Raw genomic sequence first — 70,287 nt, 5'->3', positions numbered from 1 at the left:
GTTGATGTGCTTCCATATTAGCTGAGAAATGATGGACTCAGAAAATATCAGTTTCTTCGAGGTTTTGGGGTGAACTGCCAATTTGAAACCTGGGTTTGTGTTGGAGTTGCACTACTAGGATATCTTTTTATTAATCAAATTTCCCCATGAAAGAAAGAAAATATGAAGTCCATAGTAGGATCTCCCATTTCAAAGTTGGTATTGCCAAGACCTTTCAGTGTCAGATCTGTCAGGGAAAAGTGCCATGGTTTTCTTGGTCCTCCAGTAAGGCGCCTCTATAAATATATACTCTTTGAATCTGCCATGTGGTTCTTTCAGTAAATGTTTTAGTCTTCAATGCACATGTATCAGAAACCATGCAACAAGGGGAAACATCTTCTATTTTCTATCAACGCCTTAACTAATGTTTCGGTTATGGTTAGCTTTTATCATTGTGATTAATATCATTGGATTCTTCTTATTCAGGTTTTGCTTGTCTGCTACCTATTCCTCTTGAGTATATTAACTGTTGGAAGTAGATGATATTTTGGCACTTGATGCGTTGGATTTCTAATGCACGTAGTAGTGGAATTGTAGCTTAAAATTTGTTATCCCTCTACACAAAAGTGTAATCTAGTTAAAGTTCTATATGTGGTCCGTCCTAAGTGTTGTTTTAAATTTATGCATAACTTACTCATGATACATGTTCCCACTTCTTCCCCCTTGTCTTTCACTTTTGCGATCAAAGTCCCTTGCCTATGGATGGTTGGACCGAATAGAACCAGTATCAAGGAAGCAGCCCTATCTTGTTTAGGTTGGATGTTTGGACATTATGCCAACTAGCAGGTATGCTTTTAATCTAAGTGTACATTTTTATTATGGTCTGCCAAAGCTATCTCTATGTGCATAGTTCACCCTAGTTTCTACATAGTATATTGCCCCATCTACGACTAACATCTCAAAGTGTACCCTCTCTCACACTCACATATTTCACTGTGTACATTATGTAAACGCATGCTACAAACTACCGTGGACGTTTTGGAGTTTACCATGTAAACACTCGTGTCATTTGTATGATTATGATTTCACCATCTTAATCTCATCGATCCAATTCTGTGCATCAACAGTTTTGTGCCATCTTCTTGCCTATTCCATGGCAGATAATATAATTACTCCTTTTCCGCAGGCCATTATTTACTCAACGACATAATCACAATTACCTTTTTCCAATCAAGTTACTGTTTCAAACACCGCCCCCCCCCCCCTTTTTTTTTTTCTTTTCTTTTTTCTTCCCTCCCTTTTACTGTACCAAATATTTGGTCTCTTTCAAGATCTGTTGTCGTCTTGTCGTCGACATTGTCCTTTAGCTTTTAGTTATTGGTTGCCAATGTTGTAATTGTTATAATAGGACAACTGGCTCTGTCTCTTTTCTCTAAGCTTCCTGTTGAGTGCTTTGGCTTGCAGGTTATAGGGTGGATTGTAGTCACGGATCCATGAGCTGGACTACTCAACAGCCACTCTATATAGACCACAAAGTTGCCAAAATTTGGTACCTTTGTATTTGAATTTTGTGACCAAATTCTCATGTCATTGGCGAAAAAAACTCTTACTTTTAACCTTGTTAATAAGCTTGTTATCAATCATAGTCAAAATCGAACTGTACATCTAAATTCCAAGGTTCTAAAAGACGCTAGGCGCTAGTCGGCCGGTGGGCTGGGACCTAGGTCATAGGCGGCGAGCTGGGGCCTAGCGCATAGACGCCTAGGCGAACTAGACTGATTTAAGTAAATCTATTATATTTTGTGTGAATAAGTGTCTGCTTATACTTAAAATATATATAATTTCATCATAAACTACAAAATAGAATGACATATATTATAAAGTGTTAAAACATAATGAAAACATGGGGACCAAAAATATAATGTATATTCATTTAAATATGCAACAAGTCTCTTACAATTTATTAAAAAAATAAAATGCAAAATTAAAGTTATATATTGTCTGTCTAGTTGAGACATGACTTAGGCGGGTCTAAGCGGGTGCCTCAGTAGATCTAGGTGCTATTTCTTAATTTTCAAATGCTTAGGAATTAATAGGGGAGGTGGCTAGCCACCTAACACCTAGGTGGAGCTTCGGCGGTGCTAAATGAGGATTTTTAAAACAATGCTAAATTCTAACTTAATTTGCTCATGTGCACGCTGCGTGCAAGGGTAGAAAGGTCATGTTAAACATTGAAGCTTCTTGGATGCTTGAATTAGTCTTGGAAGGACTCTTTTACTCTTATAAGTGATGCACGCATTTGTCCGAATTTGAGGAAATTCAAAGTTCAAATTTGAGATTGTTAAGAAATGTTAACTACAACGGAATTATTAGGAGTTTTTCCGCCACATTAGATATACAACCTACACCACAACAATGAGGACCTTCATGACACTGGTATGCCATCATTGTAGCATCATGTACCAAAAGTACACTGAAATGTCATAGTAACAGTGTGTTCGAGTCATGAGAGTTGCTCTCCACTACCTAAAGCATCTGCTGCTCGCACATCCATCTTTGTTGTCCAAAAAGGCCAGTCTGTATTCTCTTAATTAATAATTAGCTGACTAATTAGCCTTAATTTTTTTTAATCAAACGCATGCATGCCACTTTCCACCTAAAACGTTTTTTTTTTCTGTTCTTTTCAAAAACTGAACACCAATGAATAGAAAACAAAACAATACAACTTCCACATCAAATTCAACAATCAACAACATCCAAAATACAAAACTTCACCAAGCCACCACCCATTCCATCAACTTGAACTGAAACGAAAAAGAGAAGAAAAAAAAAAAGAGGAGAAATCTCTTAGTAGTCTGTGGTGGGGAGCTGCTCGTGGGTGTCTGGGGCGATGAAGATGAGCTCGTAGACTACGGCTGCAATGGCAGCCCCGATGAATGGTCCGAGCCAGTAGACCCAGTGGTTGTCCCATGTCCAGCTGACGACAGCTGGGCCGAAGGAAACTGCGGGGTTCATGGATGCACCGTCAAAGGCACCGGCAACCAAGATGTTGGCACCAACGATGAAACCAATGGCAATGGGTGCAATGGTGCCGATGTTGCCCTTCTTGGGGTCTACGGCGGTTGCGTACACGGTGTAAACCAAGCCGAAGGTGATCACAATTTCGAGGACCACAGCGTTCCATACTCCGACGCCAGACGATAGGGAGAAAGCAGATGTTTCCTGCATCAAATCAATTAACATGTTATAAAAATTGGTTGTTTCGATTGAAAGTATTAATTAGGGACGATGGGTTAGTGGCATACCAATCCACCGGTAGCAAACTTGAGGAGCAAGCAAGCAATGACGGCTCCAATCAACTGGGCGATCCAGTACAAGATAGTCCTGACGAAAGTGATGTGGCCACCAATGAAGGCACCGAATGTGACGGCAGGGTTAACATGCCCGCCGGAGATGTTTGCGGCGATTGAAACAGCGACAAAAAGGGCGAAGGCGTGCGCTAGGGCAGCAGCTACAAGGCCGGCCGGTGTGGTTGATGCACTGTCAGTGAGCTTGTCTGCCAAAACAGAAAACACAAGATTAAGCAATGCGCACTACAACATAATAACCAAATAAATACATATTTTTTTGCCAGACAATCTGATAGGTTAAATTATCGAGCAGCTGTTTTAACTTTGATATATACAGAACATATTTAAAATATGATAATATAATGTATTTTGAGCGAATGTTACGTAAAACAAAGTGAAAAATGAAAATGGTGACTTTAACACAAATTTGTAAGATTTCTGCTTGAAATATATAGTTCAGATTCATAGTCTGACTTATATATATACATACATACATATATATATATATATATAATGTATTTGAACAAACATCACATAAAACGAACGGGAAATGGAGAGGGTGACTTACTGAAGGCCATGCCAGAGCCTTCACCAGCAAAAACAAAGATGAGGACTGAGATGAACTCAGCAAGAGCTGCTTTCAGAGCATGAGCCTGACCAAACTCAGCTGCGCTACCCAGTGCAATTCTGTTGATCGCCATTTCGACTTTCGACTTAACCAAAAAGCCTTTAGACTGTCGCAAGAGGAAAATAAGCTGCTTTTGCTCTGAGTGTTTTCGGTTAGAGTCATTGTGACAGTTATATAGAGCGGTTCCTAATGACAACGTAAACACGATGCGGGACCGGACTAGCCGGTTTCCGGTGACACCGGAAATTCAACGACATGTACAATTAGCGGCCACCTGTCATTGTCTGAGTGGGCTAGTTGGCGGCCCTCCAATTTGTTCTCATCTTGCCACGTGGACGGCTGATGTGACTTGGAAGCTTGACCAATCAGCAATGATGGAGAAGTTTGATCACATTCACCGGCCAATGTTTAGCCTGGCGCCCTTGCGGTTGTCGGTCCTCCCCAATGATTGTTGTCGTTTAGACCGACCAATGTTATTTTATTTATAATTTTGTGGCTAAGTGTGATTAGTTGGTGCTGGCTTCACTTCTTGAGTTTTATCATGCACTAATTATCCAACAAAAAAGAATTATCAACGTAGTTATAGTGATTAAATTCATTTTCAATTGAAGTTAAGTTAGAGCAATATTGCATTGGTCAAAATGCGTGATCCTACAAAGTTCAAACTCAATGATTTACTTATTTCCTACATTGTTTTGTTGTTGTTGAGGACATTGCTAAATTCAAATAAACACGAGTGAAGGCTATTACTCCTACTTGCAGTTTATTCTACTTGTATTGTTTTAAGAATTTCTATGAAAGCTCTTCTTGAGTATAACTATCACGAGGGCAAGATGTTTGATAAAGTCCCAAAAAAATTAAGGTAGGATAGTTGAAAGCAAAGCGTAGACTTTTGAACTATTGAGCAACAAGGTGAAGAGTGATGCAAACCTGGGGTAGGTCATGTACTTAGCATGAAAGCTTCATAAATTCACTACTGATTGAGTACGTATAAGGTCAAAAGGGAAAATGATGCAATTGTAAATGTTGGGATAATTGTTTTCTCACCAAAAGTTACAAGAGTTTGATAGGAAGTGAAATTACTTGTAAACAAACAAGTTGATGGTAACATTTATGTGAAGATATTTCAATAAAAAACAAACAAAATGCTTTACAACGAAGCATCTAATTATCATATAAACTGATGTGATTAATAAATTCAAATTGGGGGCCGCGGGGGAATTAGCATTGGTATATTCTTTAGGGTTAGGTTGTAGTGCATATACATGATTTTTCTCTAATCCATTGTTAAAACGAAAAGGACGAATTATCAATGTCATCCGATAAATGAGTAGCAAATAAGCAAATTACATCGTATTCTCATGGGATTATCAACAAGAATTAATATTTTCATGAGAACTGGCTTACATGACATTCGATTAGAGAAATGCTAAGGAGATTCTCTCAAAAGTGAGACTTTTTTTTAACTCTTCGTTACCTTATGTTTTTGGCACAATTCTCATGCCAACATTATAGAAATTGTACAAAATATATGAGATGGCGAAGAGTCTAAAAGAATCCTGCTTTGAGAGAGTCTTAATTAGAAAGTATAAAATATAATTTGGCCTTATATTAATAGCATGGTCGATTAAAATAGGGGTGGTCAAAAATCCGTCAAACCAACTAAATCAAACAAATTCGATTAGGCTTTTGATGGTGTCCTTTCTCAGTTCACTATTGTTTATGCGGTTATTACTTCCAGCCGACATCGAGAATGATGGTGTGATCTTTTGGATATTCGTTCTTATACTACTGTACCTTGGATGACAATTGGCAATTTTAACACTATTCTTGGAGCTCATCAACGGATGGTTGTTTGCCAGCTCGAACTTCTTGTGAGGATTTGTGCAATATTACTGAGCTTTGTGATTTTACTCATATCGCTACTACTGGTACTTATTGTACCTGGGCTAGAGGTCGAGGTGTTCATGGTCATATGGAGAGGAGTCTTGATACATCTTTATGTGACACCCGTTTGTTAGAATTATGGCCTCACACTAGCTGTTCTGCTTTGCCAAGAGTAGTCATTGGTCATGATTGTTCAGCCTCGATTGTTTTACCAGGAGCCCTAGGCCTTTTCCGGTTCAATCTATGTGAACTTAGCAGTCTATAATTGCATATTGTTGTAGCATGTTTGTTATGTTGCAGAAGCTTAAGGCCTTGAGCATTTTCTTGGGGGATTGAAATTCTCTTGTTTTTGGTGATGTTCATTAGAATGTCACTATTGCTAAGGAGAATTTTAGGACTATTCAAAATATTATTGCTTCCAATTGGCTTACTCAATAGAGGTTCCGAATCCAAGTCAAATGGCTTACTAAGGGTGATCGTAATACTACTTTTTTCCATGCTTATGCCTGTGTTAGGTCTTCATCTTAAAAAATTGCTACTCTAATGGATGGTCATACTATGCTCTATTCTCCGACTGATATTGTTGATCATGTGGTAAATTTTTATCAATCTTTATATAATTCTTCCTTCGCTCTTTCTAGAATTGATGATGCACAATTCATCTTATGGTTAGTGAGGAGGAAAATTCAGTCCTTTGTTCTCTACCTTCAGCTGACGAAATTAAAAGTGTAGTGTTATATATGGACCCTTCGAATGCACGGGGACCGGATGGTTTTTCTAGTTCTTTTTATCGGTCTTGTTGGGATATTGTTGGTTTGGATGTTATTGCTTTTGTGCAAGAATTTTTTAAACGAAGTTGGTTATATCCCAATGCTAATCGTAACTTTGTGGTCCTTATTTTGAAAGTTGAAGGGACTGCTACTATTACTCACTATCGTCTCATCGCACTTGCACATTTTCTATTTAAATAATTCTTAAGATTTTTGCTGATCGACTCAGACCTATTTCCAACCGTATTATTTCTCATCAACAAGCATTTTTCTAAGAGGTAGACGTATTTCTGATTGCATTGGCTTAGTTTCTAAAGGGTTCAATTGACAAAAAGGCATTTGGTAGTAATGGGGGCATAAAAGTGGATATTGCTAAGGCTTTTGATACTTTAAACTGAGATTTTCTTCTTCATGTTCTTTCCAATTTTGGTTTTTCTCGTGTTTTTGTGAACTAGGTTCATATTTTATTACAGTTAGCTGGTCTTTCATTTCTAGTAAATGGCACCCCACATAGACTTTTCTCATGTTCACAAGTTGTTCGTCAGGGAGATCCTATTTCTCTACCCCTTTTTTGTCTTGCGGAAGAAGCTCTTAGCAGAGGTTTAACCTTACTTTACTCCACTAGACAAATTATTGCAATTTTGGCTCCAAAGGGTTGTGCCTCCTACTCATGTGTTGTATGCAGATAATCTTTTTATTTTTTATTGTGAAAATGCCCGATCTCTTATCTACCTTCACAATTTCTTAGATATGCATGCATGCTTCTAGGCAATTTGTTAATGCTAATAAGAGCACCTTTTACCTTGGGTCCATCTCTTCTTGTCGCAAAGCTCATATGGAGAGACACCTTGTTTTTCATTTGGGTATGCCTCGTTTTACTTATTTGTGTGGATAGACAAATTAATGTGCATCCTAGTTTTCAAGTTTGTCCTTCTTCATTATATGTGTTTTTCCTTTTTTCCTAACCTACTACTTTTTGTGCTTTTGCAACTTGTTTTGCAGATTTATACCTTCTAGGTATTTCTTTAGAGGAGTTTAGCTTGACGTTCCCCCTCCTTATTTTCTTAAGGGTCAGGTTTATGTCCCCCCCTCAAAAAAAAATAAAAATAAAAATAAAAATCATTTTCTTGTATTCTTATTTGTTTTCGTAAGAGGGATCAGGTGACACACCCCGACCGAGATCAGGGCGTGCTGGCCGTCACACGAAGGTGACGTAACCATGTGCACGTGCGGAAGCTAATAAGATGGTAGTAAAAAAAGTACGAATAATTAAAAACTAGCATACAAAGTACTCAAACAAGTGCTAGCGTAAGTGAGATACAAATTCAGAGCAAGACTACAGCAATCCAAAAGAAAAGTTGCGACATCAGTACACTCGAAGGTGACCCTATGCTGGTGAGTGTCTGTCAGAAAAGCCGGAAGAACCCTCTGGGAGACCACCGAAACTGCTAAGCAACTAGAACCTGGAGGGGCGCAAAACAAAAGCGTGAGTGGGCAAAAACAAAGCTTTTTGAAAACCAATTAGCGAAATACATTCTAACCCCTCGCCGTAAAACCTATATACTTCCCAGAAAATAAACATATATACGTATGTATAGATATGCCAAACATGCTCAAGGGTATAACAATCATGCTCAAAAGTGTGCCATGTCAAAGCCTCATAATGAAATGCAAGTGCTCAGGTATAAATCACATCAATAGCATAACATCTGGCAGCCGGAGTCACCTAACGTGACCTGTACGGCTGCATATAGAGCTCAAATCTCAACTCAATAACTGAACCTGCCCACGAGTCGGAACTACCTAAAGTGGTCTGTACGACAGGCCTGGGTGTAATATATATATATATATATATATATATATATATATATATATATATATATATATATATATATATATATACGCTCTAGTGCTACGATCACGTGAAGGCTGTGCGAATAATCGCGGGTCACCTACGAGTCGGAACCACCTAAAGTGGTTTGTACGACAGGACTGTGCACCTAACTCGGATCCAAGCTGAGCGTGTGGTGCGGGAGGTGAACATCGCGTGAAGGATTGTGCCCTACTCTGGGCGGGAGCACTAACACCGGGGGTGCAGGTTATGAGCTCTCTAAGCATCTCAAACCACTACTGAAATGTAAACATGTATACCACTTACCTGGCACTTACCTGTGCGTCCACAGCACCAAATATGCATATGTATATGTGTACCACTACTAATGTATGCAATGATGCATAAACGATAATAATATGGTGCATGGCATAAAACACTTAACCCTTTTTAAACAATTTCTGGGAAAATAAATGTATATAGGTATATACGGAAAACAAAAGCCCACTCACTGGTATGTGGAAGGGTCGTAGCCCCCCTGCCTCGAGTGCGCACGCTCGTCCTCGGAATACGTGTCACCTATATGCGAAATAACTATAAAAACGTTAACTTTAAAGCACATAACCTAACTTTCGTAATAACATCTCATACATTGCTCAAAATGGACAAATGAATATACCAACGTGCTCTACACAACCTCAGGATCACAACCATATTTTTAGAAAAAATTTCCTCCGCCGCACGCGCAGGCGCAGGCACGTGCGGCGCACACGGACGGCGTCAAATGACGTCGTGAGGAATATTCCGTTATTTCTAACGGATTCCGTCAACAGCGTCAGGAATATTCCGTCAACTCTGACGGAATATTCCGTCTTCTTCCCCGTTCAATCTCCGGTGCCGTCGCCGGCGCCGGAAAACCTGCAACTTACGTTTTCTCACTCGTTTCTCAACCGTTTTTCACGAATTTAACACCAAAATGAAGCCCTAGACTAGTAGAACACGTCCAAACAAGTTTTAAGGGCTAAAACCTACGAAAACTTACCTGTCACCAACCTCCAAAACCGGTCAAGTTCGAACAGGGCGATCCCGACGTCAAAACACTTCCAACGAAGCACTCCGAGGCTCCTTGGGACCTCACTAAGACACCTACGAGCTTCAAAAATCCAAAAACATACTAAATCAATGTTTGCATGAATAGTACTCAATTCGGAAAACCTCGAATCGACGTGAAAATCGTGGTTTCCTTACCTGAAAATGGTACGTCTGTGTTCCTCTCAGTCTCACGAGTTTGAAGGTGCAATTGGTTCCTTCGATCTGTGATGATTTATGTGAGTTGTGTGTGTGTCCGTACGTTTAAGGTGAACGGGAAGGGAGAGGGAGATGAGAGACGGAGACAGAGAAAGGACAGAGAGACAGTGAGTGTGCATGTGTGTGTGTGGCCCAACACATGCCACAACACACAAAACAACCAATAATGTCAAAGAAACGAACTAGGGGCAAAGTTGACAATTCACACGTACGTTTTAAATAATTTCGGGACGGGATGTCACATCAGGTTTACATCGCATCTCTTTTATTGTATTTTTCACTTTATTATTCCTCCTTGTATTATGAGTAATTAATATTTATGTTTCCTAACTAGATGCAACTTTTTTTTTCTTTCTGATTTAATCAAATTTCTCTCGTATTGTCGAAATTTTCTAAAAAAAACCTTTTCACTGAATTGAACCAAACTGCAACTAATTTGATTTGGGTCAGTTTAGTTTATTAATTGGAAACTGTTCCTAAACTACTAACGTTAGCTGTATACATTTCTTGGCACTTAAAATCTTTTCTTATGGCTCACACATTGATATTTGACCATTTAATATCTAAAGCTAAATTCCCTAAATCATTCGATTTTGACGTTTCTATCTAAATTCACCATCTTCAATAGCAAGAAATTTTCTCTACTATTATTCAACATATGGTATGAATTTCTCTTTGATATAGAGTACAGAAGAACTCTTTAAGTGCTTATGAAGAAAAAAAATGGTCGAACCGAACAACCAAACAGGTTACTGAATGGCGTGGTTTGATTCCGTTATACTACTAGTTTGAACCGTAAATCAAATCAATACGAACCAAGCAAGATGCTAAACTGATTTGGTACCGAACCAAACTCGTTCACACTCATGCCTAATTAACAATATGCTACTTGTTAAAAATAAATAAAATGGCGTCACATGCCATTCTTTGTTGTTGTGCTCTGCTGTCATATGCTATATATATATATATATATATATATATATATATATATATATATATATATATCTGTTCATTGTTATCCACATACTTGTATCTTATCTGCATTTCTTAATCGTCGGTCCTCAGTTCTTCTTTCTTCCAGCTAAACAGTAAGACGTGGTCCAAACAATAAGTCTCAGGAGAGGCATGAGCGGAGCGCATGAGCGGGGGAAGAGTCTAGACATACGAGGAAGGTGAATCTTTTAAGTCTTGCATATAGTATACTTGTTTTGTGCATATCATGAGTAGATTATTTAGATCTAATTCAATGGCCAGCACTAGCTCTAGATCCAACTTAGGAACTATACCTGACATTGTCAATGAAGAACAAAAACTGGATTTTCAAACAGATGAAAGTATTGATTTTTCTGAATGGAACATTCCAAAAGTTTCAACCCAAAATATTTACAAGAAAAAATGGTCTTTGACCTCTTTCAAATCAGAACATCACGTCAAAACAGTTGAGAAAGCTTATGTTCTTAGCAAAGAGCATGAGACTTGTCAATTATTTTCTCCAAAACAAATCAAAGCGCATCGCAAAAATGGTCATAACTATCTTCATATTGGTTTAGTTCAAATCGCAGTTAAACCATTAACACGAAAAGGCCTTAACACTTCTATACTTTTATGTCTTCGCGACGCCAGATTTACTGATTTCAACGATAGTATACTAGGAATGATCGAATCTAGTCTTTACAACGGATCTATCCATTTTGATTGCTTTCCTGATCTCACAATAAGTCTTTCAGATCCACATGTTTTAAAAGCTCTTACTCTCAATATCAAAACCTCCGGGTACCAAGTACTGGAAGGAACACAGCCTTTGGCACTTATTTTTAGAATTTATTACAAAGTCGATTCACTGGCACAAACATGAATTTTCAAGCTTTGAACAAAAGTCCTCGCGACTTTGTAATAAATTCTAAAAATAAGTGCCAAAGGCTGTGTTCCTTCCAGTACTTGGTACCCGGAGGTTTTGATATTGAGAGTAAGAGCTTTTAAAACATGTGGATCTGAAAGACTTATTGTGAGATCAGGAAAGCAATCAAAATGGATAGATCCGTTGTAAAGACTAGATTCGATCATTCCTAGTATACTATCGTTGAAATCAGTAAATCTGGCGTCGCGAAGACATAAAAGTATAGAAGTGTTAAGGCCTTTTCGTGTTAATGGTTTAACTGCGATTTGAACTAAACCAATATGAAGATAGTTATGACCATTTTTGCGATGCACTTTGATTTGTTCTGGAGAAAATAATTGACAAGTCTCATGCTCTTTGCTAAGAGCATAAGCCTTCTCAACTGTTTTGACGTGATGTTCTGATTTGAAAGAGGTCAAAGACCATTTTTCTTGTAAATATTTTGGGTTGAAACTTTTGGAATGTTCCATTCAGAAAAATCAATACTTTCATCTGTTTGAAAATCCAGTTTTTGATCTTCATTGACAATGTCAGGTATAATTCCTAAGTTGGATCTAGAGCTAGTACTGGCCATTGAATTAGATCTAAATAATCTACTCATGATATGTACAAAACAAGTATACTATATGCAAGACTTAAAAGATTCACCTTCCTCGTATGTCTAGACTCTTCCCCCGCTCATGCGCTCCGCTCATGCCTCTCCTGGAACTTACTGTTTGGACCACGTCTTACTGTTTGGCTGGAAGAAAGAAGAACTGAGGACCGACGATTAAGAAATACAGATAAAATACAAGTATGTGGATAACAATGAACAGATTAGATAAATGCTAATGCAATTACCAACCACTTGGCTCTGATACCAAATGGGGCGGAATTAACAACAGCAGGCGGCAAAGCCGTCCATAGAATTTAGAGTGCGGAAGTAAAACATATAAAAACAGAGTAGCATATCAATATATTGAATTAAAAAGAACTCAGGTTGATTGAAAAGAAACATCCATGGATGACTGATAATAACATGGAAGGAAAGAATTAAATTAATTATAGAAGATAATTCCATGAAAATAATGAGTTAAATGTAATGATGCAAATATATTTTGAAAATAAGTTTTATTGAAAACTTACTGCAATGCAGATTACAAACAGGTGTTGCCTAATGGCAGATGAAACAAGTAAACAAGGTGGAGCTCGCAGGCATCCTGAATAATATGTATTACAAGTGTTTGGAAAATAATCTCTGTCCTTTGTGGATAAGTAGAGAGATGTATTCTTCAGCTGAGTTCTTGAGTTTTAAAAAACTATGCTTCTTCTGAAGATGAGTCCTTCTTATATAGAGCGAGGAGAATGATGGAGGCTTGCAAATTAGATCCGGGAATCCCGCTGTCCTCTGAAGAATGCTGGCAAAGCTGGCTAAATGATGAAAGGTGACTGTGTAATCACGTTGTTTCTTTTACAAAAGTTGAATGAATAGTGAAGATGCTTTGTTTCTTTTACAAAAGTTAAATGAATAGTGAAGATGCTTTGCTTTTCACTGTTGCATAATAACTTTCCCGAGGAAATGATGGCAGCTACTGTTGAAGATGCTGTTGTACAATCACATGGGCAAATAGTTCCATAATCAAACGGATCTTGAGCATCTTGGAGGTCCACTTGGTCTGCCCAGTTAACAGGAAGCTGAGAAGAGGCCTCAGAGGCATCAGAGTCCGAGTCTGAACCTTTCTTTTTCTGTAGCAATGCTGCTTCAGCCATGAGCTGTTGAGCTAGGTCCAGAAGCTGGGTAGTCTTTGAAGATTTTTCTTTCTTCGTGCTGGAGGATTTAGTTGACTTTGTTTTACCCTTGAGGGAAGAAGATGGACTAATGTCTGAAAGTGATTGAGCTGGTTCCTGAGCTTTCGGAAGTTCGGGAAATTGTTGGGTGTCTGGCAAGGCCTGTGAAGAGGATGCAGAAATTGCTGGAGCTGAACTCTGAGGAAATTATGCCCGAACTAGATCAATAATCTTTTGGTGGTTAAATTTGTCCCACCATTTTACCCATCGGGCCCTGTAAATTCCTCCATTGTCTAGCTGGAAATTCCATTTTAAGATCCATGGAACTTTATACTTGGCCATGAATAAAGAGAATAGGGAAACCCTGCTGTCAAAACGGCTGCGGTCAAAATCGGTCTTGAAATTATTGTTTAATGCTTGACGAAGGTCATCAGGAACAAGAGAAATATTTGGGCCATGAGTAGCCCACCAATCTGGAAACCATGCTGGAAAACGAAGTCTGAAACTTTTATCAAAGGTCACAAACCATGAATGACTAAAATCTTCCGTCTGATGAAGAAAAATATTAGTCCAAGCTTGAATGTAATCATAATAATTATAATTGTTGTTTGGTATGAGAACATGCTGGGTATGAAAGGGTTTGGTATGATAAAGGGGAATGCCCCAATCTTGCTCAACTAGGAATTTTCCAATATGAAGTGAATGGTATAGAATTTTGTTTTGATGAGTGGTGCTGTAGATTGGCTTAATAGCAATGCTTTCGGTCTCAGAGAGAATGGCCTGGTAATATTTGAGGTTTTTATATGGGGCTGCTGGGAGATAATGGTGATTTGGGAGCAAAAGTAGTCTAGCAATGCGTTCTAGAGGTTGATTTTTATCAATGTCAAGAGGTATGCACAAAAGCTTTGTACCATGACATCTCTACTAATTATTTTGTGAACGTGAGGGGGAAATTTAGAATATTCAAATTATATTAAGTGGGTAATGTTGGAGATGAACTTAAAATTTGTCTCCACTTCAACATGTAAATTGGTGTAAATTAATCGTTAGATTATCAAGCCGACCACAATGATATGTATGAGCCATTTAAAATTCTAAAAGCACATAAAATAAGCAAGAACATGACACAAATCCTCAAATTTAATTGTGCACATTTTCATTTGTATTTATATTGTCCGCGAATATATATGATTTGAGCTCCATTCCTTTTTATTAAAACAAAGTCTCCCTCACCTTCCCTTTTTCTCATAATTTTCAATCTTATCTGTTGATTACTTTATCTAAAAGGGACGGCTCACGATCACTAATCATAATTAAAATGCTAAATCCTTTTTAGTTTATAGTTTTTTTGGATCAGATCTAAGTTGAATTCAGAGAGCCACAGAGTTTGGTAGTAGAGGTGAGTTGTAAACCCTAATAACCAAATTCGTTTGAGGCATGCAGCTAGTAAATGCCAGATTTTGGATGCACGTTTTGTATTATATATGGATTAACAATGACTAGGATCACATGCAGGTGCAGAATATGCAGGTGTTAGAAGGTTTTATTTTTCCCCAAGTTGGAGAGATTTCCTTGGCATCTTGGCAGTTGGTTCCTATTCGATAACATGAATTTTTTTTAGATTGTCATGTTAGACTAATCAGTGAAATCATTGCTCAAAACTAGTTAACCCTTCTTAGCATATCCTTTTTATCGATGCTAATTTGAGTAATGTTAGGGGCAATAAATTTTTATGGATGCTAATAGTCACTCTTTAATTCTACCGTTGGTCCAAATATTAACCAAAATTGTGCTAAAACATAAAGGGCAGCTAAATTTTGCACCCTTCTAGTTTAGCAAACTAACACTAAAGACACAAAATTTTACACCATTGGTTCTTCTTTAGTAATTTAACAATCAAGTTAATCTTTGTTTTTCTGATTTAGCACTCAGTTGACCTATTTTTTTTTCTTTACATGCCCGTTTCAGAACATGCCCATTTGCCCATTGGACTTATGCCCTACTACGTGGTAGCGCATTTAGTTCCAAATTGGCATTTCCCTGACAATTGTGTTTAATCTTTACAAACATCAAGGTTCTCATTCGGGATTAATTCCCTTCGTTTGTGCAACTGTCAAAATGAAGATAAGTGTTGAAGAGATCATAATCAAGCTGCATAAACATATTATAATTTGTTTGGTCGAAGATTGTATAAACATATTTTTTTTTGGTCGAAGGCTGTATAAATCAATTTTTTTCATATCTTCTCTGTTGGTGATGAATTTTTGCACTTAAAATTGTACCTAGATGAGGCGAAGCATGATGTTTAGTTTTACATGCGCCACGTCACGTGTCTTTTTAAGTAAGTCATGCGATGTAATCAACAACTCACAAATATCTTATTTTGATCTTGAAACCCTATCCTTGAGTGTCCGTTGTCTTTGGTGACTTCATTCCTACATTCCTTGACATTTCCTTCTTGTTGTTTTGAGCCTCCAGTTCATTTTTGTGTGAAATGTTTATCATTTTCTTCATGGAAAATTGATTTTAAATCCCAAAAAAATTGGTTTACATCCACACTTTGCATGATGATCTAAGATACGCTTCTCTAATAAAGCATAAAATCATCTTAGGTATAATATTTATATACTTGTGTTGTTGGTGCTACGAAGATGAAGAATTCATGAAGGAGCTGCCATGTTTTGCAAATTAAGACCAAACTTGGTGATGATGTGTGAGGATGAAGTTGCACGTACGAAGGTATAAATCATATAAATTCTCAAGCCATAGTAGATACCTGGTCAGCGATGACCACCAGTTTTTCCCAAAGGTGGGTTTCCGGGTGAACGCCTTTTTGTGTTATTTGTTTTGCTTTCGTGACTTGAGAGTTTGTTGAATGCTCATCAGGCGATCGCCATAAGTTCATAGGAAGTTGTGTACGTTGTTGTATCAGTTGAGATGTTAGTTTTCTTGATAGACTGCTCTCACATATCACTCGAATTAATTATTGCTCTCGGGTGCCCTAGAGTTCAGGTTGTCACGATTATGCATGCTATACGTATTCCATTAAATGTGTGTGTTAATTTTTTTTCTGAAATGTTAAGTTCATATGTGCACCTAGAATTGTTGTGCTTCATTTCTATATCTGTTCTGGTCATCTATATTTAGTTTTCTGATAAAGTACTATGCAGTAAGTTTAAGAAGTTTGCTCAAGTTTGCTTTATGTTAGTGTGATCTTGTTCTCGAGTCATCACTAGTATCCAATTTCATTAGCACTCTCGACTTCAACTACAAGTGATGAAGAGAAATAACACTAGATGATAATAGCGTTGGTAAAATAGAATTGACATTTAAGTCATTGTTTAGCCATTTAGCCTAGATTGAAATTTTTGTCAGTTCTCTATCTAAAGACTGCACGTGAGAGCCTCATGAGACTAACTCTTCACTGAAGTAACTGTGTGCACATAAAATATCATGACCAATGAGAGCATTCCACGTGTACAACTTATCAAATATGACTACTTTGCACTTGACGAAATACGCAAAACATTAGCCAAACCCTTACGAGCTAATGTGCCACATTCTCTGCAAAGGCCTTAGAAATGCACAATCAACTGGCCCTCAGGCTCAATTCTTCGCCAACAGTCGAAGTCAATTGCCATGTGACCAACGCACCTTGATATGCAATAAGCTTGCCTATCAGCCTCTTACGAGGCAAGACTCTCCAAAGTATATTCTAGGAATCTCAGAAGAATATTTGTCTATCAGTGTGCAGACTAGGTAACACTATATGTTAACATATTCAATGAACCTAGACGCTAGGGTTAACTCCTCAAGCTTAGCTACTTTATTCCAGTAATAAAAAACTCTCACCACACTCTTATTATTTCTTACACACTTAGGTATCGGAAGCCCTTTGGCTAACACCACACTGGTTTTACTATGACTTTGTTTGTCTCTTTTCTTTATATATATAAATTTTCGTCAATTCAACCATAGCGAAAATTTGCTCCCACAGTTACAACCTCTATTAAGAATCATTGTTGTTAGCTTACTAATCCCGACTCTTATTAAGGGGGTATGAGCATAAGAAATCCTCAAGCAAAACAAAGAACGCACTATTTCTTTGTTACTCTCATTCTCCACATCTCAATTACTATCATCAATCCACCTCTCCTACTGTTCCTATGTTCTATTTGTTGGACAATTGATTAAGATTTGACATTCGTGTATGCCAGTAATCTGCATAAGGGCCCATACATCATGTAAGGCTTTCCGTTTATATTGGAGTTATATATCAATTATTGCATTATGCAATGTCATGATATGCAAGTAAAGAGGCGTTTACGGATTTAGGACCATGATATCTTGCCTTTCCTGAGTTGACATGCCAAAGACTCTACTCTTTTGTTTTTTTATTTTTCTTTTCTCATATTAACCAATTTTGCGTCGTCATGATGGAATTCACCTCAAAGATTCAACAAAACGAACTATGATTTTTTTACAAATGGTTACATTCCGAATTACACCGACACTGTTTGGGATAAACTCCACAACTCTTGAGATACAAATGGTTAAGTTGGGGATAATATTAGTATTGAACCATTTTATCCGTTTCTCTGAAACTTTCATATTGTATTAGAGCGGGTTTGTTCTGGGCCCAAACACTAGGTCTGTACTCTTTTTTGACCCACTTAACAGGAGTTTGTTTAAAGTGCGTACCATTCACATGCTTGTCTTTCCTTTCATGATGTGGAAGTTCTCTGCACGTGTGACCCACTAAATATTTCACATGAGATGGCATGTTGGAAATCTCACGTTGGATTTGGCAAAACCAATCACTATTTATATACAAGAGGTTCCATTTTTAATTACACCAAGTCCTTTTAGAAAATCCTACACCTCTTGGAGTACATGTGGTTAAGCTAACTGACAAATGTTGGACTATTTGACCCGTCTCTCTTAAACTTTAACAAAATCGTTACCTTTCAATTAATAAAGATGAAATGACAAAGTTAACCTCGTACACGTTATACTCATTTCGTCCTTCAATTAATACAGGAATTGTTTATGCATTTGGGCCTTAGAAGTTTTATTGAAAACGAACCAAACAACGTTTTTGGTTCACTAGGACCACTACAAACCAAATAACTTGAAAGACTCAAATAATTTGTTACAAACTTAAAGCAACAAATATGAGTGACTAAGGGCCAAGTCCACACAACCTTACTGCCAATAATCTTGTTACACATATCTTTGTTGTTAATATTTAAATGATTTTGGTTATTGGGTTTAGGATAATGCTTGTGCCCTCACTTACGATTAACCAACCTTTACTGTCTAAACATTATAATCAAAACCGTCCATTCTCTTTATCATCATTTAAAGATCATCTATGCAAAATATATTTCAATTTGGAGATTGTTTAATCATCCATACGTGCTAAACCAATCAATGATTTTAATAACAAGTAGTATCCTCGTGATGAATCGTCCATTTGGTCTATGCATATGAATGGCTCATAGATCTCCAAATTGAATGATTTTTTCCCATATATGACCTTTAGCTGATGATAAATAGAATGAACAATACCACTTATGATGTTTGAATGTAAAAAATTTATTAATCATAAGTTAGGAACAAATAAGTCCCCGTTAAGAGACACACGCATGATCCTTGAATTTAATAAGGATGTCTTATTTCCTCTTAAAACAATGAAACAGGACTGTTGTTGTTACTCTATGTCCATTACTTCGTTTAAAGCCTTAAACCATCTTTGTAATGGACCGTGAGAACTGCTAGGAGTTATCAACTCAGCCCAAATGGCCCAAACCATACCATAAGCATGATCATGTGTTGTATTGTACTCCTCATACCCCTTTAATACCAAAAAGTGCCCTTTACTCTTTTATTATTTTTTTATTTTTTTTATTTTTTTTATTTTAAACAAATGCTATTATCTACACTATGGAGGTGGGGGAGTGGCTTAAGCCTCACAATACGCTAACAATAATATGGTTGAAATTCGTCTTTGGCGAGAGTCAAGTCTAAGACCTCTTACTTACAAGTGAAGAGGAATACCAGTACTAAGTGGTGCCCCTTACTATTTATGATCACTGAAAAGATTTTGTTAATTAGAAAACGAATATATATGATCATGACCTGTATAATTTTTCTTTGGTTATTTAGAAAGTTTTTTTACTTCGAAATGAGATCATTGCGTGATTTTCCCCCACAATTTAGTTGCAATAAACTTGCATGTATAAAGAACACATACAACAAAGCTACATTATGAAATGGAGTTATCCCAGACTAGGTAATGATCTCGTCATCTATGTACGTTAAATTTGAAACCTCTTTCAACTAAGTGAAGACAACTACCACACTAAATCAAAGGCTAGCTAGTTGGTTTCAATGTTGTGTTATGTCGTTTGTGTCATAATATCTGAATTATGATATGTTGCTAAATCAATTTTTTTTTCTAGAAGTTTATATTCATTATTCGCAATGCCAACCCTAGCTAGCAACCCAATTACTATAAGTTATAATTCACACTCGAGTCATACATACTTGAAAATGAGAGAAAAGGACAAAGCCAACCCTAGTTTCCTTTTCTTTCCGTCATTCACCTACTCATGCACCAACATAGCCTCCCTCCCCACAACATTAACAAAGACAACACTTATCTTTATGATCAAAAGTGCTTTTCCTAACTATAGAAATTAAAAAGCAGCAAGCTGAGTTCTCTCTTCAAACTCTGGACAAGCTTTTTCTCTAAAAAGCTAGGCCAAAAAGCATGGATGGACAATCCTTTCTTGCATGCACTCCATGCAGTCAAACCAAACATCAAAACACCAACCGGTTTGTACAATTTGGTCAAACCCTAGCTGAAATTGTAAAAGCACTTTTTTCGGCAAACTCGACTGGCTTAATACTTAGAAATCTAACTAAGAGTATCCTATGAAGGCTTAGCTAAATATAATTTCATGATTAGGTATAGTTAATGATTGTTTAATTTAATCAACCTTTTAAAGAGACAATGGACAGGTTGATGATCACCCCACCATATAACCATATAATGGCAGACAATGGTCGAAGCCATGATGGCTCTATTTGGTATCAGGTGAAAAAAATTAAGATTCCACCAAAAAATTAATTAGCGATATAAAAAGTAGTCAACTTACTTATAAGTTTATATAAGATATTTTCTCTTATCAATGTGAGATTCATTCTCAACACACCCGTACATGTAGTGAACTTTTAAGCCTAATACATGGACAATACAATGGGGGTGACGTGGAGCACGTGTGGTTGTTTGGCTTCACACGTAGGATAACATGCCCTAATACCTTGAAGAAAGTTGAAGTTTCACCATAAAATCAATTGTCAATATGGAGAATAGCTCAACTTACTTATAAACCCATGCAAGGTCCCTAATCTCATCAATGGGGGATTCACTGTTAACACACCCCTCATGTGTGGCAAATTTTCAAGCCTAACACATGGACAACACAACGGGGTGACGTGGAGTGTGTGTGGCTATTCTACTTTACAAGTGGGACAACTTGCTTTGATATTATAAATAAAGTTGAGGTTCCAACATAAAAATAATTGGCAATATGAGAAGTAATCTAATTTACTTATAAGCTCATGCAAGGTCTCTCCTATTAATGAAGGATTTATTCTCAACATGTCTCACATGTGGTGAATTTTCAAGCCTAACACGTGGCCAACATAATAGGGTGGCGTGGATTGCGTGTAACTGTTTGGCTTCATATGTGAGACAAACTTTTCTGATACTATGAAGAAAGTTGAGGTTCCACCATAAATCAATTTACAATATGAAGCGTAGTCTAACTTACTTATAAACTCATACAAAATCTAAAAATCATCTATCCCATACTTAAATCATAATGCAGGTCCTTTTATATAATTGCCAAGCATTTTTTATAGTTACTTTTTGCATGATCCATCCCAGTTAATTACTAGTAATACTAACCAGTAACGTTGGCTAAATGGGTCCGTCAATATCTTGACAAAGCATCTTCTGTAAAGACTGCTCCATTGGGAGTAAACTCTTGACTGTTGCTGAAATAATAATATTTATAAAAAAACCCTTGATTCCTTATAATAAATCAGCAGAATTTTTCTGTTTTGTGTGTGTGTATTCAATTGGGAATTGAAGAGATTTTAATGGATTTATCTATGGATTTTTATGGAGTTTAATTGATTTGTAGAGATTCCATGTAAAAATTTGATTCAATTCTCTCGAAATCTCATGGGGAGATGGGAGATTTGTGGATGTTTAAAATACACTACAAAATCTCTCCAATTCCCTCTAATTCCTCAACCTTTTGAAATTCTTTAAAATCAAATTCTAATTGAATACACCTGGTGTAACGACCCAAAATTTCTAATTCAGAAGCCAAACACACAAGTAGGCCACAATAAAATAATGGTTAATTAAAATTCTAACTAACCACACTAAAAAAAAAAAATCATTTTGTTTAATTTATGGCTGCATGTAACATCCCGGTTAGGCTGCCTACGTACCCTAAACGAAGGGATCCAACCATTCATAGTTCACCTTACGCTTCTAGAACAACATACTAAAATTTCATTCTGGTCCAACGGTCCGATCTCCGCCAATCACGAAATCAAATGGCGGTCAACGTTTTATTTTAGAAACTTGCAAATCCAATTCGGGAAGATCCGTACGTCGGATTTTCGATCTGTAAGTTCCTAAGGTCCTCAAATATTACGTACGATAAGGTCTCAAAGTTTGGTGATGATCCAAAGGTCCGATCGTTGATTCACAAATTGATCAAGTAAGGTATCGTAGTCAATTTAGATTCAAACGATCAACCTACGTCATATGAATATCAAAACTAAAATCAAGGTATCTAATTTAGCCTAAAAATAGCATTGACGGCCACTCTGGGCACACGCCCCCATGGGTGGCGGTCGGTTGTCCCGACTCACTGGAAAATTTCAACTATTTCAAAAAATTCTCAAATTTTATAAAAATGAAGATCTCAAAGAGTAGAGCAAACTTTATACCTGTGGCCAAGTCCAATTTGGCCGGAAAAAGGCTCCAAATTGACTCGAACCCGCCGGAAACCTTTGTTTTGGGTAGTTGTCGATTCGTCACCAAAACGAACTTCGTCACCTCATCAAAGGCTTAGGCCTTGCTCCTGGGGTTGAGCGGAGTCTTTTGGTGGTGGTCATCAATGGTGAAGCTCGTCGGATCCACCGAAAAAAGATTAAAGCCATTGGAAAAGTAGTGGGCTTTGTGGCTTCAATTGGAGGAATAGGAAAGAAATTGGGATATATAACACTACAGAGATGTATGGCTCCTCAAGGGCTTTCCATGGACACCAAGATCACCCAAAACGGAGTTCGTATGGAGGAGATATGAGAGCGTCAAGTTGGTGGGTCGGGTGGAGGAACCGGGTTAGCTGATTTTCTCTTTCTCCTGTCCCTCCTTTTCACTCCTTTTCCTTTTTCTCTCCGTTCCCTCTTTCCTTGTTTTCTGATTGGGCAATGCTCTGTCTTTCCCAGCCAATGCCACACACGTGGCACCTCACAATTATCTGGAGAAATCTAAATTATGGTCAAATGACCATTTCGCCCCTTACTTCGCTAGTTCATATCTCATTTGTTATAACTCCGTTTCACAAACGGTTTGTGCCTACACGTTCGTGAGATCGAGCTCTATCCAACTATGCTAAGAAATATGATGAAGCATATAAGGACAAAATACGTCCTCATAAAATTACGTTTAGCCAAAAAGGGACATTTTTGTCATTTCACTTTCTGATAAAAATTTCCACTTAATCATATATTTTAAAATTTTTAGGGTATTACACCTGGAATGTTATAAACTTCGTTAAAATTCTAATTGAATACACCCAGATTTCTAAGGATTTTAATAAACTATCTTAAAATCTTGATTGAATACACATTGAATTTTAGAGAATCACTTAAAATTCGGATTGAATACCCCTAGATTCATTAAAAGAATTAAAATCCCTCAAAATCCCAATTGAATACACCCCGCTTAATTTAGTTATTTTAGTTTATATGTTCAACTATGATTCGTAAATAAGAAAGAAACGGCTATTTACAATGTTACAAATAAGGAGTCAAGCATTATTCAAAATAATATCAAGCATAAAAAGAAAGTCACTTAAAATAGCATGATATGGAATTACATGATTAATGTTACATAAACTACAATACTAATTATGTATCGAGGTGAGATGTATCATAGATACAACGGAATTTGTAAATGTGGCCTACTTAGGTTCATCCATTGGTACACAATGTTATAAACTCCTATGCTAAAATTAAAAGTCCATGTATGAAGCACAAAAAGTCAAGAGGTGGATAAGAACAATAAGATTCATATGAACATGAAGTTAATTACAATTCGGGAACATGGGTATTGGTTATTGACCATAGATACCTATTCTTCTTCCTTTCTTTATAAAGACAGGCCTTGGAAGGTAAAGATTAACGAGCAGCTAGCAGCCAAGCTAGCATTTCACATGAACACTGTAAATGAGAGAGATATTTAAACTAAGATAGAGTTCTAGAAGAGGCCGGCAAAGACCCAATAAACAATTTTGGTAGGCATTGGAGTGAAGCACAAGTTACAAAGACTGCCTTGGATTGTGTTTTGGTTTGTACACTAGAATGTTGAAATTTTCACATACAACAAGTTACAAGTGATGTATACGTTTTGTCACGTAAATTCATAAAATACATTTTCCACAAGATCTGAGCCAAACTGTTTGATAATAAGTCAATTTAAATCATATATTCAAATAAAAAAACGTGGTGTGCAATAGATAAAGACCATTTTCCTTTTGAGTTCGAACAAATATTCAATTTAAAGCATAGATTATCTTTTATACTCAAAATGACACAGTTTTGAGTTTTTGTACAATTGATTTCATTTCAACTAACGCATTGTAGCTTGTTTGAGATTTATATTATCTTACTATGAAACTACTCAAAATATTTTTTTGATCATTGTGCTCGAAACATATTTAGTTATTGGCTTCCTAAGAAATAGTTCGAGATTAAATCTTTCGACCTAGACCTTTTATCTTGTTAAGCTTAATCACAAACACTGAACCCTAAACAGGATTTTACTAGCAAATGAAATTTGAAGAAAATTCCATAAAATTGACTTGTAACCATTTCTTGGTCCCCTCAACGGGCTATCTAAATTCTAATGGCAATGCCGTTTGTAGACTGTTTCCTTCGTTCACAAGGGAGGACCGATTCGACCAGAACCACTCACTGAGTCACTGTTTACTATTGCAAGTCTTTCTGCTCAATTTCTTCACTAGCTATAACTCTTGGGCCACATGTGAGCTCCTCATCGGCCAGCTTCCATGCAGCGACGGACGCGCCGCAGGGTGAGTAAACCCAATTTTGTTTGTGCGACTTCCGAGCTCTGGTTATAGGTCTTTGGATTGTCATACACGTGTCGTGACGACGACGATCCACACATGACCCGTACCTAATTGCATGTGCAGCTGCAGTACACGACAATCCAATCGGCTTTGCCGCAACATCGCTTATGATAAGGACGGTCTTAATAATTAAATTTAATCATAAACACTTAATTGCATTTGTCTAATTACGAATAATTATATAATACGGTGGGTAATGTGCCAAGAAAATGGACAAAAGTTTACAGTATGATCGTCAGTATGATCGTCATGCTCCTATCAGCGATTCAATTGTTACTAATTTGTTATTAATTTATAACCTATACTAAGAGCATTGTTTTAAAAATATCCGTGTAGTGCCACTTAAGTTCCGTTTAGATGCTAGAGGGTTAGACACTTCTTCCGATTAATTTTTAGGCATTTGAAAATTAAGAAAGGATGTTCAGGCCTACTTGGAAGTACGTCTAGCCCGTTCAAACCCACCTAGGTACCTACTTAGGTCACGACTCTCACCTACACAAAAAATACCTAACTTTAATTTTGCGTGTTTTTTTTAATAAATTATAAGAGACTTGTTGAATATTTAAATAAACACACATTATAGTTCATTATGTATTTTAGATATAAGCAGACACTTTATACAATATATAATAAATTTATTTAAATCCACTTTGTCCGTCTAGGCCCCCACCTAGCCGTCTAGGCGCTAGACTCCAGCCCGCTGCTCAACTAACGCCTAATGTCTTTTAGAACCTTGATTAAGAGTAAATGATTAAGTTAGTTTGTGCAAAATCTACAATTTAATATATTTGAGCAATTTTCTAATTTAGTTACGGGTACATAAAACTTGTTAAAAAAAGAGACACGTTACTTTAAAAATTTGTACACTACATGATACACGATCGAATTAAAAGATTACTCAGCAAAAATTTGCAGAGAAATAGATCCTCACATGAGTGGCTACGACACCGTCTAATTATACAGATAAAGGGTGATAGTGATTTCTTTTTCCCCAAGAAACAAGAGTGATGAAAGTGTTTTCTTTTGTATATATTTTAATTTTTTTTCTCCCAAGAACATGATTTGGTCGACAGGTAAAGTCGTTACCAGTTAGGAGGTAAAAGTGGGAGGTGGTCTCAACTTTTTAGGACCATTCTTCTAAGTTAATCACTGCAATTACGATAATACCCCTAGAATGCGGCTGCATAGCATTGTCCATAGATCATTGCCCATAGCTTTGTATCATTCTCCATCAGCCATTGAACATGCATGCATGCTTCCAAATCATGCAGATTAAATTTATCTAACAGTAATAAGTAGGTATTATACCATCACCTTACTTAAAAGTGGTGAACAAAAATACTTCTGAATATTATAGCCTACATACAAGATTTTTTTATTTTATTTTGGTAAAACTACGTACAGGATTTGCTTCATTTCAAACTACCAAAATTATTCATGCAAAAGCAACACTCAATCTTGACCATCTGCAGTCCAATATTGGTAATTTGACAAAATTAAAGACGACACAAGTGTTCAAGTTCTAAGTATATCGAGTTTTTTTTTTGTGATAAAACGTATCTTTATATCTACTGTACAAACATCAAAGTACAAGTTGAAAACCACATCCGTATATTCAATAACGGTCTCCGTAGTCCGTTTTCTCTCAAACATTGACAAAACTTAGACCTTTAGTTGATTAACATCGCAAGATTTAGCCAGTCAAATTTAAAAACTCAGTTAGCCTATTCAAATACAACAGAGGTACAATCACTATAATGAACAAGTTATAATCAAGCTTAGTTTGCCTATTCACATAGAATAAAGGTACGATCGCCATAATGAACAAGTTATAATCAACCTCAGTTTGCCTATTCACATAGAATAAAGGTACAATAACCATAATGAACAAGTTATAGTCAAGTATGTAAACTCAATATAATATCTATTGTGCTTTATCTATGTTTGTTATTAAATGCGAATAACTAATAGATAAGTTTTGCGCTCGATTAGATAGATCCTAAGCTACAATGTTAGATCATTTTTACTCTTAACAACATAAATCTTAATAACAATATAAAATTAAAGGGTCAACTAGTGAAGGTGCCGAAACCACAAAGCGAAGATTAAAGAACAAAACAAATACATAATCACTCACTTACACACGTATAAGCAAACCAGATACATTGAATCAAAGAGATCAAATGTTTCTAATGCAGTAGCCTTTGTCCCAAACCAAAACATTTTTAAATTTAGAATTTTTGTCCTTTTTCAAGTTCAACGAGAACCGTCAACAATAAGCAAGAAATCAAGTAAACTATCCAACAATTAGAATAACATTGTGGGAATACCAAAACATTTCTCGCTGCCTGGTTGTGTGGTACATGCATACTTATTTTCTTAATCTCAACGGATTAAGGAATAATGCTATAATTAATATTATCACAAGGGTGAAGTTATTGTGTTTGATATAAAATTATGAAAGAGTGCCGAAACCGTTTGTCGGGATAAAGAAAGAAATACTGTGGTCTTTTCAATGGAATTCCTGGGGAAATCATCCATGTGCATTGTGCCTTTGTCTCTGTCGGAAAGAGGTTTATCAGGTTGGTTTTGTTCTTAACTTGAATATAAATCCTACAAATAATACAATATTATGCTATATATCTGGATCCACACCATGTCCAAATGGAAATCTAACTAATTAAGATTCTAATATTAACATGTAAAGTGTTTTATTACTTCAAACGACTGATAACCACTAATTGAAGTAAATTTCATATTAATTGGTGGGTACAAATACCTTTATATATAATATATTTAGGGGTGCGATGTTCACACACCCTATTTTACTTTTCACACACCTTTCTAATTTTCGGTCGTCGGGTCAGATAAATTGAAGAAAATCAATGGATATAAATTAACAAGGGATGTGTAAGAAGTAAAATGGGGTGTGTGGATAGCGCACCCCTACATTTACCTTAAAAACTTCAGGACCTTCAAAATCGAGAGTCTTATGCGGGTGCACCACCTGCACTCCCTCAAAGCCAACCCATGGGTACATTGTTAGAAAATATGAGTTTCATAGCATGTCACGTACCAATTGATGACTTAAATTCAACCGTTTATGTACGCACAGTTTTACAACTTCAAATGCTTACAACATTTAAAGAACAAAAAAGTCGCTCATATATGCATGAATAATTAATGCTAGTAAATCTTTCAGAGTTTAGTATGTTTAAATGAAAATGAATGATTAAGCCTAAGGAAAAATAATAGTGATTCTCTTCGACATATATATATATATATATATATATATATATTGAATCTCTTCATATTGGTAATGGTGAACCTAAAACTTAAGAGTACAGGGTTTAGGCACTAAAATCGTAGAAGTATGGTAGAAGTTACAATGTAGAACCCTAGAAATTGAATCAAGAAGCATACTAAGTCAACCGTTATGTTGTTTATTTCAGTTTCCTCGGGCAGTTCACATGGAAATCTAGTACAACCCTAGAACTTAAGATAATATATGGGTCCATCCTTCATAATATAATAACCATCAAAACGAAAAGCCAAATTTTAAATGAGTACATATATTTTATGATTCATCAATCATTCAAGGTGGAAAATTGATATTCAAGGTAAGTGAACAAATGTATCTCTACTGTCATTGTCCCGGTCACATGGGACTTAAACTATACTCTCCATTTTTTAATGTAAATGTATCGCTATATTAAAAAAAATTATACAATAATTTTGACAGATATTTGTATCATATCTCATTGATTCAATTCTTTTTTTTTTTTCCAGAGATATATGTATAAAGAGACCAACTTTCTTGTTGATGTCATTATTAAATATTTTTTGTTGACGTATATTTGATTTAGTTGATTTCGGTTGTACTAAGGCTTCGAACTTAACCCCTTTTTTTGTATTTTTTTTTTTTATAAACAAAAACACGATTGCCCGTGAATTTTAGACTATTTTTTGTAAATAAAATTTGGGTGATCCTATCCACACACCTATTTTTATCTCTGACACATCCCTTGTTAATTTATGTCTGTTGATCTTATTCAATTCATTGGACCCAACAACAGGAAATTGAAAAGGATGTGTGAGAGATACAAAGGGGTGTGCGGATAGAACCACCCTAAAATTTTCATATAATAGAATTAAAAAGAGGGTGGTTCTATCCATACACCTGTTTTTTACGTCTCATACATCCGTCTCAATTTTTGGTCGTCAGATTGAATGAATTGAAGAAGCTCAATGGACAAAAATTAACAAAGTTGTATGAAAAGTGAAAATAGGTGTGTGAAGAACCAAACAAATAGTTTGCGTACGTTACACTGCAAGATTGTGTCATGGTGGCATTTATATTGCACTAACAAAAGTACATAAAAATATATAAGGAAGACAAATTGCAATTCCAAACTACAAACTAATATTGGTTTCATATAATATTTTATTTTTCAAAATCTTAATTTTTCATGTTTCATGTATTATGGATACGAACACATTTTTAATCCTCAATCTTGACGGGATCCACTTAGACTGATAATCTCACCCTCTAATATCCACTTAGATAAACACGCATAATATCACCTACTAATCTTGAAGGTGATATTATGAAGAATTCACTTAATTAAACCTCATAATATCACCTACTAATCTTGAAGGATTCACTTAATTAAACTCATAATCCCATAAAGTTCGTACCAAATAAAATCATAGTTAAAATAAACACACATATCACCCTTTTTAGCTCATAAAATGGGAGCAATAATAACCTATATAGAATGATGTGATTTGGCAAAATAAAATAATTTATTTGAAGCATGTAAAAGTAGGATTAGCCGTTAAACTAGAGTCCCATAAGGCCATCTCCATCTAAAGGGCTAAACATAGTCCCTTTCAGAAATATAGCACTACAAGAAATTATTCTTTAATGAAGACCATATTCATATACTATCTCCATCCGAATGGGCTAAATATAGTCATCTTTAATTATTTATTAGTTCTAAGTTTATTCTTTAAGTTTATTGTTTAATTTAATTAAACTACTTCTTATACCATATTAAAATAAAGTTATTTAGACATGAGTTTTTAATGCCACGTGTCGTTGAATGAGTAAGTTTTCAAATTTCTTATCTTTATATATTCTCAATAATATTTTAATTATGATTTTTAAGGATTAAGAGGGTATGAGAAATGGTGTAGAAATGGGATGGGTATTCATAGGAAAAAGTTTGGAACTTTTTAAAAAAAAAGAAGAAAAAAAATAGTATACAAGTGGCTGTTGGAGATTCAAATATGATCGTTAGATTCTTTCAAAAGTGACTGTTGAATCTATAAACAGACTGCAGCTGCTGTTACTAGGCCCCAGCAAACGGGCTAGGTATCAGGCCAAGCTTGGCCAATCTGATGGCCTTTAGGCCGTGTTAGTTGGCTCCACTGACATGAGTTTTGTCCAAATAAGACCATATTTTTGCTTTTTAGCTCTCTTCGTTATAAATGACCTAAATTAAATAACTTTTAAATTAGGGATTAAATTTTCACATTAAAATTAGGGAATCCCTTTCTATTAATTAGGGTGGGGTAACTTTTTGTTGATTTCCTTTTTGGAATGTAGCCAAATAAATATTTCGATAAACTTTCTAAAGATGAAAATAATTTGAAAGCTGATCCTAATGAGAAACGACGCAAACATCTCACCGTTGATTGGCCAGGCAATCCTATCCTAAAATAAATTTCCTTTGAACAGAAAATTTTGGCTTATTTTTAGGAGCTCTATTTTGATCTTACTTTATTGCTGGAACTTAAAAGTCACCACTTTATTTTTTAAACTCAAAATTTGTTTCATTTTAACTTTTGGACTCTCTCTCATCTTTGAAACTATAGGTCGTCTCCGGAAGCATATGTGAGATCGAACACCCAATAAGCCTATGTTACATGTGTAGTAAATTTAATTATAAATCTTCATTATGCATTAACATTCAACAATCAGAGAATAGTAAGTTGAAGAGAAATTGAAGGGATGAAAAAAATAAAAAAATAGCTTGGAGCACCCAAATCAAACTCACATAAGAAATTAGCAAATCTAAGGACAATGTGGAGTGGATTTTGAGTTTTATAGAGACGACTTTCAAGTTTCAAGTGGTAAAATGAAATCAAAGTTGAGTTCCAGGTGGCAAAGTATAGCGAACTTTGATTTTGAAAGTATAAAGTGATGACTTTTGAGTTATAGTGAAATTAAAATTAAGTTCATGAGACATAACTAAAAATAAGTCAAAAAATAAATAAATCTTGCCATTATCAACCAATAATGGAGGTAGCATGTAACTTTTTACCACAGTAATGAAAATAAGTTAAGTTCTTACCAATAATGGAGGTAGCATGTAAATCTTGCCATTATCAACCAATAATGGAGGTAGCATGTAACTTTTTACCACAGTAATGAAAATAAGTTAAGTTCTTGTATAATGATATGGATTGAAATTCTGTCGGTGACTAATATAACATTAAATCTAACCAAATATATCGTTTAATAAGAAGAAGAAAAAAAAAAACCAATAATGGAGGCGCATTACTCTCATCGTGCTCCGCCGCTATACAAAAACACGTCTCATCAAGACATGGTGAGCCGCCGGAGGAAATATTTCATTTTAAAAAGGGGTATTTATGGGAAGTTACCATATACAAACAAAGTAAAACCGCGTAAAATCCTCCACTCAAAAAAACAGCAAAGCTTCTGTAATCATTTGAGAATTGAGTGGGAAGTTTTATTTCATTTTTTTATTTTTAGAAAAAAGAGGGAAATAAATTAAATGATTTTAAGTTTTGGATGGATTAACTTGATTTTTCTTTTTCGTTACAATTGAGAGTTTTGAACCTCGAATTTAGCCTATACGTACACCTATTTTTGCGACTAGGTAATCCAGGTAAATTTAACGTATTAAACAACAATTAAAAAAGAATACAAAAGGAGAAAACGAGAGTGAAAAATCATTAAAAAAAACGTTCAGAGTTTTCTTATAAAAAGTAGAATATAAATTTTGGGTAAGACACAGGTCTTGAAAGAGTGGGAAAAGTTTGAATGAAATTAATTTTAATTGGAACCTCTAAAAAAATTAATTTAATTAAATAATTTCTTTTTTTTATAATTTGGTCGGGGGCTTTTGTGGATCCTTGTGAAAAAGCCATCTCTCTCTATTGTCTTATTTGCCTCATTTTCCATCTATAAATGTGTCACATTCCCACCCTACCTTAACTCCTAATTCTCTGATTTTCCTCTGCCTTTCCTCCTCCCTTCTTCCACTTTTCTCACCAGAGAGGTTGAAACTCTTCCAATGGAGGAACCGGGTTCTCTGTGGACTACTTACCCTGAGGTGGGTCCCTCCTCATTCTTCTTCTGTGTGCCACTTTTTGTTGGGTTCTTTTTTCTGCTGCAGTTTCATCAAAGTTTGCTGCTTTTTCTGCTTCAATTGTGTGTTTTTATGGTGGCTTTTCTACTTCATGCTGTATTATTCTCACATGCAATTGCAAATGCTTCCCTTCATTGCCTCTTTCGATTCGTTTTTCGGTTTTTTTATGTGAATTTAATTGTTAGTGATGGATCTTCCATATCTGAGAGGAATTCAACCATTAAAGTCCGAATTTTTGGTCCCTATGAAACATTAATTTGTACTTGGCACGCAAGTCCTGCAGTCTCATTAGAAGTCATCGTTCTTGTGAATGCAAATTTTGTTTTCTTTGTTTTTCTCCACAACACGACGTTTCTATTAGGAAATATTCTAATCTTCATGCACGGAATTCAAACAAAAGGCGGCCGCGTTGTCTTGTCCAACTGACCTAACTTACGTCGGTATTCAAAAAATTCATATGTCAATTAATTGGCTTTAATTTTTTCTTTATAAAAACTATGGTAAATGTGTACCTCTTCTATTAATATATGTGATGAACAGAATATGCAGAATTTGAGAACCAATGTGTTTGTAGTATTGATGGACCCAGTTCTCTGATTTCGGTTACAGGGGTAGGTTTTAATGGAGTTTCTTTATATATTAACCCTTTTTTTTCACGCTCCCTTTTCTCTTTTCTTCAAAAAGATAAGCAGGATTTGTTGACCAGGACGTGGGATTTTCATGGGCCCTTTTTGGGATTTCACTGTCTTCCTAACCTTTGAAATAGTTGCTTTCCGTTTTCCACCATGATTTTGTTCCGAATCTTTTGATCCTCCCTTAGTTACCTGTTTGAGAATTGGTGGGTTTGGTGTTCATGTTTGAGTTTGAACCTGTAACCTTCGATGTTTGTTTTGGTTTGTTTGGTCTCGAAAATGTTTTGAGTGTGATAGTCGCACCTGTTATTAATTCACGTGTTATGATATGAGCTTATGTATTCTTTTGGATTCTACTATGTTTAGAATTGTTTTTTTTTTTTTTTTTTTCTAGGTTCAATTTTATTATTTTGATGGAATTGAAACTCATTTCTTGAATCCTGTTTTGAATTGACAGAGCGCTGATGAGTTGAAGGAGAAGCTTCTGTACACAACCCTTGAGCTAGAATCTGTAAAAACACGCGCAACGGATGAAATCCGAAAAAGCGAGGAGAATGTGGAGAAACTAGTCAATCTTCTAAACGTTGCATCCAAAGAGAGAGATGATGCCGTAGATCAGCTACGAAAGCTGGTAAACAAGATCATGCCTTCAGGTCCAATGGAACTCCCACTCAACATGTTTCCTCATGAAAGTACACTTTTGCTTCCCACCAAAGCAAACTCGAGCATAACTGAATCCAACAGCCTCTCTGAAACCTACAATCCCCAAAAATCGCATGTCTCTTCCTCTGTGGACTCCTTATTCGATGCAGTTTCTTCACCCGAGTTTTCGAACATAAACATGGCTGAATCTGGCTGCATTCCTTTTGTGAAGCACCAGCCTCGGGTGCAAGAATATAATGGTACTGTATCTGCTGGTGTAGTCTCTTCAGGGATGATCAAACCCGACCCGGCTTCTGAAGTGATTGACAACTTTGTGAAAGGAAAGATTTTGCCTGAACAGGGAAAGCTCTTGCAGACTGTGATGGAAGCCGGTCCACTGCTCGAGACTCTTCTTGTTGCTGGGCCAATGCCTCGTTGGCGAAACCCCCCGCCTTTGCAGCCCTTCAAAATCCCACCTGTTTCAATCAAAGGCTGTGAAGCTGCTGTAAGCTTCAACCAGAAACCAGTGGGAAATACTAGTTATGTTGTCCATAAGCCAATCAACTCGGCATCATATCCTGAGATGTCTCGCGGCTTTTCGCAGACATGTTCGGCTTCCATGTTGAACTTCAACAATGGTGGTGCTTCCATTTCACGCCTGGACAATGCAAGGATGTTGGCTTCGCTTTCCGGCATTGACCACCAATTTTCGATTGGCAAGCGGCAGAGGCTTCAATGATAGTACGGTGAACTTTTGCTTCTTAATTTTTAGTGTAAAAAATTGAAGTTTGAGAGCTTTGAAGGTGTAAAAATGGGATACTTTTGTTTTTGGGTTCAACTTTAAATGACATGGCCATTTAACTTCAGTTTTACCCTTTTTGGCTTCTCTTCGTGTACATCAAGTTGCTTCTGTTTGCCAGTTCATTTGCATAGGAAAAATAACAAGCAAAGACCATATTGGTCCAACACTACATGCACCAAATCAAAAACTAAAATTTCGGATCCCAACTTATGCAACAGTGTTTCATTTGTCCTTCGGCGGTATAATCACGTCAAGCTATATGTAGCATATAGTAATTACCATCTTTCTTCCTTGGGAGCCACTCGATTTAGATTGTTTGCATCTTTAAATTTAGATGTTTGCACTTATTCTGCCTAAGATTAGTGGAAGCTTGGGTATGGCCAAACACAGAGAATCTCATGCTTTTGTGAGAGTTGTTCTACAGATAATGTGATTCAGACGGTCTTACACAAGTTTTTCTTGTAATGCTTGTCACCAACTAATGGTGGAAACCAAATCCTCTTGCAATTTGGAGGAATGGGGTAGAAAATAAAACTATCCATCAACATGCGACGAGCGAAAGGTGTACAAACCTGTTATCTAGTTCTCGTGTGAAACTTCCCTCCAACTTTGATATTATCTACAGCAAAACAAACATTTAAGCAGCTCTTACAATTTTGAAATCCTTGAGATCCTCACGTCAACCTTCAAATATGTCCACATATGTTTGTTTTCATTGATTTAATCGTTTTAATATCATTAATTAAACAGTTTTTGTTTGCTAATCACCCCTATTTAATCAGCAACGCAGCCTAATACAAAGCCCTTTTGGAAAAACATTTTGGTAATTAGTCTCTAATTACACAACTTTAAGTTAGATTAGTATGTCTTCATGGATCGTAGCTTCTGTTGCTATTATTTCCACCTTCACCCTCCTCTTCACTTACTACAAGATACTCCAACGCCTCTGTAGACGACTTCAGAGCACGGGCTGGTCGAGAAACCCGAACCTAAGGCCTGTACTGAACGAGTTCAACCTAGACGATGCCAGGCTCGAGTCTCAGAGCAACGGACTGGACTTCTCGGTTGCTCGGTCTCTTCCCGTGACTCAGTTCAAGAAGAAAGATGAAGCTGAGGATGCCGAACAGAGCCCCGCCCAGAGCTACACAGACTGCGCAATCTGCTTGGGGGAGTTCGAAGACGGGGAATGGATAAAAGAACTACCGAAATGCTCCCATGGATTCCACATTGCTTGCATAGACACTTGGTTTGTGTCTCACTCAAACTGTCCCATATGCCGATCACAGGTCCATGATCTGATGCATGATTCTCCTCTTCCTACGCAAACTCCAGAAGAAACATTGAGCCGAGATGAAATCGAAGAAAGTGCGACGCATTTCGAAATGCTGCAATCCGCCACGATGTGAAGCTATGCTCATTGATTTTTTTTTTTTTTTTTTGGTCCAATTCAAGAGGATTAGAGAAACAATTACTTTCGTAGATGAACAAGACAAAGCTGTAGAACCGGGACCGGCGAAAGGGTTTAGGTTTATAGAAAAAAATACTACTTGGCATTTGACCTTCAACTGTTTCCGGCAAAAGATCGAAGCTGTAGAACCCAAACTGAAGCATTTGCTTGCCCCACACACACACACACACACACTCTATATATATATATATATTTTTTTTTTTTCAGCATTGTCGTACATGTTATGTTATCAAACTTCAAAGAGAACCACTCATTCAAACAAGAATCCACATTAATATCCGATTAATAACTTGAAGCTTGCTTTAATTGGAGCTTGCAAATGAAACTTGTGTTTGAAGCAACAACCCAGAAACCCTGTTCCCAGTACTTACCTAGTCTCCCTACAAACATGACGGTAATTGAACGATTGCAAGACTTTCAAATGCAGCCGGTAGCGATTCTCACCATGCAACACGGTCAGCCATACCGCCATTATATGAACACACTTACAATGAACGGTCGGATTCATAACACATTTAGTTATTAACCATTCCTTAATATGTAAAAACGTCGTCGCATATGAAAACATAAATAATGTTCCAAAATAGATTAACCTTTCACGCCTACAAGGTCCGAACTGCAGTTATAACCACAAAGGATAAAAGACTAGTAATCGGGTATCAAAACTAAACAGAGCCACCGCAAACTCACAGAACTCCCCTCTTTGCAAAGCTTTGCCATGAACTTAGATGATACCGATTTTGTTTGCCACATCCAAAGCATCGTAGTCAGGGGTTAGCCTAACATAAGCCTTTTTGGTACCATCGGGCCTGGATCAAAAAAATATTCAGATTATCAGATCATCCTATGAAGACGCACAGAAACAAGTATGGATCACAAGCCAGTAATCTTACTGAACTACGATGCCAAAATTATTACAAAATTGAAACTATATACCCATTGAAAAAAAAAATGCTCATTATTTTTCTCCGTTCACCACTAGTAACCTGTCATAATTGTACACATTTAAGGAAGTGTGTCCACACCAAGGTACTCAGATCAAATCATGAGCTACATATCTCATGCTTCATAAACCTTCGAAAAATAAAGCAATTTGGACAAAGTCACAGGGGACAGCTCATGCATCAAATATTAAAACTTGCAAAAAATGCATTAAACTAACATCTTGACCGAAGTAAAAGAGCACATACACAATTATTCTTGAAGGAGGTCCGTTTACATAATCAAGTCATCTTTGTAAAATTTTGAAAAAAAAACATCCGTTGTTCTTCTTTAGGCAGTATTCTAATGTCGAAATTGCAATTTACTAACCTGATCAGGGTATTCACTTTCTTGGTCTGAATGTCGTACATCTTCTTGACTGCATCCTTGATTTTCTTCTTGTCAGCACGTATGTCAACAATAAAGACCAAAGTGTTGTTATCTTCAATCTTCTTCATTGCAGACTCAGTGGTAAGAGGATATTTCAATATTTGATAATGATCAAGCTTGTTCCTCGGTGTAGCACTAATACGAGGGTACTTAGGGTTCCTCTCCTTTTTCAATGTCCTAGGGCGGTGAAATGTAACTGAGGTTCTGATCTTCTTAACTTTTTTAACAGCAGGGCCAGATTTCAAAGCCCTTGCAGCCTTCACGGCTTGTGACTTTGGGTCAGCCTTTTTTGAAACATTAGCTGCAAAAGATATGCACCGGTCAGAGAGAATCTATTTAAAATTTTATCCATATAAATTTTCTCGTAGCTCATTGGAGAGGGGAAAGTCGTAGGGGTACTTATGTGAAAGAACGTACTAAACGCCAGTGAGTATGGGGAATTAAGAGTGGAAAATGAATTTGCATCACCTACGGTTACTGATTAAACAAAAGCCAAGCAATTGCAGAGCTAATTACATCTTGTCAATATCTACTGGAAGGAGCGATGAAAATTTGCAAGTACAAGCTAACGTTAACAGGCATTGACCTATAATTCTGTTACCCCTTAACCTAGAATGCTAGCAGACGAGTCATAATTAAAACCCACACCTAAGATGTTCAAATCCAATTGACTATTAGCTTATAAATTTTATCTTCCAATTCCCTTGATACCCTTAGAGTCTGACTACACCGTGCACACGAAACTTAACAAAACTAGACTCCAAATTTTGCATTCAATTGGCTAAACATTCGAATTCTAACAGAGACCCATGGAACCAAGTGTAACAGGTTTCATTCCTATCTATAAAAAAAAAAAAAACTCCACAACTCATAAGCACTTAATCATTGATACATTCATGTGCAGTTAATGACTGCGATGTAAATAGGAAAGGAAAACATGTAGCGGTAAACTGAATATGATGGCGAAGATTTCTTTTGTTTAGCCGATTCCTCAAATTTCACAGCAGCCATTAATTTAGGAACGTATAAAGTTGTTCTTAGAACAATGAGAACTCACACAATGATTAAAGGTTAAAAAAAGAAATTAAGGGTTTGCACAAACATAGAACAATCTAACCCATTTGGTTTCTCAGAAAATGCGGCATACAATCTTAGTTTCCATACCAACAAGAACCCAATACATCCACCTCCGACGATAATTTGGTTAATTTGAATTCATTTTTCACTAACTAATACTAAGACTCATGCCAAGATAAATAAAATACATCGAGATTTTGATGCAATAACTAGACTTTCCACCATTTTCTCAGCAACCAAACAGCACCATAGGAAAAAAAATTGAAGCACGACAAGATAATGAGAATGAAGGGGCAGTACCTTTAGGTGGAGCCATTGATGCCGACGAAGAAGCTCTGGTTATATTCCCAAATCACCACCTGGAAACCCTAAAAGGACACACAGATACAGCACGTAAATTTCAATACTTTCTCAGTTATCAAAAGCGTGTGTCTGAAGAGAGCGGAGAGAGACCTGCCGGCGTGAAGCTGAACCAGTAGGGTTTACGGTGGAGGAGGAGGCAGGGGTTATATAGAGAGTACTCGAAATTACATAAATGTCCATGTATGTTATTTGATTTACCCGCATGAGCATGTGGGCTTTCTCGCGGGAATGTGGACCCGACTTGAAAACTCAGGCCGAAGTCCAATTGTAAGATTTGATGTAGCATTGTCTGAGAATCAGGGCCCGTTTACGGTTTCTCAAAAAAGCACTTTTGTTAGAAAAGCGTTGAAATTTTTTTTCAAAGTCAAGTGCTTTCTCTAGCCAAGTACGAGAACGGCTTTTATGGGCTCAGCAGTATATTTTTAAATTTTTTTGTCAAACAGCATCAAATACATTTTCTGTTGTTATATATACAGAGTTTGGATCCTCGTTGAATTCTTTTTGTGAGAATTCCGGAAATTCATGAATCAAGTTCGTTCATTATATATCGTGCGGTCAGAAATTATTTTTTAAATATTTTTATTTAAAAATAAATATAAACAGTACTTGACAAAAACTGACCGCACGTTGTATGATAAATAAACATGATTCATGAATATTTAGGATCCTCACCAAAAGGATCTGAAGAGGATATAAACATATCTAAACTTACGAGCCACAATAAACAGTTTACTTTATGTCCTATCTTTGTTCCTTTTGTTTCCAAGTAGGTCTTGTCTTCCTCTGTAATTGGTGTCAAAACCGGAACCCTCCCGAGTCCCGACCACGGCCTCGTGTCCCTTTGGATCGGTGAACTTTGCCGGGTTGTTTGTCATTGTACTCATCGTTCGGCCCCTATGTTTCTCAAAATCTGTCCAAAATTATTTAAACAATAGTTTGTAAGTCGCACTTCATATACACGTCCATAAAAATGTTCTTATAACCGATTGTAAATATGCATTCTAGATTGATAGTCTGACAATATAATAATTTGTATGCCTGACTTGGGCACCGATCCCATATTCACAAAAATCAACAGCTAGTCCGAGTTCTCCATTGGCATGGACTGTGTCATGGCCTTGGCCCTGCAGATTGTAGGCTTGAAGTTTGTGGCCTAGACCAATGCCTCTTCATGACCTCCGAAAATGTTAAATTATTTTTTTCCTAATTTTACATGTGGTCTGCGATCTTTTGCACTCAGAGGAGTTGTCCAAAACTTAATAAATTTGTACATTATTTATGTAAGATTTTTAGGTTAGTTTGACGACAAAATAGAAAAAAAGAAAGCAATAGTGTCAGTTGGATTGGACTTAAACAAATTATAATCTTGTTCTAGAAAAATAATTATAGTTTAGTTATTAAACTCTTCAAAATTATTATTTAATAATACGATTCAGTGATATTTCTTTTAATTTATAAGTGAAAGATTTTAAATTCAATTTTTATTTTTAATTTAAACAATATTATTACTAGTATAAACCCACAATTTCCTTTTAAGATATATAATATCACTTGTTAAAAAATAAAAAATAAACTCTTCAAAAAAAATTATTTGACCAAATCAACGATTCAACGGTCGATCTAGTACTGTAGAAGAATAAACATTGTCAGAATTTTCCAGTCTTGGGAACCTGAGCGAGGGAGAGGCTGCTGACGTGTCCACACTTTTCAAAAGCCAGGGAAACAACAGTCTTCCACCAACACACATTACAGAGAAATCGCGGCCGGCAATTCCGATACGCTGGTCGCCGCTGCTGCTAAATCCGCCACGTGTCCCCCTAGCTCTCTCCCTACTCTATTTGATCCCAACTCTCGGGCCCCGCGCCATTTATCCGGCGACCTAACGGCACCGTATTCGACACAAGCTCCCAGGCGAACTCCACTCAGCTACACTCTTCCCCATCGTGCTATGGCCGAAACGACGCCGTTGCCGGGCGCTCCGCAGCCGAGCAAGCTGTGGAAAGGGGTTTTCGCGGTGGCCGGAATCATGACCACGCTCGTCACCTACGGCGTTCTCCAGGTTCCTAATTCCCTCGCATTTCTCTTATCCTTCGGATCGACCTCCGTTTTCGTGGCGGAAATGTTGAATCTTTTGCTTCGATTTCTTGCAGGAGAAGATCATGAGAGTGCCGTACGGCGACGACAAGGCGTTTTTCAAGTACTCGCTTTTCCTCGTCTTCTGCAACCGCATCATGACGTCGGCGGTCTCCGCCGGTGCTTTGTTGGCGAGAAAGAAGGCTCTGGATCCCGTCGCTCCGGTTCACAAGTACTGCCTTGTATCGATTTCGAACATACTAACGACTACATGTCAATATGAGGTGAGAGCTGCGGTCTTTAACTTTTTTGCAGAATGTGTAATTTTTTTTTATATAGTTTTTGATTGATTTCGTACATTTCGGTGGCCGCAGGCTCTCAAATACGTCAGCTTTCCGGTTCAAACGCTTGCGAAATGCGCCAAGATGATACCTGTGATGGTAAGAAAATACAGTTTGATCAGTTATGGTGCTTCATTGTACTATTTCTGAGTAGTTTTATCTGTTTGGTTAATTTTTGTCATGATTTATTGTCAAGCTGAGTAACATGTTGTTCGAATTCGAAGTTTCAAACTATAAAAAATGCTTGGAGCATTCAACTTATCTAGTGTGCTGGATAAGAAAAAATGGGTAAACTTGCACGAGTGACGAGTTTTTCTCAACGTCTAAACATGCTTGATTGATCAGTGAGCTCCAAATGGTTGAACGTGTGGAAGTTGGGCTTGAGGTGTGACCTATCTGTGAAGAGACTAATTGAGAAACTTCAGTAGCTTTTTCATGAGGGACATATGATCTTGTGTTCTTTGGTTTGCCAATTCATGCGGTTATTGTTTATGCAGGTTTGGGGCACTATCATTATGCAAAAGAAATATAGGGGACCGGACTATTTTTTGGCATTTCTAGTGACAGTGGGCTGTTCAATATTCATTCTATATCCGGTATGGTTTGATTCCCCGTCGAATTCTTTAAAATTTTCCACTGAGGTGTGCACATACAAAGGATTGTTTTGAAAAGTGGTCTTAATTGTTAGCATGCCACTTTTTTGTAATACTCGTAAGTGACCTTGGTCTCTGATTCATGCTGCAAGTTTCTTTAGATTTCCCTTTCAGCCATGCACATACGGATGATGGTACATTAGGAACTTGCAACGAATGCCAGCATGCTACCACTTTGCATCCATGTCTATAAATTTCCATTTCCTTTCTTTTCTATGTGGAATCTCTTGCAAAACTAGAATACATATAAGTACACTTATGCCTCCCATGTTTCTTGTACAATGGCTGCTGTATGGTGCTCGGTGATACTATTGTAGGAATGAAATATTTGTTAGTTGAAGATGTTTCCTGTTTAGTTTCATAGTTGGCCATAGAACTCCCAGAATTACCACCTCTCAGTTTCAAAGCCAAAGATTCATTCCAGTTCAGGTTGTTTATTACAATCGGTTGGGTGACTGCTGTTTACATGCTAGCTTCGTCATATCTTAGTATGATCACAGTGCCATGTACCTTTGCCTTACCACACTTGAGTATCTTATATACGTACTCTGTGAGGGAATTTGAAAGTAAATAGAGTGCGCTTAGTATCCCTGAAATTCTATTGTTTAGCAACGAGATATTAATGAATACTCCCTTGCTTGTTTTCTGAAAATGGTCTAATTAATTAGAGAAAATTCCATATATGTTCATGTATGTGGCTGTTTTGTGAGCTGGTGATGATTCTAATGAGAAAAATGTTCTTTGATTTAAATTTTAAATAGAACTAATTGTTTGTGCTTTTGAATGTAGGCAGGATCTGCTGACATTGGTCCATCTGATATATACGGTAGAGGAAGAGAAAATACCATTTGGGGCATTTCCCTTATGGTTGGTTATCTTGGGTATTAACGTGAACCCTCTCTTTATTAGATGGTTATGATTTGTCAAAAAAGAATTTGTTGCTAGCTGCTGAGATGAACAGACTAAATCCACTTATACCAATTCAAAAATATTAATATATACCTATTCTTACTAAAAATGTGCCATCAAACTTTATCTCCATGTCTTGATGCTTAGTTGCTAGGGTACCAATAATTTACAATGAATTAATGCTCCCTTACAGAAGCAAACCATAACAAAACTAGTAGTTTAAAGTTTGCCTCCTTGCAATTGATTATGAGTGCAGCACTGGCAGTGTGGGTGATTTTGCTTTTGTCTATTTTTCTTTTCTTTACTTTTTACAGTGTATAGTAATAACACTGAGAATTTGACCGATAAAAAAGAATCAATGACATTGAGAATATTTGAAACAAGATACTTGGAGCCAAAAATTTATAGATTTAAGATGCTCCTTTCTTTGTCTAATAGGTTTGATGGATTTACAAGCACGTTCCAAGATAAGCTGTTTAAGGGCTATGATATGGAGATACACAATCAAATATTTTACACCACTTTCTGTTCTTGTGTTCTCAGCCTGACAGGTAATATTCTTATTCAGATCTTGTTGCTCCATAAGTAGTTACTAATCACACAGAGGGATATTTCGTAGCGGGGTCGTCTATGCTTCATATTGCTTACCAGGATTCAGTGTTCATATGTTGTCACAATTTATGTTGCGGATTTCGTATCATTATCTTGCTTGTAATCCAACTTCAAAGTTATCCAAGCATGTGTTTGTGTGTCCACTGAAGGTTGTGAATATTACTACTATGTGTGTACTAGGTACCGCTTGAGCCACTGGTTGATCACTGGTTCAATGGTGTTTGAATATATTTTCTGTTGCTTAAACTTATCTGCACGTACCACCTCCTTTATATTTTTTTTTTGCATTCGAGTTTATTTATTTAACCTTTTAGCGATGAGTTGTTGATTCTGCTAAATTTTCAGGTCTTCTATTACAAGGTCAACTTCTGCCAGCAATTCATTTTGTTTCTAGCCACAATGATTGTTTCTTCGACATTGCATTGCTTTCCACCGTAAGAGATCTTTCCTTGCTATTATGGTATCTGTTAATGTTACATGTTTAATTACTTTGTATTTATTTAGCAGATGCTTCTAAGTTTTTTTAGGGCTAGTGGCCGTTGTTTTAAGTTTTTCTCATTTCCCACTGTGCCAAATTTTTTCTTTTTCCTGTCGTGTCTTCTCCTCTGTCTGTTGGTTTCCTTTTCTTTTCCTTCCTGGTTTATAAGTGTTTTGTGTTGCAGGTAGCAACAGCGAGCCAGTTTTTTATTTCTTACACAATTCGCACTTTTGGTGCTCTCACATTTGCCACAATAATGACCACAAGACAGGTAAGTCATATCTCTCCAAAATAATCCTTGTAAGCGTTCCCACTTCTCCGTTATTAGTGCTTCTAATTAATGGTGTCTCTCTTTGGTATTGAAGCTGGCCAGCATTTTGCTATCGTGCCTGTGGTTTTCGCACCCCCTTAGCTGGGAACAGTGGATGGGAGCTGTAAGCCTCAACCTCAAACCTAGTAATTTTTGTATTTGTGTTTTGTTTCCCCAAAAGCCCAAATAACGCCACTTTTGTTACAATGACCAGGTTGTTGTCTTTGGTTCCCTATATGCGAAAAGCTTCATGAGAACGAAGCCTTCACCTTCCCAACAAATTCAGAATGGAGCTTTGAGTCCAGTGAAGGGGATCCCTTGATAGTGTTTGGGTTTTAACGGTTGCCACAATACGTCGGACTAGGTACCTACCTCTAACTTTGACCAATGGGCAGCTTTGGTTTTACAAATGTCAAGCTGCAACCTGCGAACAGGCCTTCGATGCAGTGAAATTATTCTAAATATACTCTAGATCACACGCATGCATACCGCACGCAAGGGGTCTCGATGGAGACCAAAGATTCTTGGAGGCCTACGTCTCCATAGGGAGGATTAATCATAGACTAACTAAAGGAACAAGAATGTTTCGTTTTATTCTTACATACGTTTTGGAATACACGGCTCAAAAATGTATAACGCAACTGCGCAAGCGACATTTCCTTAGAGTAGAAATCGAAGAACAAAAAAAGAAGAAAGTTTTGGATAATGCCACCCTGGAGTATTTTCTTCTCTTCTTCCTTTTAATGATTTTTCTTTTCCTGTGGCCCCAGCTCGATTAGGATTGTAATAATTGGTTTACTGTTTCGATTAGGGATGATGGTGTTTAAATTAAATGATATTTGGTGGTTGTTTTGGTTTCTTATTGTGATTAACGTATCTTTATTCTCTCATGGGAAGCTCAGAAAGATGTGAGAAGTTGGATTTCATCAGTGTTGTGTGCATATTGTTTTATTGTTTTTCAGGAAACATATGCATATTTAGGGGAGGGAATAGAAAAACAAAGTAGATTGTAATAATCACAATATCAGGTCCGGTTGTAATGTTACGTCTCACAACACATTGATAACAAACTGATCCCTGCCTAGTCTAGCCCTTGATACCACTTGAGACGGCATTGATGTCAAACATTAGGCCAAATCAACGCGTGTTCCGAAAATATGCATTGGTGGGATAAATAAATATTCTTCAATCCATCTATTATAAGCAAATGACGTTTTGTTGCAATGGCGGCAGAAAATGATGTTTATGCACTTTGTTGTGGGTTCAATCATAATCTCATCCTTCTGAACATGTAACAAATTAAAGAAAATCTACAACAAATAAATTTGACCAAATTTGGCAAGTGTATTTTCCATTTGATTATCGATGGACCGGATTAGTAAAGATATGGACGTCAGCCGGTGGGGTCCGGGGGATGGGGTTTACTGCGTATGTTACATATACCAAAAGTGCACAACATTGATCAACCAAGTGGCTGTAGTTTAGTGGTAAGAATTCCACGTTGTGGCCGTGGAGACCTGGGCTCGAATCCCAGCAGCCACAAACATTTTTAATGTTTTTTTCTTTTAATTTTGAGTTTAATTTCCATTCATCTAAACTCTGATAATAATAATTACATTGCTCTGTAACTCTCTAACAACATGCTGATTACAATCTGAGTTGTCCCGATATCTCTATATTCTTTTTACGTATCCTCAGTTTGTACGAATTCTGAATTGTTTTAATGAATATTGTACGAAAGTATTATTAATTTTACGAACTCTTACGTATGACATTGAATCTCTTTCATTATAAGACTTGGACGACAATCCATGGTGCTTCCTCTTAAAAAAAATCACATCCTAATCTCATATCTATAAGGAATGTATTCCCAACTTTATATAATTGGTGAATTTATTCCCAACTTTTGGTGTTTTTTATTTGCTTTTTAGAATTATTTTTAAAGTCTTTACAAGCATCTTATAAATAAAGCAAAATCGATTATCTTGTAGTGGTACCTTTTTTTGTAATGTTAAAAAAGGTCTTATGAGTCACGTCACAAATATAATACGAGCACGATTGTATAATACAAGCATGTGCTTAATATTTTATTTATTTAGGCTGTTTGCTACAATTTAAAATGAAGGCATGGAAAGGATAAACTATTCTTTTTTATTACAATAATAATTATTGATATAGTTTTTTATTTTATTTTATTTTACAAATTATAGTGTTGTGGATTAATTTATAAAAAGCTATTGTTTTAAAAATAAAATAATGTAGTGAAGACAAATATATTATTTTAAAAAGTTGGTCTCCATATTACCTTAAAAATAGATTATCTTGTAATACAAACTATCCTCTAATCGTACTTAAATACTTCACAGATAATCCACCCTCATCCCAAATCAAAGTCGCAGAGAACTTGAGGGACTCCAAGTACCGATTTAATTACATCTTACTTATCCTAAATTTCATCCGAATTAACCCATAATCCTTTTTCTAATCATATTCTAACACATAATAATTAATGAAAATCCGCAAACCCATCATGTTTCTCATTATTCATTCATTTACTACGCTACACTTATTTGAAGTGATCCTGGACCATCTTGTTCCCGATACCACTTTAATCCCCTGTACATCTGTCACTCAATGCAACTATTGGCGAGAACAAAGCCAAAAAATCTAAAAATCATAGAGTTTTATTAAACTAAAATCTTCCAACTAATGTTTAGATTGAAATATGAAATAGAATCACATTATCTCTCTAGTTAAAATCCAATCAAATATTTTAGACATAACAGTAGATATATCGACAAGAAAGCAAGATTATATCCAATCTAATCTGTCCCACTAATCCTCTTTTAATCATGAGAAATTGATCAGTTTATCCATTTTTATCCTTAATCCAATCCGAACTCACAATTCCTCTCCTCATCAGATTCTACCTCCTTCCTCCTCCCTCCCTAATCTCTCTCCAACTGGATGTCGTACCTCCAAACCCGCTCAACCCCCCCTATATATACACCCCCCAACACACGCCTTCCTCACCGGTCGATCGCATTCAATCATTCAATCAATCAATCACTTTTCTCTCGTTTTTGGGTTTTGGGTTTTTCTGGGTTCGTGAAAATAATCGCAAAGAATGGAGCTTGATCTTTCACCCAAGTTGGCCAAGAAGGTGTACGGCGGCGATGGTGGCTCCTACTTTGCCTGGTCACCGTCGGAGCTTCCCATGCTCCGTGAAGGTAACATCGGCGCCTCCAAGCTCGCTCTGGAGAAGGACGGGTTCGCTCTCCCCAAGTATTCTGATTCCAACCAGGTCGCTTATGTCCTCCAAGGTATACAATCTTCTCTTCTGTTCGTGCGATTAATTCATTAATTAATATTTTTTTATGATCGGATTGATCTTATTTGTTTTTTCTGATTGGATTGATCTGGATCATGAATTTTATACGTGAATAGTCCATATTTCATCATTAAGATCATATGGCTTAAACTAATTTTTTTATATTTTATTTTCTAAGATTATCTTTGTGAATCATGAAATTCGTAGATGAACTGTGATTAACTTTATGATCAAATAAGATAATGTGGGTTTTAATTTGTTATAATTGTATTTTTTATTTTCTGGGATTTGTTCTTTTAGGTACTGGTGTAGTCGGAATTGTCCTCCCTGAGAAGGAAGAGAGGGTGCTTCCAGTAAAGAAGGGTGATGCCATTGCCCTCCCTTTCGGAGTTGTCACTTGGTGGTACAACAAGGAGGACACTGAGTTCGTTGTTCTTTTCTTGGGTGACACTTCAAAAGCTCACAAGAGGGGTGAGTTTACCGACTTCTATCTCAATGGCTCCAACGCCATTTTCACTGGCTTCTCAACTGAGTTTGTCGGTCGGGCATGGGATTTGGAGGAGAGTGTTGTGAAGACTCTTGTTGGCAGGCAATCCGGCAAGGGCATTGTCAAGTTGAGCGGAGTTACCTTGCCCGAGCCAAAGAAGGAACACCGTGATGGTATGACATTGAACTGCGAAGAGGCTCCCCTGGATGTTGACATTAAGGGTGGTGGAAGGGTTGTGGTCTTGAATACCAAAAACCTTCCTTTGGTCGGTGAGGTTGGGCTTGGTGCTGACCTTGTGAGGTTGGACGGAAGTGCCATGTGCTCCCCTGGATTTTCTTGTGACTCGGCTCTGCAGGTGACTTATATTGTTAGGGGCAGTGGCCGTGTCCAGGTTGTTGGTGTTGACGGTAAGAGGGTGTTGGAAACTACCATCAAAGCCGGTAATCTCTTCATCGTTCCTAGGTTCTTTGTTGTGTCAAAGATTGCTGATCCAGAGGGCTTGGAATGGTTTTCTATCATCACCACTCCCAAGTAAGTTTTTCCTCTTTACATTATCCGATATGTTCTGCATTGCTTTACCTGCCCCTAATCTGCTTTTTTCTTCTTGCATAATTACGCTTTCGTTATTCTTGATTTAGGCTCAGCTAGTTGAATTATGTTTTTCTCTGCATTTATAACATCCTGTTGCTTGGAACACACACATACATTTATTCCCACCACACACAGAAAACTTAATTCGAGAGAGTTGACAATGTTTTACACCAGAAGTTTATCGATTGCTGTTGAATGTTGCTAATTCATTTAATTACTTCGCTGCAGCCCAATATTCACCCACTTGGCTGGAAGCATTGGGTGCTGGAAGGCTCTATCTCCTCAGGTGCTCCAGGCTGCGTTCAACGTGGATTCGGAAACAGAGAAACTTTTCCGTTCGAAGAGGACTTCTGATGCAATCTTCTTCCCTCCACCCAAGTGAACAGATCGAGCTCAGGCCTAGTTCCATGGTCCAGAGTCTCCAGACTCCAAATAAAATAGCTTTTTGCTCGTAGGATTTCTGCCTTTTAATTTTTCAATCTTCTTTTCTAGTTGTATAGTTTTGGACCTGCCTTATTTGGTATAAAAATTTCTAGCAATTTCTTGCTCTAATTAATTCAGATGGTTTTGCATGTTGGAATGTTGGATGTTGATATTATCTTGGATTGACAAAAAAAAATGTTGAAGTGCTTCCAAATTTTGGTAATGCAATTTTAACGTTTGGCTTGTTAGATTATTGCAAGAACACGAAGGCTTGGTAGGGTGCTATTTAATACTACAGTTTAGTGATATTTCTTTCAAGAGTTTGAAATTCGATTCTCTTCAAAAGATAAATTCGAACTATAATTTTATGGTTAGCCCAAAGGCAAACTTCGAACTGTAAATTAAACTAGGATGTCGCTTGTACTAAAAAAACAAATTGAAAAACCAAGAGATCCTCAATATTCAATAATATTTACAAGTGCAACTCAAATTACACAACACAGCTAGAGTCCCGGTGCTGAAAAGCGTTTCTGTTGCTCCGATTCCCTCTTCGAACAAAAACTCGTCTCTGCGATTCCGTGAAAGCAAAAACCAAGAGAAACTCGGTCGGAATTGCAAAAGCTCTTTTTCCAAAAGCACCGCGCGACTCGTATTGCGAAAGAAATGGCACCCTTGAAATCTCTGGAGGCAGAGCACCCAGTAATCGACTCAAATTTCCAGACCTTTTGCGCCTCCCATGGCATCTTCTCAGGTGGGTTCCATAATTCCGCTCCGTCAATTTCGAAATTTGCTTCAGTCCTAGTAAAAGCACCTAACTTTATATCTGGGGTCTCTTGAAGTTGATACCCAATAGAGAAAATGAAGAACCCAACTTGAATTTTGTGAAATTTTTTTGGTGCAGTGGAAGATTTCCTCATTCACGACCTCGATGAATTGGCTGGTTCTGCTCAGCAACATCCCACATCTGAAAAGCTAAAGCAGGTTTTTCCCATAAGCACTTTTTTTTAGTAATCACAGATTCATGTTTTCTGTTCATAAATCCACCTTCAATTCAATTAATCATATCATGCATGTGATGGGTTAAGCAGGGAATTACTGAGGTCCACTCTATCATTGATTCTCAGCACCAGCCATGGTTGAATGGTTTGGAGCTTTTAGATGATGCTTTGCATTTCAAACATGTATTATCAACCGGGTGTGAAGGGTAAGCTTTTTGATTAGTCAAAACACACTGACCTATTCCTTTTCACTGCTATTAGTAATACTCAATGTACTGTTTCTTGGATTGTTGTGAAACCAGGATTGATTTGTTACTCAGAGGCGGATTGCGTGAGGGGCAGGTAACTGAACTTGTCGGTCCATCTTCCTCTGGTAAAACCCAAGTAAGTAAATCGTGTTTCTCAACAATTACATAAGTTGGTGAAGGCAATGATTTCAAATTTTCAGCTTACACATCACAATTTGTTTTGTCATTGCTTATGCAGACCGTGTTGCGCCTACTTTGTGATCAATAGTTCAATGTTTATCTTTGTAGTGATACCATGAGTAACTGTATGATATTAGTAGCGTTTATATCTCAAAATTATATTCAAATTCTTGGTAGTGTTCAGGTTTGCCTACTATCTGCTGCAAATGTTGCAACGAAGCACATGGGTACTGTTGTCTACCTGGACACAGGAAACTCATTCTCACCTGAACGAATTGTGCATTTTGTTGGTGATATCTCTGACCATGCCTTTGATCAGGTCACGACAATACGACATCACTTTGGATAAATTTTCTGTGTTTTGTTTGTTTTAGCTAGCCATTTTACCCTAGTGAACTACTAAATTCTCTGATTTGTCCGAACTGAATTTATCTGTAGGCTGGACAAAGAGTTTTTCAGAAAGTAATGAACAACATTTTATGCCATCCTGTGTTTGACATTTTTACAATGTTCAATCTCTTACACCGGCTAGAGTTCAGTTTGCCATCTCAGGTTGACATTGCCATGAGGCATTTCCTTTCCCATTTCTTGATAGAGTTCCTATTCCCTGTTTATTGAACATATGTACTCGTTCCAGATGCGGAAGGGAGAGCAGGTGCGGTTGCTTGTTGTTGATTCGATCTCTTCACTAATCACCCCGATTCTTGGGAACAGTGGTTCACAGGGTATGCATCATTGTATGCAGATAACAGTTTTCTTCAGTTTGTCGTTTGCTTCAATTTATATTTATGATGTTTTCCCATAATTAAGAAAAAGGAAGGTTCACCTCGGTAGGTATATTACATGTTTCTAACTCGTTAAGATGGGAGCTGATTTACTGATGCTTGGGGAATAACTGCAGGACGTGCTTTGATGATATCTGCTGGATATCTGTTAAAGAAGTTAGCACACGAGCATAATCTTGCAGTACTGGTAAGTTTTCATTGGATACACGATGTGTAGAATTCTCAGCTTTACATAATCTTTCACCTTTAGTGAATTACTTTCTTACTAAAATCAACCTAGAGAAGCTGTCGTTCTACAAATTATTTTTAGCTGTAGTAAGTATGATGTTGTTATATAATTTGTAGTTCGGATCAGTTCTTTATCACTTGAAGATTATTTGCATCCCCGCTATCGTTTTTTTTTTGTCTTTATATTAATTAAATGTAAGAGAAAAATATTTGAATTGAAATCAAGTTCATGCTTTCAAACATGACAAACATTTCATTTGAAAGGGTTTAATGGAATAAATGTGAAGGTGACCAATCACACGGTGGGTGGGGAGAAAGGTATTCCAAAACCAGCTCTTGGACAGACCTGGAAGAGCATTCCACACGTGAGGCTTCTTCTTTCCGGTGATCAGGGAAATAGTACCCGCACTATTTCTGTCCTAAGACACCCATCAATGGTACGTTAATCCACATTTGGTTATGATTGTGATGCATTTACTAATAAAATCACTTTGCTGTACGACTTTACTATCATTACTCATGTCTCTCGCTCCATCCCTCGCAGATAGTTCCTTCTTTTTCAGTTTCCGTTCAGCGCTGAAGCATGCTCCTACCACAGTTAACATTACTTCCAATGTAGTTCCATAACTTCTTATTGCTCCTTTTTCTTTCTCAGGCTTCTGGCAAGTCTACAAGGTTTACAATATAGGAGTGCACGGTAGATTTAACTGATACGTGCCACTCCTACACGAAAAGGTAGGAAGAGTGGATCATGTAGATAACTGAAGCTGCTCTATACGACGATACTGTTAACAAATTTAAGGAGAGTGCTCTATTTATAAGTTCGAGATTCTGAGATTGGGGATAGATTAGTTAAGATTGCAATTTTTTACTGACTACAGGGAAATAGATATAACTTTATTATCTTTTGTGTGCACTTTGGTAGTTAATGGTGTTTGTGAAGTTAGGGAACTAGTCACCAACATTTTGTTTGAATGAGAATTAAATTATGTAATTTTCGGTTTATTTTTTGTTGGAGTTTTGTTTTAATTCGAGAGCTTAACCGGAAGTTTATAGAAAAAGGGTGTGGAAAGATGATCAACTGATGGAAGGAAGCCCGCTCGATGACTGCCGAAAGAAACCTTTTCACGTACAAAGTGGTAGTCCAGCACAATGTGGCGAGTTTGGGCATGTAAAACGGGGTTCTAAGCCATATACGTAGTGCTGTAAGTCGTACAGCATCGCTAAGATTATGCAGAAGGGAAAGGAGCCAAGACATCCCAGCAGACATGACCCAATCAGCGATACTCCAACTTGGCGCTCGATTGGGAAACTGTAGGTTGCTTCTAAGATCACCTAAGATATCAAGTTCGTTCTTAAGTAAACGAGATAGCAAGAAGCAAGAGGCTTGTAGAATCTGCGTCGGAGTATGCAACAGGCTTGTAGGAGAGTGCTGAGCTGCGATAAGGATTCCCAAAAATGAACTTTTGCAGTGAGATGCAGATTGAGAAATTAGGGTTTGTTGGCAAAAGTTTGGTACAAATATTAGATGGCACGCGTTCGGTGAAAATTTAGAGGAGAAAGTTAGCTGAAACTAACCTTGGCTGATTGGGTGACTACGGTACGACTTTGTATTTATTTAATCATATAAACCTTTTGGACAGTGAAGATGACCACGTTATGTACATATAATATAATGACCATGTTTTGGAATACAACCTGTCAACCATTCTTCCTCTAGCAAGAAGGAGAAGCCATGGCAGTCGTTGAGCTCCTCTCCCTCTTCTCAATTCTCTTCATCGTATTTCTTCTTCTCCGACCCCTCTCTGCCTCCAAATCCCAAACCCTACTCCCTCCAAGCCCCTTTGCCCTACCCATCATCGGCCACTTCCACCTCCTCAGCCCTCTCATCCACCAATCCTTCTACAAACTCTCCCTCCAGTTCGGCCCTTTATTCTCTCTCCGCCTTGGCTCCGTCCCATGCATCGTCATTTCCTCCCCAGACCTCGCGAAAGAGTCCCTCAAGACCCACGAGCTCTCCTTCATATCCCGCTCCCAGTCCATCGCCATTGAGCGCCTCACCTACAACTCCTCCCTTGCATTTGGACCCTATGGACCTTATCATAAATTCATCAAGAAGCTCAGCCTGAACGAGTTTCTAAGCAGCCGTAGCGTCAGCAACTTTGCTTTGATTCGAACCCAAGAGTACGTAAGGCTTTTGAGGCTGTTGGCCAAGAAAGCTGAGAGTGGTGAAGCAGTTAATCTCACTGAGGAGTTACCAAAGCTTTCCTACAATGTGATCGCAAAAATGATGTTGGGGAATTCTAAGGGGTCTAGTAGTGCTGAAGGCAGAGACGAGGAGGCTAGGCTTGTGGTGAGAGAGGTAACAAGAATTTTTGGGGAGTTTAATTTGTCAGATTTTGTTTGGTTCTGCAAGAAGCTGGATTTGCAGGGATTTGGAAAGAGAATTGAAGACACTCATCGGAGATTCGACGCGTTGGTGGAGAAGGTTATTTCAGAACGTGAAGAACTGAGAAAGAAAAACATGAAAAATGAAGGAGGCAATGGTGGCGAGGAGGTGAAGGATTTTCTTGACATTTTGCTCGATATACTGGAAAAAGGGAGTGCCGAGTGTGAGGAGGTGGAATTCACAAGAGTGCACATCAAGGCCTTAATCATTGTAAGTAAAAATTCTTTTTCGTATGACTTTCAGTTCGATTATTTTAAATAAAGGTCAACTTATGGGGATATGCTATTGAAACAACAAATAGAAATGTTAAAGTGAGATTCTCTATGAACCCTTCGCTTATTTTTTAGTTGCTCTCTGATGATTGTGTCGTTGAAATCAAGGAAGTTGGCACAAAATATTCAAGTCCGGAATAGTGGGTAGGAGGAATCTGATGCACGATTGCAATTGTACTTGGGCAATTGGATACTTCTTGGTGTCATTGAGTGTTGTTTGGTCTCTTTGCAAACAAAAGTGGTTTTATCAAATTTTAATTTCAAGACGTTAAGAATTCTCTTTTGTTACTGTTTAATTTTTAGAATATTGTTTTGTTTAGGTCTTCAAGGTCATTTTGCATGAAGTTAATTTTGTCAATAAAATTTTCATATTAAAGTGGGTGAGAAAATAAGAGAATGGGACGTACGTAGGCATAACACCAAAGCTTAATTTTTCACATAACGCCTTAGTGCCTTTTCCTATTATCGAGTCGCTGGGAATAGACGGCTAGTTGTAGAATCAGACGGTCCAAACCTTCCATACATACAAGCCATCATAAAAGAAACACTGAGACTGCACCCATCCGTGCCTATGATCCCAAGAAAGAGTGTACAAAAGTGTAACATTGGAAACTATGTGATCCCAGAAAACACAATGCTATTTGTGAATGCTTGGGCCATTGGAAGGGACCCAAAGTATTGGGAAAATCCTTTGCACTTTTACCCTGAAAGATTCTTAGCACCACTCAGTGGTGGAGGAGATGGAGCGAGTGCATTAGATGTTAGGGGGCAACATTTTCAGCTGCTTCCGTTTGGGACTGGGAGGAGGATATGCCCTGGTTTAAACCTAGCCCTGCAAATGCTGCCAGCCCTACTTGGTGCAATGGTTCAGTGCTTTGATTGGAAAGTTGATGGGGTAAATCAAAAGCATACGAACGGTGATGAACGTGTTCTGGAAATGGATGAACGGCCAGGAGTGACAACTCCACGAGCCCATGATTTGATTTGTATTCCAGTGGCACGTTTTGATCCCGAGTTGTATCCTTAACCCATAAAGCAGGTGAGCAGATTTTAAATGTTTGAAGACTCTGATCAAAAAAAAGTTTGAGGACTTGAAGAGGGTGTCAAACTTATTGGGCAAATTTACCTTTTCTATTTACAATTACATGAAAATGGATAAATAATGTTATTTCTATTCTTAAAAGGGGTGCAAGAAAAAACTCTCCTTCCGTGAGAGACCTTCTCTCATCTGTGAGAGTTTTCTTTCCCCCTTTGGTGAGGGTCTTCATCTTGCCTACCTTCTCAGGCGCCGACTCCGGCTTCGGCTGGAGTCAGTTGCCTCCTTTCCTTTGCTTCTTCTGTTTTCTTCTCTTCTACCCTTCTCTGCTATGTTCTTCTCTTCTCTTTTCTTCTACTACTTCCTCCTCCTGTTTTGTTTCCCAATTTGTTTTGTCTCTTACCTCGTTGGTATGCCTCATTTTTGTTTATCCTTGGTTCGATTTTCAGCCATGTTTCCTATTGAGATTGTGTGTAGAGCTCTGGTGTTTCCAGCACCACCACTTTCTTGTTGCTATCTGCCTTTTTCGATAGTGTTGTTCGTGGGTCTTCACGGATTTCATCTTGATAGTTGGCTTCTTTGTCTTTGTTGCTGGCTATCCTTACTCTATGGATGTGCTCGTGGAGCAGATCGGAATTGGATGGTGCATTTGATGAGGTGTTGCTTGGTTGTGGGTGAGGATTGGAGCAGATCGAAATTCTCTATGGTGGCAGAAGCAGTGGATCTTTCTAGTTGCTCTCTGTTGTGTTTTACCTTTTGGGCCGGCTTTGTTTGTTTGGCCCTTTTGTTTTTCTGTTTGTGTTTGGCCCTTTTGCTTGTTTATAAGTTAATTTTGGGCTCGTGGGTTGTTCCTTTGTTTGTGTTGCTTTTTAGTGTTTATTTTGATAACAAATAACATTCTCGTGATTGTTTGATTTAGAGAATCATTAGATAATAAAGATAATGAATTATTCCCATTATGATGTTTGTCTGCGGTAAATGATGTCACTATATCATTGAAATGGATGAATAACTTTTTACATGTAAGAAACCAACCCCTGCCCTTATCTATCTCTCTCATCAAGTCATATGTCACCCTATTAAGTTTTCTTTTTCGACCCATAAAAATCATAATAAGTACTTTTATGATTAAGGCTTACTTAAGCCTCATGTACATTACATGAAGTCTCACTTTATTTCTACAGTTTGTCATGTCTCACTTTGTTTCCTGTACTCATCCATTGTGTTTCACTTAACTCTATTCTTTAATTGGGTCAAAGAGACGTTAGTTTGGTTGATTTGACAAAGGCTCTTTGATTTTTTCAGTCAATTTTTTACATTTGGGATATCTTAAACCATAAAAATTACCCTATGTGATTCTCAAATTTCCTTCTTAGCAACCCTAAACAATATTATCCCTAAAACTCACAATTTCTTTAAACCATAAAAATTACCCTATGTGACCCCTACCATATTAATGAAACTGATGCTCAACCCAATTGACGGAATGGGATACTGTGTGACACGAAAAATAATTACAAAGGATAAAGTGAGACAGAATCAAGTGTATGTTGTGAAGTGAAATTTTGTCTAGAATACGTAGGGGTACCCAAAAAATAAGCTTTAATGGTTAAACTGGTTACGTAATTGGGGTATAAAGGGCAAAATCAAATAGGGTGACACGTTACGATGAGAGAGCTATAGCTAAAGGATATTGTTTGGCTCCTTATAATTACATGTATCATAATTGAAATCATTCATTCTTTTAATAATTATCTAAAGATCATCTAAAAAGACAATTATTTTGGTTTGAAGTCCGTTTAGTCATATATATATATATGAAACCACAACTTTTTAATAATTTTTTAGACAATATTTTGTAGACCATAATTTTAAATCATACTAGAAAAATTGCCTGCGCTTTGCTGTGGGTTTTGGAACCTTTGTCCACAACAGGCATGAATAATTTGTACAGAAAGATGCACTACAAAGATAGTACGAACAGAGTCATACCCTAAAATGAATCAATGCAGATAACACACATTTCACCGGAGTAAATCCAACAAAATCACAAATCAATACAGGCATCTCTAAAGAATTTAAATGACCAAGAGATGAGGGAACCGAGCTGATAAATATTTAAATAACCAAAAGATGGGTGAACGGAGCTGATGAGAATTTAAATAACCAAGAGATGGGTGAACCACGAGAAGAAAAGTATGCTACCTTATACTATAATTGGAAAGAATTTAAAAATATCTCCCCATCACACTGCCCAGAAGTACAACTCTTAAGGAGAAAGTGAGAATTAAAGAGGTATTCTCCAGATGATTCTCAAAACATCCTTCTACAATTTTTCACCCAATATCTCCTATGTATGATTATAGGTCAAAAGCACAACAGTAATCTGGGTAAGGGGGAAAATCTACCTTAGGAGCCAATAATGAAAGGAAATACAGGCTAAAACGCTCTTTGAATTGTTCCAACTACAGGATAATAGGATTCACTAAATCATTAGAGATTGCAACAATGAGAGAGTATATAAGCTCACCAATGTTCCCCTCTACACGTAGAACAAAATATCTGCAAAACAAATAACATTCAGTCACCACAGATACAAATCAAAATCTACACGTAAAACTTAATGTAAAGGAATCTTATTGAGAGTAATGTAGGCGCATGATGTTTTAACATGAGGAGTCCAATAAAGATATGCTCCGGTTTAGTGAGAATTAGGATAAACCTGCAGCTATCAGTTACAGGTTCCACTGGATGAGGGTGCGCGAGCATATAGTTCACCTGCAAGGATACATCAGACCATCCTTCAATCTCACCGACAACAAACCTACCCTCTCCCTTCTCTCTCTGTCTGAATTCCTTTCAAATGACAGACAAATGCAACCTCCATACATGAAATCACATTTTCGCTTCTCCCAAGCACTAAAGCTGAAAAACAAAGTAGACTTCCAAAATCAAAATAATTGATTTTACCATCCTCAACATGCTCGAAACCCAAAAGAACAAAAACATAAATGAAAGCAAAGGGAATAACTTCAATCATAAATGGACTTAAAGAACTCAATTTAGTGAATTCATTAATCTTCTATCCTTTTTTCCCTCGATTTTCTCGGAAACCAAACAGAAAATGAGAAATGAGTTAAACGCCATTCAAAGGGGAGAAAAGTGCCAATTCCCTATCACTCAATTTCTAATATCAAACAAACAAAATTAATCCAAACCCAATACAACATTAAACGTAAATATTCAAACTTTACTGACTTTTAGCTCTCTGAATTGACTCTCAAACCAAACACAGAAACTAAACCCAGTCTCAAACCAAACACAGAAACTAAACCCAGTAAAAAAATTATCCATTTTTTAAAACCACTTGTCAATTCAACATTAAAAAAAAAAAAGAACAGAAACAGTCCTAATTACTCCACGACACTGCGCTTTTTTTGGTCTAGTAATGCTGCATACATGGAAAACTTAAAGCTCAAAATTAGACATCCACGAAAATTAAATCCTTCAGCAAGGGATACAACTATTAACAAAGATTTGGGAAATTTCAATTTTCTGAATGAAGCATCTCTTCTGAATGACAAACTCAGATCTTGGAAATAAACAATAATATTTTACTATAGGCAAAGAAAAAAGAAGCAAAATGAAAGCCAATATTATAGGTGGTCCGTGGAAATGACAAATTGCACTGCGATAAATCTCCGAATTGCTCATCGTCCACCATCCCCAACTCAAACTCAAATAGAGAGAGGCACTACATGAACTTCTAGAATCCCCAAAAAAAAAAAAAAAAAAAAAAAAAGCCTATTTTGCTAAAGATACCCGAAACAGTGTACAATGCAATCCAAAACCCAATCAAATTAAAATCCCTAATATCAAATTTAAGAATCCCAATTAAACAAAAACTGACCTAATTAATTGGATAACCCCGCGAGTACCAAATGGAAGCAAAACCCATAAGAAAAACCCATCAACTAAAACCCAGCGCAAGGTAAATCATCAACCAAAACTAACAATTTATCAATTACAGTAACTAGGTCAAGCCCACATTGCTAAAAGTTAAAAATGAAAAGATACCTTGCACTGGGCGGCCTCCAGGGCATTTCATGTTCAAACTTCGGGCACTTCATTGGTTGGTGGAAAAACCAACGGAGATCGCAAAGCAGGGATTGAAGAGTTCACAAATCAGGGATTGAAGAGATAACGAAACAGAGATGGAAAGCAAAGTTAATTACTAATTTGTAAACAACTCTTAAAATTTCTCAGGTCAATGCGTGTTTTCATTATTTGAACCAAACGGTATGGATAAAAAGCAAGGAAAGCAATCAGCTGCATATAAGTACCGAAAACATGGAAATTCATAACCCATACGCCGAAAACAAAATCGGAAAGAATTCAAATTAAATTAAATAAACAAGAACGAACAGAAGAAGCGTTTGAATTACTCACCATTGTCGAAAATTCGAATGCAGTAATGGAGGAGGAGTTGCAGAGAGGAACTCTGTTCAGCTACCACTAATTCCATTTACTGAAAAGACGATGACGATTTTTGGTGTGGAAATAACCAACCCGCACCTCAACCTACGGACTATATTACCCTCCTAACTTTTAGTAATTACCCCAGCCCAACACAGATTTAGTGGCAGCAGTGGGTAAATAAAGCAAAATCAAGGGGCAAAAATTTGACTGTAATCCTTCCTCAATTTTAGAATGGATAATTTTATAGACTATATTTTAAAAATGTCAGGAAGACCATATCTTTTAGATAACATGATGTGATGGTTGATGATTGAATACATTCTTTAAGAATTTAAACAATGAATTCAACTATCAACTGTCATATCATGTAATTTACAAAATATAATTTCAATATATCGAGCATTACCATTTTTAGACAGATGATCACGTTTTATTTGCACATATAAGGAGTCAAGGACCACGCTTTAGAGTTTCCAAAACTTATCAACCGTAATTCTTCCTCTCACAATTAACAATGGCAGTGTTCGAGCTCCTCTTCCTCTACTCTATTCTCGTAACCATCCCTCTTCTTATCGTCCAGCCTTCACCTCCAAATCAAAAACCCAACTCCCTCCAAGCCCCTTAACCCTACCCATCATTGGCCACTTCCACCTTGGCCCTCTCCTCCACCGATCTTTCTTCCGGCGGTTTGGCGCCTTATTCTCCCTCCACCTTGGCTCCGTCCCATGCATTGTGGTTACCATGCCAGAGATTGCGAAAGAGTTCCTCAAAACCCACGAGCTCTCCTACATATCCTGTGCTCAAACCATCGAACGCCTGACCTACAATCACTCTATCACAGGATTTGCACCCTATGGCCTTACTATAAATTGATCATAAACCTCAGCGTTAATGATGTCCTAAGCAACCGTAATGTCAGCAACTTTGCTTCAATTTTTAACCCAAGAGTACCCAAGGCTTTGGAGGTTGCGGGCCAAAAAAGCTGAGAGTGGTGAAGCTGTTGATCTCACCATGGAATTACCAAAGCTTTTCAACAATGTGATCGCCAAAATGATGTTGGGGAATTTTAAGGGGTCTAGTGTGAAGGCAGAGACGAGGAAGCTAGGCTTGTGGTGAGAGAGGTAACAAGGATTTCTGGGGAGTTTAATTTGTCCGATTTTGTTTGGTTTTGCAAGAAGTTGGATTTGCAGGGATTTGAGAAGAGAATTGAAGACACTCGTAGGAGATACGACGCAACGTGAAGAATTGAGAAAGAAAAACTTGAAAAATGCAGGAGGCAATGTTGAAGAGGAGGTGAAGAATTGCTTGATCTTTTGCTTGATTTGTTGGAAAAAAAAGGAGTGGTGAGATTAAGGGGGGTCAATTTTGCAAGGATTCACATCAAGGCTTTAATCATGGTACGTAAAAACTCTTTTGGCTCAAATTGTTTTTTTTTTTTTTTTTTTTTTTGTGTTTTTTAATTTGTAACATCTATGCATAATTTTTTTTAAAATGTTTGGAACAAAACTTGATAGTGGAAGGTGGCAAATGAGTTGGACAACTCACATCATTTAATTTCAATTTCAAATTTCTTATTAATTAAAACATTTCAATAAGGAATAAGATAGAGGCGAAAGATACCATATTAGGAAATGTATTCCATTGAAAAATGATAAGATTCCATCAGTTGGTGTTTATACAAATAGTTGTGCACTTGACAGCTCACCATAACAAATCTTACTGTCCTTACCTATAACAGAAAATCAAGGTAATTACTATATTGATGCTGTTAACTTTTGTCTTTTACAAAACTATCCTTAATAATAGGCTTGTGGTGAGAAAGGTAACAAGGATTTTTGTGGAGTTTAATTTGTCCGATTTTGTTTGGTTTTGCAAGAAGTTGGATTTGCAGGGATTTGAGAAGAGAATCGAAGACACTCATAGGACATTCGACGCATTGCTGGAGAAAGTTATTTCAGAACGTGAAGAACTGAAAAAGAAAAACATGAAAAACGAAGGAGGCAGTGGTGGCGAGGAGGTAAAGGATTTTCTTGACATTTAGCTTGATATACTGGGAAAAGGGAGTGCTGAGAGTGAGGAGGTTGAATTTACAAGAGTGCACATCAAGGCTTCAATCATGGTACAAATTCTTTTTCGTATGATTTTCAGTTCAATTATATTAAATAAAAGTTAACTGATGGGGATATGTTATTGACATAACAAAAAAAAAAAAAATCAAATACAAGAGGAAATATGAGAAGAAATGAAAATTCCAAACAACACAAAAAAATTTAGGAAAGTGAATTTGGGAACTTGGGCAAACTATAGTCTTGATTTAGATTTAGACAATTTTTACTTTAAAACTCCTTCTTGTTCAATTAGTTTTGTTTGTGAAGATCGATTTGGGATGTCCAATCTTGATTTATTATTGATTAGTTTTGTTCGGGTTCTTCCTTTTAGCCCCCATTTTTCAAACAAAAATAATATTAGCTCTCTATATTGTCATATTATTCACCTTCAAAGTTTAGATGCCCGTTCTTAATTTCTTATTATTCAGAGCTATAACATATAGGTTATTTAACATTAAAGGGCTTTTAGGAGAATAATGAAATTGGATTTTTCAGGATTTCTTCACGGCACGTACAAATACAACCACCATTTCAATGGAGTGGGCACTAACAGAGCTCATCACCCACCCGGAGGTGCTGCGGAAAGCAAGGGAGGAGATCGAGTCGTTGAGAATAGAAGGCTAGTCGTAGAATCAGACGGTCCAAACCTTCCATACATACAAGGCATCATAGAAGAAACATTGAGACTGCACCCATCTGTGCCTATGATCCCAAGAAAAAGTGTGCAAAAATGTAACAGTGGAAATTATGTGATCCCAGAAAACACAATGCTATCTGTGAATGCTTGGGCCATTGGAAAGGACACAAAGTACTGGAAAAATCCTCTGCACTTTCACCCTGAAAGAGTCTTACCACCACTCAGTGGTCGAAGAGATGAGCGAGTGCATTAGATGTTAGGGGGCAAATGCAGCCAGCCCTACTTGGTGCTATGATTCAATGCTTTGATTTGGAAGTTGTTGGGGTAAATCAAAAGCATATGAACGGTGACAATCGAGTTCTTGATCAAACCCGCACCAGGATACATAATCATAATAATTTACTTCGAATTCAACTTTAAATAGAATCGAACATAAGACCTCTCACTTACAACTGAAGATGAATACTAAAAGACCGTAGTGCTAAGTGGCACAAACAAGTAAACGCTTAAAATGCCGATATGGCATGAAAATCAATATATGATCTAAGACGCTCATATATGTAAAGGCTTTGCATTATTGGATCGAAACGCTATGTGCCTACGTAAGTTGATCGCTCAAATTTGACTTGTATTATCAATCTCTTCAAAGGGAGACATATTGTGGACCCGAAGACATACTCCATTATTTGGTACAACCTCAACCTTACCACACAATCCTGTTCTATTTAATAAGTTGCTCGTTTAACTTGGAAAATATTTTATTTAATTAAGGTTTGATTTGATTTGATTTGGCTTAGGTTTTCTTGTCTTGTGAATAAATGTTTGATTTTATTTATTTTGTGTTATTGCTCCTTTATAATTTTATTAAAACCTCCTTATAGAGAAAATAAAGTATTGAAGTTGCATTCAAGTTTGTGAGATTAATCGAGGATTCCGAAATTTACACTAAGCCCTTTGTTTTCAACATCACTCATTTCGTCAATCTCTTCAAAATTAGACAACATATTGTGGAACTAACTAAAAACATACTCCGTTATTTAGTACAACATCAACTGTACCACACAATCAATTACAACAAACCCTAGACCCAGCATCTCGGTGAACGTCCTCACAGAGACAGTACCCCTTTATATATCCTTACCTTTTGTCTATAATGTCAAAAGCATCTGTATATTCCTTTCACTCTGATCTAATCTAAGAGTGGCACAGCAGATCACTAAGTTGAATAATTACTTAAAATTAGTATTTAGTTGCAAAATCGGTTATTCGATACAAAGTCCACTGATAGAAACTTAAAAAACTCTTTTCTTTTTTTTTTATAAGAAAATACGATTTCATGATTTAGATTGAATATGTACAACATTAAAATCTTGCCGAGATTTCAACTCGGTAGAAGGAAAATGAGCGTTCCACATCAATACAACTTACAATTAATTTCTATTCTCAACGAAAAGGTCTAAGATTATATAGAGAGGTTCCTTAAACCAAGTCACCAAAGAGTGTTGGGTTAAACCAACCTAGCCAAGCGATGCACCACCTTGTTCGAGGTCCGTCGTCCGTGAGCAACCTTCCATTGCGCTTGATTCTTCAAAGTCTGTCTTGAATCATCAAGAATATGTCCGACTGGGGAAGAGTCCTTCACAACCTTGTGAGATAGAGCACTAATGACCAAAAGAACATCACCTTCAAGTTCCAGCAGTGGGAACCTCAGAAGAGAATGCTTTGAATGACAATTTTATTCTTCTCAATGAGAGGTATTTATACAAGGTATACAACCCTAATGCACTAGGAAGAAAACTAATTACACGAGATTACAGGAGATTACACGGAATTGATATCAATTACGAATCCTACCTAAAATACAAAGTCAACACTCCCCCTCAAGTTGGTGCATATATGTTACTCATGCCCAACTTGTGTAAGAAACATGAAAACTTATGACTTGAAACAACTTTCGTGAGGATATCTGCCAACTGATCATCTGTTCTTATTGTCGGTAGCTCAATTATTTTTTCTTCTAATTTTTCTTTGATGAAGAACCGATCAACTTCAACGTGCTTTGTTCTATCATGTTGTACTGGATTATGTACAATGTCACGGGCAGCTTTATTATCACAAAATAATTTCATGGGCTAATCATGTAGTATACCCAAATTGCGAAGCAAGAGCCTAAGCCACAGAATTTCACAAATCCCTAAAGCCATACCTCTATATTCAACTTCTGCACTGGAACGGGCAACCACATTCTATTTCTTACTTCTCCATGTAACCAAGTTACCCCCAACGAATGTAAAGTAACCTGATGTTGAGCGCATATCGTCAATCGAACCCACCCAATTTGCATCAGTATAACCTTCAACTCTAATATTATTATTCCTTTTAAACAAAATTCATTTGCCGAGACTTCCTTTCAAATATCTCAAAATCCTCATCACTGCATTCATATGTTGTTCTCCAGGATCATGCATGTATTGACTTACTACACTTAAGGCATAAGCAAGGTCCGGTCTAATGTGTGCCAAGTACATTAAACAACCTACTAACTTTTGATATCTCCCTTTGTCAACTGGTACTTGATTAGGATCAACACTAAGCTTCAATCATTCCTCTAATGGTGTAGCTACTGGTTGACAAGCTGACATGCCGGTTTCGTGCAACAAATCAATAATATACTTCCTCTGTGATAAGAAAATTCCCGAATTGCTTCTCGATACCTCAATCACCAAAAAATATTTCAAGGATCCAAGGCCGTACGTTCTTCCGGGTCATTACCTGTTACCACCATATTATCTACATACACAATAAGTGCAGTAAGTTTCCCATTTCGTCTTTTCAGAAACAGAGTATGATCAGAGTTACTTTGTTTGTAGCCAAATGCTCTCATAGATTTTGTGAATCTTCCAAACCATGCACAAGGAGACTACTTCAAACCATATAAGGATTTCTTCAACCTGCACACTTTTCTTTTGTATTTATCTGGAGCATTACATCCTGGTGGAAGATCCATATAAATCTCTTCTATCAAGTCCCCATGCAAGAAGGCATTATTCACATCAAACTGCAGTAATGGCCAATTAAGATTTGCAGCCAAAGACAACAAAACAAGGACTGTATTGATCTTGGATACAGGGGCAAATGTATCTGTATAGTCAATCCCATATTTTTGAGTGTATCATTTTGCTACTAGTCTTGCCTTGAAGCGATCCACCGTCCCATCAACTTTGTACTTCATCGTATAGACCCATTTGCATCCCACAGGTTTCTTAGCGGCTGGGAAGTATGTGATCTCCTAGGTAGCATTCTTCTTCAAAGACTTCAATTCTTCATTCATTGTTGATTGCTAACGTGGATCAGCTAAAGCCTCCTGCACACTGTTAGGAATAGATACAGTAGATAATTGATGCACAAATGACTTATTTGATTCTGACAGGTGATTGGTAGACACATAATTACTTAACGGGTATAACACATTAGACTCAGGGTTGGGCTTACTCTTAGGATACCTAGTTTTGCATTTAGGGTCGACTTCATAAGTAAGTTTAGGAATACCTCGATTGACGCGATCAGGGAGACGACGTGATGGTGGTGCATCCGAGATTGAAAACGATTGATTATGGTTATTGGGACTCAAGATTGACTGTGAGATAGCTGGTGACATAGGAATGTTCGATGGTGAGGAAACTAGCAGTGAGCCATCAGGCAGTGAGTTATCTGACGATGTCGACTCGTCCCTTTTAAGGTTTTCAACATTATTTCTATATGAATGATCACTTCTTGTCTCCAAGACATCACCACTTAGTTCCAATCCATTCACATCATTGTTCTCGTGTGAATGATCACCACTTGTCTCCAAGACATCACCACTTAAATCTAAATCATTCACACTATCTATATTTGGAATAAGATAATCAAGAGTTTGAACTTCTGTCTAATTCTTCCCCTAAAGCGAAGACTCGAGATAGGCAAAGTACATATCATTCTCATGAAATGTAACATCCACAATGACAAACAATTTTTTCGTCAGAGGGTGATAACAACGATACCCTTTTTGATTTAAGGCATACCCCACAAACACACACCATAAGGCCCGAGGCTCAAGCTTACTTCTCTGCTGTTTATGAAGATGAACGAAGGCCACACAACCAAACACGTGAGGTGGAAGATTAGGAACTGTAGGAGCATCAACATATGAAGAAAGAGTCTGGAACTGTGTCTGAAAGTCGACTGATTGGGATGGAACACGATTTATGAGATACGCAACTGAGGTGAGAGCTTCTCCCCAAAAAGATAACAGGAGACGCGCCTTAATCCAAGAAGCACGAACAACCTCTAGAAGATGACGATTCTTGTGTTCTGCAACACCATTTTGTTGTGGAGTATATGGACATGTAGTCTGATGAACAATACCATGATGATCAAGAAAGGCATGAAGTTCAGAGTTTATATATTCGCCGCCATTGTCACTTCTGAGAACCTGTATTTGTGACTTATATTGTACTTGTACCATTTTATAAAACTGCTGAAACAAAGAAATAAGTTCACTTTTGGACTTCATCAAACAAACCCCAAGTCATACGTGTGCAGTCATCAATAAAAGTAATAAACCAATGAGCACCACCAAGTGTAGCAGTTTTAGATGGTCCCCAAACATCGAAATGAATGATCATAAACGGGATTGAACTTTTATTCAAACTAGGCAAAAACGAAGTACGATGACTTTTAGCCATTTCACAAACACCACATTTAAAGTTAGAAATATCATGCTTACCAAACGGGCTAGGAAACAACTTTCGTATATAGCCGAACGAAGCATGTCCAAGTCGACGATGCCACAACCAAATCTCCGAAGCTTTATTCCTATCCCCCGGATTTCCTTCCACTGCAAGAGCTTGAGTCAACATTCGAGAACTATTTGATGTCAGCTCCAAGTAGTAGAGCTTCATTTTCCTAATACCATAACCAATCGTCTTGCGAGTTCGAATGTCCTTAAAACACACAAAAAGAAGGCTAAAAAATCACAAGACAATGCAGGACGACAGTTATTTGAGCAACATATAATAAATTATAGTCAAGAGAAGGAACAACAAGTACGATATCAAGACTAAGGGTATCTGAAAGGGAGACGGTTCATTCCCCGATAACAGAGGCAGGATTACCATTAACGACACTGACAATAGTTTTGGTGGATGGTTTTAGGGTTTCTACCTGTCTAGAATCACAAGTCATATGTTCAGTAGCACCAGAATCAATTATCCACGTATTATTCATAACATAGGTAGAAACCTTTAAAGTCTTACCATTGTTACCTGTAGTAGTAGAGGCAAACACTTCCGCAACTATATTTTCAGAATCTACCTTCGCATCAGCAAAAGAGGTATGCGTGGTCGTATTCTTATGTCCAAGTCGGTCGGATAGATTTGGAGACGTACAAGTCCAGACTACCATTCCCAAGCAACTTTAATCAATACGTCACACGGTGATCGGTAAAGCCCAAATTTCCAAGCAAAACAAGCCCAAGAAGCTTCAATTTGCATGGGCCAACAAGAAGGATAGCCCAACAACAATTTAAAATAATAATAATCTAAAAAACCACAAATTTTTCCTTGTCGTGTGGGCCTTAATCAAACTGCCTTTTTTTTTTTTTTTACCATTTTTCCCTTTTTTTTTTTTTTTCCTAACACCACCAATTCTTTTCTCTTCTGTTTGATTCCCCTTTTTCTTTTTTGGAGGCAGATTCTCTGCCCTCCTACTTCTCATGCCCTCCTATTTTGTGTGGTCACGATTAAACCATGTCAACATTTTATATTGCTTTTTTTTATAGAGATAATAAGACAAAAATGAATAGTAATATAAAATGTTGACGTGGCTTAACCGTGACCACACAAATGGGAGGGCACGGGAAGTGGGAGGGTAGAGAATCTGCCTTTTTGTTTTCCTTTCACCTTTTCCTATTTTGTTTTCTTCTCACTTTGAAATAGCAGCAGTGGTATGGTGGTTCAAGGCTCCAACAAGGATAATAGCAGCAAGGACCATATTGCAGTTCAAAGTGCGAGACAGAGTTGCAGCAGTACTGTGGTGGATCAGTCAGATCAACGGGTCGGATGGGAGCAGGTTCGTGGGTCGTCGAACCCCGAGTCGGGTACAGTGCAGCAGCACAAGTCAGTTGGGCTGCAATCTGTGCAATCCTTCACGGCTTCAGATCAAATCAAAAGCAAATAGGCCAGTTGGTCTGTCGTGTCACACAACAAAAAGTGAAACGATTCGATGAATTCGGGTCAACAGTGACGGCGTCGCTCGCTGTTCGTTTCGAATTCAGAGAAGGTAGCAACGACAACAGTCGCTCGCTGATCGAGGTCGGCGCACCACACATGGCTGAGCCACAACAGTGCTATCGCAGTTATGGGTTTTTTTTTTCTTACGACTTGGCTCTGATGCCAAGAAGAGAATGCTTTGAATGATAATTTTATTCTTCTCAATGAGAGGTATTTATACAAGGTGTACAACCCTAATGTAATATGAAGAAAACTAATTACACGAGATTACAGGAGATTACACGGAATTGATATCAATTAGGAATCCTACCTAAAATACAAAGTCAACAACCTCTGCTGCTGTGCACTTAAAAAAAACTCTTTAACAGCCTTAATTAATCTGGACTCTTAACAACCTTAAACTAAATCCGAGATGTCATTCTTATTGATTTTTTGTTTGTTTGTTTGTTTGTATATGTATTGATGAGAAACGGAATTATGAGAAAAATAACAAAAAATGACCATAGCTCCCCAATAATCGAAAATAATATACAGGTGATGCCTGAGTTTTGGCTGCACTGCACCGGCAAATCTGTGTGGAAACGAGAAAAACGAGAATCCATAGCAAATCCTCTGGACAAGGAGCTTTCCTTGACAATTCACGTGACTATTTACATACGTTTAGGATTAAGTCATCTCTATGAATGGAGGAATAAAGCAACGTTGCTCGTACTATGTGTTAGCATTTCATAACGTTTTTTCAATATATATATATATATACACACACCTTGGGTTATAATTTTTTTTATTTTATTTTTTTTATTTTATTAGTTTTTTTTTTTGTCAACGCCTTGGGTTATAATATATTTTGGTTTAGTTTTAGTTATGTCTCGTGTTGGTCTTTCTTAAGACACTTATGCCTCGTGTTGGTTATTTTAATTATTTTATTTTATTTTATGATAAAGATTCTAACTTATTACTTTACTTATATTAATATCTAAACAGTTGTGTTTCATTTGAATAGTCATAATCCTTTTTGAACGGTTTGACAATTTAAAAAAAAAAAAAAATCCTTTAATAAGAATCTCAATTTTCAAATCTTACTATCTTGTTGGCAATACTTGCACGCAAGCATGTACAGAGATGTCTACGGCTTTAGGGCAGCGACATCGTGCTTCTCTTTGGTTCACAAGCAAGATTTTCCAATTATATTATTCTCATTTAATTTTTATATATCTGATAGTGATTATATATTCAATTTGTTATATTGGAATATATATAGTCTTTAAAGGGACATAATCTCATTTTCTTTTGAAAAATAGGGATTAGTTGTGGGCCCAAATAACATCGAACTTCAACGATACGAATGTCTATTTTTCAAGTTGTACATCATAGATCATTCTTACAAAATATTGGTTGAACCAAAAATATTTGAGGTATCTAATTGAGTTCAAAGAGATTGAGGAACACTATGATCTAAAAAACATTGAAATTTCATCGTAACAGTTAAATGGGCAAATGATTTCGAATTAAATTGAATTTTTGCAAGTATGATCTATGAATCAAGATTAACAACGTAGATGGTTCAAATTGTTGAAGTTTGATGTGAAGTGAGTCCCTTAACTAATCCCTACTTTTTTTATAAAATTGAAAATCCCTCCGTATAACGGGTGTGTGTGTGTGTGTGTGTGTGTGTATATATATATATATATATAGGAAATCTTTAAGGGAAGAGATCCTCATAGATCATCCTTACAAAATATTAGCC

General features: G+C 37.1%; 9 protein-coding genes, 1 long non-coding RNA gene, 1 other non-coding gene and 1 pseudogene across 11 annotated transcripts in view; 9 read left to right on the top strand and 3 right to left on the bottom strand.

Annotated features, from left to right (window-relative positions):
- Window positions 1–1,180, top strand: part of LOC137743839 (uncharacterized) — a 3,761-nt gene extending 2,581 nt beyond the window's left edge. The window contains exon 6 of the mRNA XM_068483773.1: window positions 1–1,180. This exon is cut by the window's left edge and continues 807 nt beyond it. The gene's annotated coding sequence lies outside the window, so the exon portion shown is untranslated.
- A 1,507-nt stretch (window positions 1,181–2,687) lies between these two features.
- LOC137741702 (aquaporin TIP1-2-like) lies at window positions 2,688–4,099 on the bottom strand. The gene is made up of 3 exons (XM_068481412.1): window positions 3,898–4,099; window positions 3,285–3,535; window positions 2,688–3,201 (listed from the first exon to the last, which is right to left on the bottom strand). Exons 1-3 carry the CDS (start codon window positions 4,028–4,030, stop codon window positions 2,827–2,829), a joined length of 759 nt encoding a protein of 252 aa, XP_068337513.1. The 5' UTR covers window positions 4,031–4,099; the 3' UTR covers window positions 2,688–2,826.
- Window positions 4,100–32,127: 28,028 nt separating this feature from the next.
- On the top strand, window positions 32,128–34,526 carry LOC137743655 (uncharacterized). The gene is made up of 2 exons (XM_068483587.1): window positions 32,128–32,249; window positions 33,375–34,526. The coding sequence occupies exons 1-2, from the start codon at window positions 32,211–32,213 to the stop codon at window positions 34,296–34,298; spliced, it is 963 nt and encodes a 320-aa protein (XP_068339688.1). The 5' UTR covers window positions 32,128–32,210; the 3' UTR covers window positions 34,299–34,526.
- A 698-nt stretch (window positions 34,527–35,224) lies between these two features.
- Window positions 35,225–35,767, top strand: LOC137743104 (RING-H2 finger protein ATL52-like). The gene has a single exon (XM_068483012.1). It carries the CDS (start codon window positions 35,225–35,227, stop codon window positions 35,765–35,767), a length of 543 nt encoding a protein of 180 aa, XP_068339113.1.
- Window positions 35,768–36,312: 545 nt separating this feature from the next.
- LOC137742409 (large ribosomal subunit protein uL23-like) lies at window positions 36,313–38,776 on the bottom strand. The gene is made up of 4 exons (XM_068482267.1): window positions 38,731–38,776; window positions 38,578–38,645; window positions 37,141–37,501; window positions 36,313–36,638 (listed from the first exon to the last, which is right to left on the bottom strand). The coding sequence occupies exons 2-4, from the start codon at window positions 38,591–38,593 to the stop codon at window positions 36,554–36,556; spliced, it is 462 nt and encodes a 153-aa protein (XP_068338368.1). The 5' UTR covers window positions 38,594–38,645; window positions 38,731–38,776; the 3' UTR covers window positions 36,313–36,553.
- Window positions 38,777–40,320: 1,544 nt separating this feature from the next.
- LOC137743621 (UDP-galactose/UDP-glucose transporter 5B-like) lies at window positions 40,321–44,823 on the top strand. The gene is made up of 10 exons (XM_068483546.1): window positions 40,321–40,699; window positions 40,791–40,997; window positions 41,088–41,153; window positions 41,552–41,650; window positions 42,497–42,588; window positions 43,055–43,167; window positions 43,574–43,662; window positions 43,891–43,977; window positions 44,072–44,140; window positions 44,231–44,823. The coding sequence occupies exons 1-10, from the start codon at window positions 40,589–40,591 to the stop codon at window positions 44,336–44,338; spliced, it is 1,041 nt and encodes a 346-aa protein (XP_068339647.1). The 5' UTR covers window positions 40,321–40,588; the 3' UTR covers window positions 44,339–44,823.
- Window positions 44,824–45,486: 663 nt separating this feature from the next.
- Window positions 45,487–45,558, top strand: TRNAH-GUG (transfer RNA histidin (anticodon GUG)). The gene has a single exon. It is a non-coding gene; the product is annotated as a tRNA-His (tRNA).
- Window positions 45,559–46,880: 1,322 nt separating this feature from the next.
- On the top strand, window positions 46,881–48,997 carry LOC137742146 (glutelin type-D 1-like). Its single transcript, XM_068481912.1, has 3 exons — window positions 46,881–47,339; window positions 47,648–48,365; window positions 48,654–48,997. Exons 1-3 carry the CDS (start codon window positions 47,144–47,146, stop codon window positions 48,805–48,807), a joined length of 1,068 nt encoding a protein of 355 aa, XP_068338013.1. The 5' UTR covers window positions 46,881–47,143; the 3' UTR covers window positions 48,808–48,997.
- Window positions 48,998–49,363: 366 nt separating this feature from the next.
- Window positions 49,364–52,053, top strand: LOC137742147 (DNA repair protein RAD51 homolog 4). The gene is made up of 10 exons (XM_068481913.1): window positions 49,364–49,599; window positions 49,750–49,829; window positions 49,937–50,052; window positions 50,149–50,230; window positions 50,459–50,593; window positions 50,713–50,826; window positions 50,912–50,999; window positions 51,176–51,246; window positions 51,575–51,724; window positions 51,943–52,053. The coding sequence occupies exons 1-10, from the start codon at window positions 49,512–49,514 to the stop codon at window positions 51,973–51,975; spliced, it is 957 nt and encodes a 318-aa protein (XP_068338014.1). The 5' UTR covers window positions 49,364–49,511; the 3' UTR covers window positions 51,976–52,053.
- A 969-nt stretch (window positions 52,054–53,022) lies between these two features.
- On the top strand, window positions 53,023–55,186 carry LOC137743103 ((2S)-flavanone 2-hydroxylase-like). The gene is made up of 3 exons (XM_068483011.1): window positions 53,023–53,946; window positions 54,084–54,148; window positions 54,459–55,186. Exons 1-3 carry the CDS (start codon window positions 53,023–53,025, stop codon window positions 55,033–55,035), a joined length of 1,566 nt encoding a protein of 521 aa, XP_068339112.1. The 3' UTR covers window positions 55,036–55,186.
- Window positions 55,187–57,138: 1,952 nt separating this feature from the next.
- Window positions 57,139–59,564, bottom strand: LOC137743786 (uncharacterized). The gene is made up of 4 exons (XR_011069529.1): window positions 59,494–59,564; window positions 59,122–59,168; window positions 57,767–57,969; window positions 57,139–57,606 (listed from the first exon to the last, which is right to left on the bottom strand). It is a non-coding gene; the product is annotated as an uncharacterized lncRNA (long non-coding RNA).
- Window positions 59,565–60,037: 473 nt separating this feature from the next.
- On the top strand, window positions 60,038–62,688 carry LOC137743102 ((2S)-flavanone 2-hydroxylase-like; annotated as a pseudogene).
- Window positions 62,689–70,287: the final 7,599 nt, after the last annotated feature.

Source organism: Pyrus communis, chromosome 8, assembly GCF_963583255.1.
Source record: "Pyrus communis chromosome 8, drPyrComm1.1, whole genome shotgun sequence".
Taxonomy (NCBI): Eukaryota; Viridiplantae; Streptophyta; class Magnoliopsida; order Rosales; family Rosaceae; genus Pyrus; species Pyrus communis.
The sequence above is the reverse complement of the archived record's forward strand: the minus strand, read 5'-3'. Positions and strand labels throughout refer to the sequence as shown.

Coding starts and splice junctions, on each gene's coding strand:
- LOC137743655 (XM_068483587.1), top strand. CDS start 32,211: ATGGAGGAACCGGGTTCTCTGTGGACTACTTACCCTGAG. Junction 32,250..33,374: donor TGTGGACTACTTACCCTGAG/GTGGGTCCCTCC, acceptor TTGAATTGACAG/AGCGCTGATGAGTTGAAGGA.
- LOC137742409 (XM_068482267.1), bottom strand. Junction 36,639..37,140: donor AAAGTGAATACCCTGATCAG/GTTAGTAAATTG, acceptor TTTTTGATCCAG/GCCCGATGGTACCAAAAAGG.
- LOC137743621 (XM_068483546.1), top strand. CDS start 40,589: ATGGCCGAAACGACGCCGTTGCCGGGCGCTCCGCAGCCGAGCAAGCTG. Junction 41,154..41,551: donor CCAAGATGATACCTGTGATG/GTAAGAAAATAC, acceptor TTGTTTATGCAG/GTTTGGGGCACTATCATTAT. Junction 43,663..43,890: donor ACATTGCATTGCTTTCCACC/GTAAGAGATCTT, acceptor TTTGTGTTGCAG/GTAGCAACAGCGAGCCAGTT.
- LOC137741702 (XM_068481412.1), bottom strand. CDS start 4,030: ATGGCGATCAACAGAATTGCACTGGGTAGCGCAGCTGAGTTTGGTCAG. Junction 3,536..3,897: donor AGGCTCTGGCATGGCCTTCA/GTAAGTCACCCT, acceptor CTGTTTTGGCAG/ACAAGCTCACTGACAGTGCA. Junction 3,202..3,284: donor AGTTTGCTACCGGTGGATTG/GTATGCCACTAA, acceptor GATTTGATGCAG/GAAACATCTGCTTTCTCCCT.
- LOC137742146 (XM_068481912.1), top strand. CDS start 47,144: ATGGAGCTTGATCTTTCACCCAAGTTGGCCAAGAAGGTGTACGGCGGC. Junction 47,340..47,647: donor GGTCGCTTATGTCCTCCAAG/GTATACAATCTT, acceptor TTGTTCTTTTAG/GTACTGGTGTAGTCGGAATT. Junction 48,366..48,653: donor TCTATCATCACCACTCCCAA/GTAAGTTTTTCC, acceptor ACTTCGCTGCAG/CCCAATATTCACCCACTTGG.
- LOC137743104 (XM_068483012.1), top strand. CDS start 35,225: ATGTCTTCATGGATCGTAGCTTCTGTTGCTATTATTTCCACCTTCACC.
- LOC137742147 (XM_068481913.1), top strand. CDS start 49,512: ATGGCACCCTTGAAATCTCTGGAGGCAGAGCACCCAGTAATCGACTCA. Junction 50,231..50,458: donor CTTCCTCTGGTAAAACCCAA/GTAAGTAAATCG, acceptor GGTAGTGTTCAG/GTTTGCCTACTATCTGCTGC. Junction 51,000..51,175: donor TGGGAACAGTGGTTCACAGG/GTATGCATCATT, acceptor GAATAACTGCAG/GACGTGCTTTGATGATATCT.
- LOC137743103 (XM_068483011.1), top strand. CDS start 53,023: ATGGCAGTCGTTGAGCTCCTCTCCCTCTTCTCAATTCTCTTCATCGTA. Junction 53,947..54,083: donor ACATCAAGGCCTTAATCATT/GTAAGTAAAAAT, acceptor CTTATTTTTTAG/TTGCTCTCTGATGATTGTGT. Junction 54,149..54,458: donor AAATATTCAAGTCCGGAATA/GTGGGTAGGAGG, acceptor ATAACGCCTTAG/TGCCTTTTCCTATTATCGAG.